The 72,089-nt window shown below is 35.3% G+C and overlaps 4 protein-coding genes across 4 annotated transcripts in view; 3 read left to right on the top strand and 1 right to left on the bottom strand.

Moving 5' to 3' along the window:
* Smp_137530 (TATA element modulatory factor) overlaps nt 1-6,994 on the top strand; it is a gene marked incomplete at its 3' end in the record, with an annotated part of 40,599 nt that extends 33,605 nt beyond the window's left edge. Inside the window, exons 14-17 of the mRNA XM_018790996.1 lie at nt 1,002-1,221; nt 3,188-3,283; nt 5,573-5,941; nt 6,968-6,994. Of these exons, the coding sequence (XP_018645787.1) occupies nt 1,002-1,221; nt 3,188-3,283; nt 5,573-5,941; nt 6,968-6,994 (712 nt within the window). The remainder of the gene's footprint in view (nt 1-1,001; nt 1,222-3,187; nt 3,284-5,572; nt 5,942-6,967) is intronic.
* Nucleotides 6,995-24,970: 17,976 nt separating this feature from the next.
* Smp_196010 (SPFH domain / Band 7 family protein, putative) lies at nt 24,971-42,894 on the top strand (the record flags this gene model as incomplete). Its single annotated transcript, XM_018790995.1, has 7 exons — nt 24,971-25,084; nt 26,779-26,845; nt 32,853-32,935; nt 37,506-37,718; nt 39,292-39,347; nt 40,468-41,033; nt 42,695-42,894. 7 exons carry the CDS (start codon nt 24,971-24,973, stop codon nt 42,892-42,894), a joined length of 1,299 nt encoding a protein of 432 aa, XP_018645786.1.
* A 13,757-nt stretch (nt 42,895-56,651) lies between these two features.
* Nucleotides 56,652-60,284, bottom strand: Smp_204380 (unnamed protein product; the record flags this gene model as incomplete). The annotated part of the gene is made up of 2 exons (XM_018790994.1): nt 56,652-57,176; nt 60,063-60,284. 2 exons carry the CDS (start codon nt 60,282-60,284, stop codon nt 56,652-56,654), a joined length of 747 nt encoding a protein of 248 aa, XP_018645785.1.
* Nucleotides 60,285-71,156: 10,872 nt separating this feature from the next.
* Smp_137520 (threonine dehydratase/deaminase, putative) overlaps nt 71,157-72,089 on the top strand; it is a gene marked incomplete at both ends in the record, with an annotated part of 10,612 nt that continues 9,679 nt past the window's right edge. The window contains 3 exons of the mRNA XM_018790993.1: nt 71,157-71,321; nt 71,372-71,442; nt 71,498-71,543. Of these exons, the coding sequence (XP_018645784.1) occupies nt 71,157-71,321; nt 71,372-71,442; nt 71,498-71,543 (282 nt within the window). The remainder of the gene's footprint in view (nt 71,322-71,371; nt 71,443-71,497; nt 71,544-72,089) is intronic.

Below are 72,089 nucleotides of genomic sequence, written 5' to 3'. Positions count from 1 at the left end.
TGGTCATTGAGGTTATAGCTTTTAAACATCACATTTGTCTATAATCCTAAGCTATATCGATAAATGTTTGGAACTCCTGTCTCAGTGATTTAGGCGCTCTGGTTTCAACCATTGGTTCACTTCCCCAGGATTATCTTAACCAGTGGTTGGAGACTGGGTGACTTGACTCGGAATCCCAATGACTCAGATGCATTCACTTCATCTCAGCTCTTACATTTTGAGTTTGTATATACCTAGTGTTTCTTTTTACCGTCGCTGATCATTTGGCTGTTTCTACTACTCTTGCACTTGTATTGATACGTCCATGTTTCTCTGTGCTTGTTATGCTATGGCAATAACCAGTGTACCAGGTGTTACTTTGCGTACGACGGACTATTTGTCCACTGACTCATTGAAATGATCAGAAGCCATTGTTAGAATATGCTAATAATTGTCCATCTTTCTTCCCTACAAAGAAACTGTCAAGTACTTTTGAACACATTTAGCTTGTATATACCCTTATTGATAACTTGTTAATTCTAAACGGCTGTATTCTGACTTTTTTGTTAAGCGCAGAAATTGTTGTTAGTTTTGACGTACTTTATAAAATTTCACACAATTCCAAGTTTGCTTCTAATCACATAAGTAACGCTAGATTCTTATCACATTATGGTATCTTAAAAAGTAAATCTTCAGCTGTATATCCACCCCTGGATTTATTCACTATTTAAGTTCCATCGATTAGTTGGAGTCTGGAAACCATGTACGAAATTGATGTAGCAAATGTTAAGTACACCACCCGAAACAGTTACACATTTATTTCAGTATTCCCTTATATTGGATGTCATTTAAAATAATACCTCAATGCCTGATATTGTTACCATTTCTGCTACTCTGGGATTTGTCTCACCGTTTTAATGTCTCACTGATTCCTAGTTATAGTTTAGTTACGAAACAAAATATTAGTAATCGTATGATATCATTAATCTTTTTTTCCACTGTATTTTTCGAATATTTCATAGATTAACTGTCAAACTGGAAACATCTAAATCTGAAATTAATGAACTTCATTCTCGTATAAGCGAATTACAACAAGCATTATTATCTGAAGAGCAACGTTATAAAACATTAGAAGCGGTAAATAATAATTTATGCTTACAACTAGAAGAAATGAAGTTGGCAAAAGACCAACCTTTGACAAATAAGGTCATCGATCAACCATTGAATTCACATTCCCTTGACGTATGTTTGAATTTGTGGACTATTTTCTTTATATATATATATATATATATATATATATATATATATATATATATATATATGATGCAGATCATTCTTTTAGTTTATTTAAACTTTTTACATTTAGAACTTCACTGAACCATTCCTGTTTGTGTATGTACTTCTTTTTTATGAACTCAATGATTATGAGTAGATATCGTCTTCAAAATTCCAATTTGAAAAAGAATTAACGATTTTAGCCCGATTATACATGTGATTGGGTATATTTTTAAATTACCCTATAGGTAAGTGGGTATAAGAAATTATGTTAGATATGCCTAGAAGTTATTTCATCTGTGAAACTCCTGTTTAGTTAGTATGTTATAAAATAAGTCACATGTGTTCAGTAATCGCACTCCTGTCAGCTGTTTGTTGAAAGGAAGGTATTTATTAATCCCAAATGAAATTCCCGGTTAGTTTGAAATAACTATAGTTATTGTTACTAATAATGAAATGTTTATGTAGTTTGCCGTATGAAACATGACATCCAAAGGTAGAAGACACGTGTGATTTAAACGTATTCTGTCATAAATTTTCCAACTTTTTATCTGTCTATGGTTGGATTTTTGTGGTCCTTAACACAACCATCCTAGTAAAAGATAACTTGTAATCACAAAACTAAGGATAGTCAAATCCAGACATAATATTGGTCTAAGTTGTATAGGAACATGCCAAATTTTCGCTTAGAGTCGATTGTATGTTTAACATCATGGTTTCAATTGTTTTTTATGACTGATTTCTTTCTCTTATCTCTACATTTTCACATTTTGTGTTATAATTTAGTCATATATCGTAATATTTTTATTATTAAAGTTGTAGTATTTTCAAACATTTGTCTGTTATTCGTATTAAGTGTTCAATAATTATTCATTGTTTACTGAACTGTTAAAAATAATATGTAAGGAAAAGCATTCAAGTCTAATTTGGAGAAAGAAACAACTTATAAACACTCAAGTCATTTAGAAAGGATGTATGGTACAAACATGTTTTATATTTCTTTAGGAAGTTCTCTTTTTAATCGATAGCACTCATACAATGATCTAACGTCTATAAATCTGAAATAATATAAGAAAATAACGGAATCATTCATAAAAACTATGTCATAATGCTATTTATTGCTGATTGTCAAATGATTGCGAAGAACTGTAGCTAAATTAAGGGCTTTTTTAGTGTTACATTCTTCCAGCTGCATTGTTTAACTGTGAAACTTTCGTTGTTGTTCTGGATAACACCATCAGCGCTTAATTCATGCAAAATTTTACGTTATTCATAATTCATCGCGAGATAGTGTTGAATGTTGATTTTCTTATTTCGCATTTACATGCAAAATTTAACTATGTATAAACCAGTAATTTGAAGTTTGTGTTCTTATCTGCATTTTGAAACACACCGATTTAAAACGCGTCGATTAAGTGATTAAAGCAGTCATTCTCAGACTCTCACCTTGTTACAATTTAGTTTTTTCCGAACAGCCAATTAAGATCGCTAGCTTTTATGGGAACCGTCTGCTTCAAAGCTTAGCACATTAAGCTGTGCATAGTAAAAGGATTAAGTTGTCAATCGCTTTCGCTAACTAGAAATAGCCTTCATCTGGTCTGTTTTTTAAAGTTTAAATTGGTTTGGCTTCATTATATATGTAAATTGTAACAAAAAATAACTGGTAAAGTTTAATAATTACAGTATTATTACTGAAATCTTCTTAGCTTAGCTTTAGACAGACTGGCTTGTAAAGAGTTGCATTGATATTATCGACAATGTGTATTCAACCGAATGGTCAGTTCATGAAAACTCTCAAATATCTGAACAATAAGTGCGCATCATGTACCAATCGACTTTCAGTTTGTTATTTATGATTATAATTCGAATTATAATAAGACAGCCAAAGCATTAACAGTATAGTTGAATTCTTGATTTTCTTTCCTGTTTTCAGCGAAGATCTTCATTAAACAATGAAGTAGCCAGTATTCCGAAAACATTTCAACTTTCTTCTGATATGGTCAATCAAGCTTCTATGGAATATTTTCAAGTAAGGAGTAATTATAATATGGAATCTTAGTGTTTAAGTTTTATGTTTATCATTTAACTCCTTTTTTACTCTCTTTGATCGTTTTGCTAACTTGGACAATATACAATAATTGGAATCAAATATTTACGTTGTTGTCGAAATCCGTTTGATCTAAGCTTTATGAGAGTCGTTATTTGTTGTCTAGGCACGAATCCGCAATCAGTAGAGGACTGATACTCTTTCAAAGTCGTTAACGTATTCAACTACCTCACTTTCAGTGGTCAGGATAGAAATTATTTGAGACTAGTTTTAAAGCAACAGTTTTCATATATCGTTAAAGAAAGGCATCCAAAACATTTTTAACTTTCCACTCAAAAGTTTCGGACTACTACACTTTCTTAGTGTCTTCATTAAATGGAAGTATGTCATGTATGTATTCTTAGCCCAGTCTCTAGTTAGTAGATTAATACACTTAAGGTCAAAAACATTATTTTCTTTACCAGCATATCTATGACAAAATTAAATAATATTGGGGAGCAAGAATAGTCCTGACAAAAGCACTTTATAAAGTTTACACAAATTGATCACTAGCTTCCGACATCAAGAATAAGTTTTACTATTAAGACTTTTTCCGAAAGACTTCAATTAATGTTAGTAGTCATTTTCATAATATGGCTCATATATATAGCTGAACTTCTTACTTACAATACCAGCCTAGTTAGGGGATCGTAACTAGATGAGAATCACGGGAGTGGAAACGATACTGGTAAAAACTAATCATGAATTAATTAATTCGAAGGTAAGGGATAATACGGAACATGAAAAACGTGATATAATATTAAAGATCAATATTTAGATTGAGTTAACAGGTGAATCTGTTGTCACCACTGTAGTTTATATGTGCTCCACGTCACCTTAGATTTCCAAGTATGGGAAGTTGTTTTTATCACTTACATTTTCCTCTCGATTCGTATTCAACTTTGTCGTTAATATACTTTTGATTACAATAATTTATTCATCATAATTTTCTGCTGATTAAAGAACCTCTAGTTTATGTGGAACACTCAGATAACGTAGTTTCGTTAAATGAGGACTCCGACAACTTGCTGAATGTTGATTCTTGTTACGTTAATCTGTTCAGTACGTCGAAAACATCTTATTTTTCTCTTTGGGAAAAAGCCTATAACACTCAAAATCTTGCCATAACCTAGCTAACCTTTTTCTCCATATTCTTTTTTTCATTTATATGAAATATTGTGTTTTTACTGTTGTAATTCAGTTTTTAAAAACTTACCTATTCGTAACATATCTTTAAAACAACAAACACCTTTATATATGTCAATTTTATTTTTTCATGCGGTGGTGTGTTCACGAAATATTACTAATCCCCATATCATAGTTTTAAAACATATTTATCAATCATAGTTTATCTCTCTGTTTGTAGCGGTAGCCCAACGATCTGGACACTTGACGTTTCTACATTTAGTCATGATGTTCGGGCTCATTTTCTCCAACTTTCTATCGGTAACCGAATATGATTAAAATACATCTCATACTGAAAATGTACCTTTTAGCGAAGTATACAAATATCATTGAATTCACTTATGTATATTAGGCCAAGTGAATTGCAATGATGACTTAGTGGTTAAGGCATTCGAATTTCAGCCACTTAATCCCAGGCTCGAATATCACTCCATTCGCCTCAGTTAAGATAACCGAGTAGTTCTAATAGTTATTACACTTAAAGTGTAGCTCGAAGCCAAGTATATAAGTCTGTGCCTGGCTATTTGTAAATGGCTGAGTTGTCATTGACCAAAAGTGATGTAATGGCTAAATCACTCAATCTTGATTCGTTGGGTCACAGATTTTAACAATACTTCATCTAATTTGATCTCAGTCAGGTTATATCATGATTCTCTATACCAAATGTATACAAATTTGTACTTTATTACTGAAGTGTTTGTATACTGTACAGTCTCATAAATTATATTATCCACCTCAGCTAGTCATCTCTCTATCAAATTATACTTTACGATTTGCATCGTGTATTCATGAATAATAAGTTGTGCTACGTCATCGATATTATTTTATTTGTTAGGTTTTATTGAAATCATGAATCGAGCTAAATTAGGCCACCATTGAAAACTTAGAACCACTGTATGGCAATTTCGTCCTAGCATATAACTCCTCGGAAATAGGCATCCACAACCCCATACAGTGGATCTCTTATGATCATGAAACTTAAGGGAATTTTATTAAACATCTATTTTTTGCTCTCATTTAGTTCAAAATAATTTTATTGTTTTATAGTCTCATCTACATTTACGCGAAGGTGAATGTGCTCATTTGAAACGTGAAATTGAACAATTAACATCTACACAAGAAAAATTATTAACTGAAGTTGCTAAACAAACGGCTCGAGCTGAGAAATATGAAAAGCTAGCAGGTGTAAAATATACAAAACATGTAAATAGAACCTTATCACAGTCAGATCCCTTTGCTCCTATTACAAATAATTACCATGATCATGATATTGGTGACGTAATTGATGACAATGATCCTACAATGGAATTACAACAACGTTATGAAACTTTATTGATTTTATGCGGTAAATTAACGGAAGAAAATAATGAACTTAAATTGGATTTAGCTGATGTTAAAGAAATGTATAGAGCTCAGGTAAGTTATTACTGATATCGTTTTATTCATTGTTACTTGATTTTGTTATGTCTGTATGTTTGAACTCTCGATCCGATTTCTTAACCTTTTCCTGATAACCCAGACTAAATCTAGACGGCAACTTGAACGCAAAACACACTGCGAAAAAATTTCGGGACCCTTGTTGACTTTCCCGAAGAGTATTTTGAAACTCTCCAACAGAAGTTGATTTCTTTTGGAGATAGCTTGTGGAAAACCGTGTTTGAATTAGGTGTCCTGCTAGTTTGGGCTGCCCGACCAGGCGTTTCCGGGATTCCGATGGAACTGATGCTCACTATAGTGTACTAATCTAAAGGTGTCACCTTACGTATTGGTCGTCGAAATTCGTCCAACTTCAAGGACTAGATAAATATGGTATTTATCACTTCTCAGTTGTAAACCAACGTAAAGTTATCAGTCTCATAGCGAGTCATTGTCCTTCTAAAATGGTCAGTGGTTACCCCTCAGACTGTGAAATTGGGTGACATGGGTTCTGATTCCTCAGGGAACATCAGCTTCCTCAAGATTCTAGGTACGCTTCTGGTACCGTTTAGCGCATAACCTATGCTCAAGGTTTTCCTTAATCACCTCCAACTAAATAAACTTTTCAACACTGCTTTGGAGCACACTGTTTTATGAGGCCTGGCCTTACAATATGACTGTCGAAACTTCGAAATAGATAAAATGGAGTATGGATGTTTGACCTTATCAACTGGGAAATACGTAATTGAGTGATTTTAATAGGTTTCCAGCTCATACATTTCATATCAGCTTAATATTTGAACAGTTTAGTAACGTGGTTGAAATATCCATGTAATTGACTCTGTACATAGTTTGGTGATATTGTCTAGTAGTAACCCAAACGGAAGATGAATTCTTTACGTATGATGTTACGAGTTATGACGTTTATGTAAATTTGGGATAAAGTGTGTTGTTTACCTTGGTTATTTATATATTTCATTGATGCATTACTTAATATCGTTATTTATTTGCATGCAATTTTTGTAGATTGATATGCTTCTAAAAAGTCAATAGTTCTATTACCGCTTTTCTCTGATTGCCTGTGATATTCAACGAATTAAATGCATAATTTAATGATATTGCGTAAATGAATTTGCACTGTTTCCAAGATGTGTTATGTGTTGTCTTTTTTTTACGAAAAGCAATACACAATATACGTGTTTGTAAATTAACTTATGAATTCAGAACGAACTAAGCATAGTTCTATATTTGATTCTACTAAACTTGTGTATTCGATTTTTCATATATATATATATAATTGCCAAATTTTTTTTATAAATGAACATAAGACCGTATTACACAAGTAGACATTTTTTACTTCCATCAGAATTTATCGGTTCCTTTTTTTATTCGTTTCTGTCAAAGTTCTCATGTGAATAGTGGTAGGTTAAGTTATTTTCACTCACTTTTTCTGTTGATTTTTTAAAACTGTGCTTGATTACTTTTTAATTATAATACTTTTTCAAGGAAAAGTTTACATTGATTTAAACGCTTAAAACACTGTATTCCAAAGCCTACATTATTTTCCACTATTTAATGTTTATTTATGCGCCTTAATAATGCGGTAATTGCTCGTTTTGTACAAGTATCTAATATCAGAAATAAACAATTTGGAATATAATTGGTATATATAAATACTAGGTGGCTGCTTAGAAAAAGTAAATTACTAAGTGTTAGTCTGATAAGGATAGGTGTTTAGTGATTTGGTAGCATTAGTTACGATAACATGGATGGACAATCTGTAAATTCATATTCAGGTTATGCTAGACTTGTGTCAACTTTGAGCGGTGACTGTCTGAGTAGGGTACATATTAATGTGAGCTTTAAAACCTGACGCGAACTTAGATAAATTCTCGGTCATTTACTCTGTAGTTACGCCAAGAGGAACACTAGATTCAGTGTCTAAACATGAGACACATTAATGTAATATTTTGCGCAAATGCGAGAACAAAGAATGTGAAACCATGATAAGTTTTACGTCAGTGTTATTGTTCTGAAATGACGGTGATACACGTTAGGACAATTAGTATCAACAAGTTGACGCGATGGAGACAGGTTGTGTAACTTCCCCCTGATATAATAAAAGAAAGGGTCTTAGTATAATGCTACTAGAAACATTACCTGTTCCAAATATCAATAAGGACGTGTAGAAAATTTTTTTTAGTTATCTGCTTGTAGTTGTATTTATGCAGAACTTAACTTATTCTGTAAAAAGTCAGTTCTGAGGATTCTGACGTGTTAAGATCTTCGTAGGTTCTTTGACACTATAGAAATAACGTCATAATTCAGTGTAACAAAGTAGAACGGCATTTTGAATTTAAAAAAATGCTGTTAGAGACGTATGTCAGACTTCAGGAAATCGTTTGCCATGAGGAATGAATTTCTGACAATTTGCAAAAGAATAGCTTTAACCCCATTATCTATAGCACTAAGTAATGTTGAGGCTCAAGTTTTTGACACCTGATGTAATGAGGCGGGATGTGACACCACACATTTATAATCATTTCGTCTCATTAGTCTCCATTCTTTTGACAGTTCCGGGAGGTTAACTTAAGATGCTATGTTAATGTTTATAAATGGATGTGCTAGTGATAAGTGTTAGGATTCGAAAATGGCACTTTTTTAAAATTATACTAATTGCACTGAAGGATTGAAATAAAGGTCAGTTTTACATTAGTTGTGTGGTAAAAATTCGATATCAACTGTTAAGGATGAATGTTTTCACCCAAGAATATATAACTCTTGGTGTTGAAGTATTAGTGATACAGCAATGCCATAAGTTCCACAAGGAACCGACAATACTATCATCTAACTCCGGAACCATATTTCCAAAACACAAAGAATATGGATTTCAGTCCATGTTGAGATTTTTCTTTGAGAATATGGAGTCACGTAGATATACAATTTTTCAATAGGGAGCGTTAAGATAAATTTTATAGTCATGAAACAATAATAATCAACATCAATGAACGGCAAATGTTGAAATGTGAACAGTTGGACTTGAAAGTATTTATTCAAGTACTAAGAGCGAGACGGTTGTTTCAATATCTCGAAAGATCGTATATAACTGCCTTGAGGATTTTTACTTTCAAACGAAAGACGTACCCAAAACTTCTTGATTTCGGAATTATATTCCAACAATAGCATTGTTATATGTACTCCCGAATGTAAATCAAAATCTAAAGCTTTCAAAACATGTTCAAATCTGCCGGTAACACATCTGAGGGGACTTCCAAGTCTGTTAAAGGAGGAGGGTTAAGCATAGGGTTGACAAACCCAACTCGTAGAATACAACTTTACTAAAAAACGCTAACCAGATCAAAAAAATTTAAAATCTGCCCTGGGAGTTGAAGGGAGAATTTTGACGCCTCATGTTGAAAGTCAAGATGCCGATGCTTCTAACAACTAGAGCATCAATTTTGATAGGTACGTGGAACGTCCGGACAATGTGGGAGACCGGAAGTACCAATCAAACAGTAATAGAAATGAGGAGATACAACTTTGCAGGACTCGGAGGCCTAAACGCCAAAGTCATAGTGGACAACACCGAATATGAAGATATCATGGGATGACATGGACTGGGACAATCATCATCTAGAAAGTGTACTTGTTTATAAACAGTTGTCTACTCAATATACGTTGAACGGTTACCATCAGCAACAGCCTACTGTGAGAGAGAACAAACCAGCTTCCAGCTGAAGAGGAAATTAGAAATAGACGCTGAAATTGGATAGGACACACATTAAGGAAATCGTCAAACAGCATCACAAGGCAAGTTAGCGAACTTGGAATTGTGAAGGAAAATGAAAAAGAGGAAGGCTAAAGAACACATTGCGTGGGGAATGGAAAACAGGCATGAAATGGATGAATAGCAACTGGAAACAACTAGAAAGGATTGTCCAGGTGTGATGATTGAATGAACCAATTATTCCCTTGTATTGATGACTGTTCGATTTCGAATTCCAAATACTATACATTCATTCGTGTTCATCTAATACTTTTTGATTAAATTGCGTTATCGCTGGGATCACCAGTTCATACTGTAATTTAAATACTTCAAATCATCACATTGTCATTGCGATGTAGCCTGTAATGGACCGGTTTGAAATATATTCAGATTTTGATACTTTTGAACATTACATGAGAGGGTTCGAGATCTTGACTTTGACCAAGGAAGATGTTGAGGGTTTTAATATCGTGTCCCTTTTCGTTACATCTTTCGGAAAAGAAGCATACAACTTAGTCAAGACTTTGGCATTTCCAGACAAACCGATTTCACTTCCTTATGCAACTTTCAAACAACTACTGCTGGACCGTGTGAAGTATACAAATTTTGAATGCGGTAAGGGAGAAAAGTTCGATGAAATGACTCGCCAGAACGTCAGGAATCACACTACTTTACTGCGTCGTCACAGTCCAATATGTAATCAAGGTTACTCAGTTAAAAATTCATTGAGTTGTGAAATAGTTCACGAAGATGAACACAAAATCGTTAAATGTTTGTTGTGTGGCAAGTTCCACCTATGTAATTCATGTGTACTTCCTAATTCTGAATGTGGTAAAGCTGGACACATTCAGTCAGTTTGTAATACGATGGTTCATTTCGCTGAAACTAATGCTAAAATTTGTGATTCTACCAAGTTAGATGTTTCTAATGATCACTTATCTTCATCCAAAACTTTGAGAAGTGGTAAAAACGTCACATAATAGTCCAGAGTTGAATGCAACTTGGAATCGTTGTGAGACAAAAGTTTCCAATCAACCTACTTGTTATCAGATTTCTCGCGTTACTGCACAAGATGTAGTTTGCCGTAATAATTCACAGATTCTCGATGAAATTTCTTACAACTCTGAGAAAAATATGTTGAATCAGTGAAATCATGATCAAGAACCAGATTCAGTTTTGGTAGATGCTGATTTTCCTAATGATCCATTATTCTCTAATGAAACTCTTAATAAATTTGAGGGAAGTATTTCAGAAAAATCAAATCCAGATGTCGTATCAAATGCTATTCATCGTCACAATGGATTTATCTCTAGTGATATTCCTAATGAATGTGACAAATATGTTCTGAATGAGTCGAATTCTAGTCACATTTCTGATGTTATTGTATCAGATGTTGGGTATTCTCACGAACAATATATATTCAGTGGAAACCCTAGTCAGTGGAATGATGAATCAGAGGGAATAGCAAGTTTTCCTGAAGCAATCAGAGAACCAGTTTACCCAAATATGAAGTTTGCTCAGGCAGATAATGCAAATCAAGTCCAAGATTATCCTAATAAGTATGAGGCAAATGCATGTTTTCCATTTGATTGTTTTGCAGGTAAATCAAGCGTAGATAAATCACATATGTTAATTACACATATCAATGCATATTTATCTGTGTGTTGTAATATGAATAACAAAACGAATATGTATCATAATTTTTATTCAAGTCAAATTCACATGATGGAGTACCTCAACTTACGTGTCAGTGTTTATCCGCAAATACTCACATGTAATAATCAAATTGTGAGATATAGAAAGGTAATACAAATTAGTAACGTCAAATTGGTTATAACATTGCGACGTAAGGACCTAACATTATTTCGTGGGGAAGGATAGTGTTGGAAGGTCTATGATGCAAATTCTAAATATCAGTGGTTTCACTACACAACCGATATGATGATTTTATGCAATTCCGAGAATCAGGTGAATCTGTTCCAACTTCGGTTGTTATTTCTAATACTAATGAGTATATTCTAGATCGTACAGAGAGTACATCTGTTTCATAATCGGGCAAACACGTGATAACCTAAAGAGAATAGGTGCGATTGAACGCAGAAATTTGGATCCTCGTTTTAGCTGTGGCGTGTGTGGTGTATGAATGAACCAATGATTCCCTTGTATTGGTGACTGCTTGATTTTAAATCCCAAATACAATACATTCGTTCTTGTTCATCTAATACTTCTTGATCAAATTGCGTTGTTTCTGGGATTACTAGTTCATACTTCAATTCAAATACTCTTAAACATCACACCAGAACAAGGTTGGACGGAGAGCGCTGGTGGGCGACCTGTGTTCTTCGACACAGAGTGACAGGCTCAGTAATTTGGTTGGAGTTTTACTTCTATGGCAGTTTCCCTAAGAGACATACGTTCAACACGAATTATATGTAAATCCAACAAAATCTTTTTCACTTCAAGTTTCTATACGTTAGTAGTTTTCATTTATTGATACCTGTCATCTTCTTTGGTGAATATGTGGATATGTATGCTTTCCTCCCATCTTTTATATTTAGAATATTTCAAATTTTTTATTCAGTGTGTTTGTCATGTTATGATATACTAACATGTGCATCCATTCTAAATCTAGTGCTGCGGGTTTTGCATCCTCCCTTTCACAACATTTTAAGGCATATATCCTACGTAATCCGTTATACGGCCAAAAACACTTTCTTTGATAATAAGTTCAATAACGAAACTGCTTACTTCATACATATCACCTCTTTATTTCTAGGCCAAATCTCAGGAAATGTTGAAGAGATATCTTTCAAGCTTGCTAACCATACGATGTTCTATGAGTTGTCATAATTTACTCTTCGTAAAGCCAACTATTAATCGATCGATGGCTTACAAACGTACAGCTCACTAAGAACACACTACCGAAACTCAGGAAATATATAATTAATGTGTTTTATAATCAGCGACAACGTAAACATTTATTTCATCGTTTGTAGTTTAGGTGGCACCTAACGCACGTAGAAAAAACTATACCGTCTGGTAATGGAAGTATCAATATTTAGAGACTCGCTGATATAGCAGACCAAATAAAAGCCCGTGAAGTTCCCAATTAGTATTCACACTTCGTACTACATCCTAAGATCACATTATGAAGCTTAAACAAAATCAGTTGTCCGACACATTTTAGTACGGAGCTGTCAGTTCAGTTAACCTCTAGAAATAAGTTTATTGATCGTAAGGCTCCAAAATTGTGGTTGCACCGATCGTTATATTACACCAGAAGGAATTAGAGTACTGAGTTAAACTGTTTTATACACTTCCCTATTCAGTAGGGGGGGGGATAAAAAGTGCGATGATTGCTTAAAATAAATATCTCAACTTCTGTAACCCTTGAGTAGAATATTTTTACGCTTACATCGGGATCTTTAATGCATTTTAACCACTTGGATATAGCTGTTGCAAGATTTCGAAGCAGGCATCTTCGTTACAGTAACAACACCTCTCATAAAACAATAGGCTGGTACTTGAGAAAATATAGCAGTGCGACTGAACGCTGCTGATCGTCGTGTAAATATGAGGTGACTGACAAATTGTGTGACTGACGTTTAGAGACGAGTGCAGAAGCAGACAGAGACACCGTACTCATTTGACAGACAAAAAATACGATTGTACATTTTTACCAATACAATATTAGTTAGGAATGTCCGATGAAAGTTACATCACCACAGAAAGTCTGGAAGCACTGATGTGTTAGTTCATCTTAGAATTTCATCCTTCAACAATGCTCATTCACGACTCAATCATCTTTGAAAGAACCTATTGACTTCGATCTTACACACATATGCACAAACTACGGATTATTGAACCGAGATGCAAGTGTGAACATATCTGACTTAACGCAATTCATGTCGTTGCTCAACCTTACTCCATTCCCTGTGATGGATGGTCGCTTCATACTCAGTATTGCTAAACTCCGTTATCCGTTCTGACTGTATCTCCTAGACTGAAGTGAATGCAGGTAAACAGGTAAACGAACAAATCCATATCTAAAGGTCTAAAGTATAGGTATTCTCTCGCGGGGCCGAGGGCTATGGATTCAACTACCGCCAGCGGGGTTGCGGACACGAAATTCCAAGGAGCCCAATACTTGAACGAAATAGCTACCCATTGCACCTAGGTTCGAAACAGCTGACTGGCTTAAGTTTGTTCGTGATCTTAATAAAATCTGTAATCAACAGTGAGGTGTAGGCTAGTGTGGTTGCATCTACTAGACCTAATGAGTGGACAACTTCGATCCTAGAGTGGCGCCGAAAGCCAAAAATAAGAATCATACAACTGTCGAGAGATAAAACAGTGAATAAGTGTTATTTCGGGCATAACTACACGTTTTCGAAAAATTTAACCTTTCATGAACAATGTGCATCTTAATCAGCACTGATAAATCATAACTCTGAAAACAATGAGTGGACTTGAAAATCATAATCTTGGTTGCATATACAACAATTTTGAGAAAAAAACTGATATTGGCCTGGCTTTTGTCATTTTACGTCTTGCATCACCGCCTGGTACCGTTAAATATAAATAGTTGCTTAAATGCTCCGTAAATATTATAACTAACTTAAAATATAGACAGCTCACCACTTATTGTTTCGCATCACGTAGGAACCTCCGATGCGCCTTGATCATAAACGTTTTTCCGTCTTTATCGAAGAATTCCACAAAAAGATTAATCACTAACCATAGGTCTTTCAAAAAATCTAAATAATAGCTTCATTATACATATTCGCCAAGAGTTCTTTGGTATGCAACGTTATGGTTCCTAAGGACACTTATGAGTAGCAGGATCCTTGAGAGGTACTTCCAAACTATATCAACGTGATTTTGTCAGTAGGTTATTTGACGTGATTGTTTTCTGTGAATGTGGTCACATTCAAGTTTGCCACAATGAGGAAACAATCCTAAGGCTACCGTAACTGCCGTTCTCAGGTTGTACGCATTTTTAGACATTACTAGTGTCAAATAAACCGTGAGCCGAAATTGCGGTCAATTTCCGGTCAGACTTTGTGTGCTACATCTCTATTGCTTGACATGGCCATTGAACATGAACATTCGATAATAAGCAAACGCTCTGAATAATCATCTTATGCTGCATAGTTTGTCACTGAATGTTGTAAAGCTACTAATAGTGTCCAAATTCTCGGTTCTTTGGGTGTTGCATTTATTATACCTCTAAATGTGACCCGAAGTAAAGGATCGTTCAAAGAACAATTCGTATTTCATCAAAGAACTGAAAGAACTTTGACAGAACACTGGCTCTTATTGAGAAACTTGAAAAATTACCATTTTTTTGTGTTGAGGATACGAATTAAGCGTATATAGCATATTGCAATCACTTACTAACTACAAGGACCTTTTCTGCTACATCATTTGCCATATTATAAATTTGTGAATTATTACCGATAGAAATTACCCTTCTTTTCGGCAAAATTATTTAGTAGCAGCTATATATATGTGTCTTTGGAAATTATTTGGACTTAAGACAAATCTGTATTGTTCTTTATAGCTCATTGATAGAGCGATACTTAATAATATTCGCTCTCCATTGATTGATTTGCATAACACTGGTTGGCTTTTCTAGTTGTGTGAAATACAAACGTTATTACCCGACTTTTCATCATTTATTACATATTTCCAGATGAACTATGAATTTTCAAGTCACCTAGTATTACGAAGTAGTGCAGAAAAGTTAATTCAGAAGTTTAATTAACATTAACGAACATCGTACCTTTTATAATTTTAGTTTTCGAATATTTCAAAAGATCAATTACATCTGAACTTCAATAAAATATCTAAGGTAGTAATTAACAATTAATTGTGGTTCTCATCATATGGTTCTCCATAAGCTTCATTCGATACTCTTTATATAGTTGCAGTAAGTTTTACCCCAAAATGATTGAATGGTTTCGAAAGTTAGTTTTGTCTTATCATAGCAAATATGATAAATTTGAAGGTCGAGGACATTACGGCGGACATTTCGGTCCTCAAGGTCTCTTTTCAAGATAGTTGTATGTAGTTTACATGGTAGGTTTCCACTTGAAGTATGTCAAAATTTTACTCCTTGGTATCTAGTTACTGTGATCTTTATCGTCGTTCATGTTCTTATAAAGGATGTTCATAGCCTTAGATATTTTTTCCATGTTCGGATTTATTTAGTATGCTTCTGTGAGTGTTTATTCTTCTCTTGAATTAATCAATTAAAGTTACGGACACCACTGATCCTTGTCACAGGTTCCAAGAATAGACGATTCTGCAAAAACGTGTTGCCACCGGTAGTTCATTCGTTCCTGGCTTTTCTTCTCGCCCTCGATGTCCTCTGCGATGTCCCGACCTAGTGGGTAGAAAAAAAGAAAATATATTAGGTCCAAAATCATTTCTTAGTTTTCTGTACATCGAAATCAGACCCGCTACTTATCTTCGATAGGATAGATTAACGAGGTTTAGCTCTTCAAGCCTCTCTTTGTATGATAAACCTCTAAGTTCTGGAATTACAGGAGTTGCTGCCCTCTGTTCTTTTTCCAAGATATCCGAATCACCTCCTCAATAGGGACCTGCAACCTAAACCCAGTTTTCAAGTTTAGTTCCCACTAAGCTTTTGTATACTGTGGTGAATATGCTAGTATCTATCTTGTTGAATGTTCGTCTTAAAGCCCATAGGGTTCTAAAACCAATAACTATAAACTTACGGTAATGAGCCATAGTTTTAAGATCATGACTCACTGTCACCGCAAGATTCTTGTAAGGTCGGGTCACGGGTACAGGCGCTTCTATTCTGTACCTACTTACTTTTGTATCCCCAAAGTGCATGTAGACACACTTAGCCGCGGTGTTCGAGATATCCGTCTAGCAAACAAATGACAGGTTTACTGCACAGCAGTTCGTCCCGTCCTACTTTGTAGCAGTGAAACATGGCCAGTAAGAGTACAGGATATTCGTAGGCTACTAGTTTACGATCATAGGGGTCTTTGAAGCATTGCTCGTATATGCTGGGACCATCGAGCAAGTAATGCAGTTGTTAGGGAAACGGGCACTATGTAAGGATGGCAAATCGATTGATGAAGTAGTGAAACTTCATCAGTTGAGATGGCTGGGATACGTGTTACGTATGCACAACCACCGGCTGCCCCGACATGCAATGTTTTATGATGTAAAGGTAGGTTGGAAGAAAGCTAGGGGCGGCCTGACCAAAACATGGCACAAATCCATTAAGTCACTGACAAGTGGACTGAGCCATGTTGGTAGGTGTAGACTACCTGGTTGGGATCCGCGAGATGAAAGCAATCGATGGTTAGAGACCTTGAATGACATGGCTCAAAATCGCTTGCAACGCCGTAGGCGCATCCAATCTTTGTGTTTTGACAAATTCTAATCTGAATTTTTCATGTCCCTATCTTTATTTTCTCTTTTCAAATTTATTTCGCTGGATTATACTTTTTGAATAACATCTTCAAACCCTAATCTTTCACATAATGCTTATACTCTTACTATTTTTACCACTATGAGATTTGAATCGACAACTGCATCTCTGTGCTAATGTGGTATGGCAACTCGAACTGATGTACGTACGTACGAAGTTCTACGTTGTGACTGATTGACTTGCCGCGTTGATAGACATCAGCTACTCTTTAGACCAGTTAATCACAATATTTATGTCTGTCTGAAGTGCGCACGCATCTGCGTCTCCCGTTATTTCTCGCCAGATTTTTACATCTACAGTGTATAATAACATTGGGGACTCTGCTATACTTGGGAGATCACCTACATACAGTATAAAAAGTATAAACCTAGGACAGAACCTTGGGGCACTCCACTAAGTACTGGTCTTCAGGTAGAGCACTTCGGATCTATTCTTACTCTATGTTTACGACCTAGGAAATCCTTAAGCCATTTTTTGAGAGGTCCGTCAATACAAATGTTTTTAGCTTCAATAGCAGTCTATTTGTTGGCACCTTGTAAACTTCTGTGCTGGAGTTTATGCAGACAACATCCACTGATTTTCCGTTGTCTAGAGCCTTTATCCATTGCTCCCTTGCGATAAGGAGGTTTGTCGTGCAAGATAAACCCTTTCTGAAACCATGTTCGCTGTTTAACAAGTTGTTGGTTTCCACAAATGTCAGTATGATTTTTTTGACTATCCTTTCCAGTATTTTAACTACTACACTGATGAGGCTGACAGGTCTGTAGCTCTTTGGAAGTTGTCTCGGTTACTTTTTATGTATGTGAGTGACGACTTCATCCTTCCACTCCATAGGTAACACACCTTGGTCAAGTGACATATTGAATATCACAGTCAGTGGGGCTGCGATATATTGTGCAATATGTCTCAGGATTTTGGAGTGTAGTTCACTCGGTCCTGTTGACTTTTTCATGTCTGAGGTGCTAAGAGCCTTAAGTACATCGTCTCGATCAAAGTTCACGGTGAGCAGACGGTTTGTTGACTTTGTATTTGGGTCTAGTTTTTCGTCTAAAGGAGGCTCCTAAGTGAAAGCTGCCCCAAAATAGTTTTCCATGGCCTTTGCTTTTTCCTGATCTTCGTCTATCATTTCAGATCCACTCCCTTAATTAGGTTGGGAATCCAATGCTTCATCCTCGTTCTGTAATTTATGTACGAGAATAGTCTCTTAGGCTGCTCAATTGCTGATTGTGCCAACTGCATTTCATATTTTCTGCGAGCTTCCTAGATTTTAACTATACACTTATTTCTTGCCGACCTGTAGCGTTCTATAGTACTTGCCGTGCCAAGGCTGATGGCAAAGGTCCAACATTTCTTCTTTTGTCTTAGTAAACGTCTAATATCCTGGCCTATTCAGGGATTTTCGTGCTTCTCCTTCTTCTTTGGGACTGTTCAGGGTATATCTGGTTGAGTTACCTGATTGTATAACTGCCTGAAATGAGTCCATACCTTTTCTACTGATGCATCTGAATGAATTTTCCATTTTCAGCCGATTCTGCAGAGTTTATCGCCTCCATGTCTGCCTTCCATATGTTAGAACAGACCGGCGCAACTATTTGACAGTCCATCTCATCCATCAATTTGAACAAGATGACTGCATGATCGCTTCTCCCTAGGGGTAATAGGATAGCCATTTTGCCGACGTCATCACCGTGTGTGAAGACTAAGTCCAAGAGAGACGAGGATGGGATCTCTAATGTGCTGTAATAAAGCTAGTGCCATTGTGGTTTCTAACAACTTGTAATCAAATGACGTTGTCGATGACCCCACTTCTAAGTTTGCTCAGTCTATATACGGTGCATTAAAGTCGCCTACTACAATACTTTTACCCCTATTAGACCACGACTTAAGTTTGCTTAGGAGGAAGTCATCTACTACACATTCCAGACTGCAGTTTACTACAACTAATTCAATATCTTGCCGTCTACATTTCAGCCTGCAACACACAAGTTCACTGTCTCAACAGCTCGTATAATTAAGGTACTTTTCGTGTACAGGATAACCCCACCTCCCCTACGGTTTAGTCTATTAGCCCTACTGGATAAAAAAACAGTCAACTGAGTTTCATTATCTAATACTCCTGATGTTAACCATGTTTCTGAAACACCAATCTTATCCGGTATTTCTATATCCACCATTGTCTTTAGCTCCGCCTTATTATTTAGTAGGCTGCGAGCATTTGTGTAGCACGCCTTTAATTCTATGGAGAACTTTCCCTTGCCACCCAGGGTTGTTTGGAAATCGTTTTGCCCCGAACTTTTACAATTTGAAAACCCTGAAGTACGAGGTTTCTTTCACCGTTTTAGTGGCGCTCATTTATTTCAACTTCTGCAGCTTGTCTCCTAATATGGTCGACCAGGCTGAAATCTTCAGGGACGTATATTCCAGATTCAATCAGTTTGGGCGAGTTTTCAGTATCAGGTTCTTTTTCTTCAACCGAAGCAAATGTAACCTTTAAGAGGCGGCTTTTCTGAGTACTTTCAGAACCCACCTTTTGTCCTATTCTATAAAGCTTACAGATGCTAACTCCTGAAACTATTTTTCGGAGTAGCTTGCTTATTCAGGACTTAATGTGACTGAGGTTGTGCTCAAATCTAGCCTTTGGTTCCTTTTCAGAAGATTCTCTTAACTTAGGAAAAATGATTGACCTATCAACGAGGTCCGTCTTAACACGCTGTGGAATTTCAGTTCCTGAAATCGTCTCTTCCCCGCAATTCGATTCCATGATAACGCTCTCTATTTCTTCGAAAGCGAAATTCCGCTCATCTACTGCTTCCTGTTTATCTGGGGGCAATTTTCTAGCTATATTCAGTAAGTCAATTGCCACTAGAATCAGCAGAGACTTTGTAGAAAAACATGCTTTGCACAGCCAACGTGATAATGGCTTGCAGCACCTTTTATATGCAGCTGGTGTGAGTCTGGTGCACACATTGTGACACGACTTATTGCATTTGTTACATTGTATTCCATCATCAACAAGGAAATAGCATGCAGGTCTGCCACAACGATGTTTTACTTGCGTCATAAGTTTGTTTGTGGTCTCACAGCGAAAACTGATCTCTAGATAAAGTGTCTCCTTAAGGGCTTGATAGGTGATGGACACTGAACACAAACAAAAACAGAGGTTTGTATATAACTGCACCTAACAACATTAAAGAAAATCTGACTTCAGTAGTTACAAAAGACCTTAACACCTGTGGATGCAAACAATATTAAAAAATATACTCGATGAGGAAAAATAAATACCATTGCCCTTAGTCTTTTGTATCTTTACTCGAAAAGTACAGATGATAAACTTCTCTAGAAAAGAGCGGTACTCTTGGAGATTATTTTAACCGAAATAATTTCACTCAAAGCAAAAACAGTAGTCTTGATGCGTAATTTGACTATCATTACTATAAAATATACTCAGAGGAAAAATATCACTGTCCTTTTTAAAGAGCGCACAGTCTGTTTAATTTTTTGATTTGCAGTAGTTTTTCTCAATATGTTACTGACACCGATTTTGTTTACACTAAGTGGCCGAGCATTTTTCGATGTCGCGTTTTGCTATTCTTTGGTAAATATGTTTGAAATCATAGTTACTGCAGAGCACACTTTCGCTTGCCAACCAGCCCTATGTATCTCACTATCAATGCAGAGGATTCAATGTTCTGAATGCTTATATCTAAAAGTAAAATATTGAATGCATTAATCAGTTATTTTACGTCGTTACGACGTATGCTAGCTAACTCACTACCTTTTCTATCCAATCCAAGGGTTATCCTGTTAAGCTCAATAAAAAAATTGTTGGGATTACATGTATACAGTGTACCCTGGCAACAAATATCGCTTTAGAATCCTACCAAGTTGTCATTTTCAACCTATCCAAAGCACACTGATGGACTTCGAAACTGTTCATTAGTGGCATTGTGTTTAAATAGGCTTCTGAAAGCAGTTATGATAAAAAAAACAGCCGTAGCAGCTCAAACACTTAAATGATTAAAAACTCTTATAAGTCATTTCACTCAAAGACTCTAATCAACGCTTATGGCAATTACCCAAACCTCAAGTATTCTGCACGTATCTACTTGACTCGGTCTAACTCCGTATCTTTATGAACTGATGTCATGTTTTGTGTTGAACGCCCTTAACCTTGATCTGACGTACTCCTAAACCAGTCAACATCACACATCGTGGTGGAAGGTGGTTGAATATACGTCACACATGTCCTTACCATCTCAGTCGATATAGATTCACTACCTCATCAAGAGGTTACTCATCCCTATTTAGTACTCTGCATCTAACCCCAGAATTGTTGATACAATATTACCAACATATATGAGCGATGATTCGAAGGGATTTGGGACCGAATACTAGTAACCTGTAAATATGCACTTTTAAAGGTTATGTTTCAAAGTCACAAGGAAAAATGGAGCTAACTGTTGAGTAGTATACTTGTTTTTTAGTTGACTGGTATATATCTCGCTTGCTGCATAAGTGACGTAAATTGTCAAGAGTCAACTGAACTTTCTGTGTTTTTGCCAAGTTTTCGTTAGACTGTAAGATTTTGTAACGACATAACTCGCTGTGGTGTATCTTTGGTCAGTAACACTTGTTACTTTATTTGATGTAGGATTCAGATGTTAGAATATCCTTAATGGAATTAGCACCTTGGTTTCAGAATGGCGGTAATGGTGCTTTTCACCGTAGGATTGTTTGCGATTGTTATAAAAAGAACATGAATTTTATAAGGCTTTGGAATTTTTATTTTGATGAAGTTTGACGTCCTCTGTTAAATGAACTATAATGAATTATACTTCTAGCTTCCAACATCGTGGAAGTTAAGATTCGCCTAGCTTTCCTATAAAAATCTATAGGTTAGTGTTGTGTATTTATCAATCGGCCTAGTTTCAAATATCACATTTCCATTTATCATTGCATCGTATACTTTGTAGGTGGTCTTCACTCAGTACATAGCCAAAGGATTTCATTAAGGAGACAATTACTGGTATACCCTGTACACATTAGTAAATAGATGAGTTTTTGGACACTAAATTACATTTATATAGATTACAATAATACAGAAGTTTTGTGTTGTATATGATGAATATGTTAGTCTCACATCTTGCAACACTGCATTGTCGAACTTGATGATCTCTTAAATAAAAACTTAGATGTATGAGCTACATTGGACAGTTTCGGCGTTTGAATGAATGTAGTTGAAACAGTATTGGTGATCTAAACAATTGTGTGTGAACTAACTATTAAACTCTGGAATATTATTTTATTCAAGAAGCTTAAGAAGTCTTACTGTTTCTAACTTTTTTAGAGGGAGTTAAATACCAAGTTGTCATACGATTCTCATTTGATCAACAATGACGACAAGTTTTGTGACCGTCATTCAAAGACCCACTTCAAATGGCCTTTAATTCGTCATAAATCTGAAGATATTAGTTCTTCAGGTTCTTTCGTTCAACCTAGGTACAAATTCAGTTATGAAACGGACTGTAATGTTAAACAAATCGAATTTACAAAGCCGTCAGATTTAATCCGTCTCAATGGTCTAGACGGTCAGACACAAACATTCAATTTTAGTACAGCTTTTAATTTTTCCCAAACCAAGTCTGTCGATCAAGATGCTAGTAATAACTACAAAACAATTTTCACCTACTCGGATCCTGTTACAAATAGTAAGTTGTTTAAATAAAGTGCAGCGTATAGACTATCGTAACCAGTGGTTAGAGACTCTGGGTGACATGGCTCAGAATCTATCACGATGGCGCAGATGTATATACACTTTGTTTTTCCTTAGACCGTGAGATTAAAATTGCTTTATACCGTTCTTTCTACGAACTAATTCTTTCTCCCTGTATTATATTCCTCTACACAAACTTTTTTAATATATATTACTACCATTAAAGTAACTACTATTAATGTGTTGTTCATCTTGTTATGCTGATGAGGTAAGTGTCGCAACTTGGACCGATGCATATATGTGTCTGGTCCTATGTTGTAGCTGACTATTTAACTGACCAAAAATGCACACATCGCCCTTTTAAAACTATCCATGGTTACTAACCTGAATTATATTTGATTAACACTTTCTATTCAGAATCACTTTTTCATTTTGAATAATTAATATTATCTTCTCATAGTGCAATTTACGATTAAATTTGTGATAATCTCGATTGGACGTTCTTGATAAAAAGAGTTATACAAAGTAATCAGATCTGTGATTATCAAACCTATTAATCCAACTACTTTGAATATTGAGACTCAGCACCAGGATATATAAACAAATTATATGATATGTGTTGAGTCGGCTTCCGGAGAACTCTAACAGAGCCTCCAGAGGCTCATAAAGAGCCCCAGCCAATCAGAATACGATGGAACATTCTAGAGTTCCAACGTGGCGTGATACTATTGGTCGGTATCATAATATGTCGTTAATGGATTGGCTAACATCTATAAATACCTATGATTTTCTGTAACAAGATTGAACCTTGTAGTAAAGTGTTTCTCGAGTCTTCTCTCTGGTCTTCAAGTCGGTGTATAGTTCTAGCTCGGGGGTACGGAACTAGGTTAGGATCTGAATATAGCGTTCAATCGGCCAGACGTAACAATATGAAATGCATGTTATTTTTTAAATCTCTGCTTGCACTTGTTTATTGACTGTGGTCAGTGCAATACTTTAATCAAACATCAACTTAAGGTGCCAAGACTTGTTTGTTTCGTCATGCCTAGTTCATGATTGAAATGATGAACCATGGTTTAGTTTTTTTAGAAATCGGTTTTTGTGTTTAGGTGTTTAAGTTCTGAAATCATATAGTTTGTTTAATCATGGTTGAAATTAAATAAATCTATTTGTATAGTGGGATATGAAGCTAGATACATTTAGTTCTTTCTCGATGTGTCTATCAACTATTACTAGTTCTCGTAGCTTTTCATGACTTACAAACTATGACGATAAATTGACGTTTACCGACATAAATAGAATAGTTGATATATATAAGATCCTTCATTCGTCTACTGCCTGTCTGCATAATTTGTTCGACAATTCTTATATTTTTCGCCATAACTTATTGTATAGTGTCGTTAAATTTGTTGACCCCAGTTAGACAACCAGTGAAGACCAGGAGGTACTAGGCGGTTGTTCTCGTCCATTACGAAGCTCCCCAACAGTGATTACTCAAGATCACATCTGGAATTGGACCAAGGACCTTCATGTATCGCAGTGAACGCTTGAAGTTTAGATCACTGGATTGGGATTCAGTGGTTCATATTTATAACTCTAGTCAATTGTGGTGATGTGCAACGATCATCCATTGCCGTTAGTAATATTTATTAAATTCCAAAGAAAGCTGACCTCTGACAGTCACGGGTTTTCACTAGAATTTCAGTTGTCTTTCAAGGTCAGCCACTAGTAAGTTAAATATGTCAACCATTGAATAATGGCTGAAGGTTGATCGGCCTTCATGAGATCTAAATGTTATGAGTCCAAACTTCGTCCGAATCGTGAATGGGCTCTTCTGAGGGATCCAATATTTGTAAGAAACACCTGTCCATTGCTCCCTGGTTTTCTATGGTTGTCTAAGATCAGTTTGTGTTGTAAACCACGAAATTTGTTATAACTGGCATATACCAATGTAGAGAATTCGCTTAAATTACTAAATATGACTTGTAAGATATTTCTGATCATCACTTCGTATTCATTTTATCATTTTTTTAAAAAATTCTAGTTATAGATTGTCAATTAGACATTTTTGATTTTATGGATACTGGATATTCCAAAAATGTGAACAATCGATTACATTATTCATTCCTTGTCCTATCAGCTTTATTATTAATTGTATTCTTTCCATTCTTGTGTTGGTTTTATGTGAAGGTGAGTTAATTACAGATCTTTTTATATGGTGTATTATAATGCAAACTATTTTCAGTTTACATGAGAACTTTCGTTCTTAGTATTTTCGGTTTAGCTGTTTTCTTGTATCATCTTTCATTTTTAAACTAATCGGTCTTCTAAAACTATAAACTTGCTTAACAGTCCTCGTACTTTAATAAATTTTAGTATAATAAGTATGTATTTGGTCATTTTGATCCCAAGACCAAAATAGATTTTGTAAATATGCTGTAATTTTGGGTGGATATTCAAATTACACCATTTTTTGTGATATCTATGTTTAAATGAATCAAATCTTTACTAACAGATTAATCGAATGACCTACTATATTCTATATAAAATTAAGAATTTGATTTAGATCATAATAACAAGGTAGGGAAAGAATGTTAGTTTCCCTATACTTAAGTCTGTGATGTGAATATAGCCTAATTTATTATATAAATATAAACAAGTGAATATATAAAGTGAAGTTGTAAGTTATTAGTAATGAATTGTAATTTCCCATTGTTGATATACTCGTTGAATAATAAAAGGTTGGTGGTTATCTGGACTCATTATCTTAGTGGACAACACATTTAGAAGTTGAAGCGATGAAAGGCACTGAGTTTCAGTTTCAACATTAAACTCAGCATTGGAATGCCGGTGCATTTGACTGATGGTTACCAAATGCGATGAATCGAAGGTCCTTGATCCCACCGTTATACACGAACCGAATATACTAAGAACTTTTAGGTTTTTGTTGATGTCCTTGGTTGGTTTTTTAATTTTCTCGTAGAACTAGTCATATTCAATGTTTTCATATAATCTATGCAACATTTACCGTGTTCGTATTCCAAGTATGTGTAAATACGCACGTACATATATATTGAAAAGTTCAAGTTATAAGAATATTATTTTATACTAAAATATAATATTATGACAATAAATATAGCATAATTGGATCTATTGGATCAAAATGTAGGTGTGACAGTTGGTACTATAAGTAGTTTTAGCCCTTATTTTTCAACTATTGATTTTTATGTTTAGATTCTGGCATGTTTACTTTGATTTACTGAGTAGTACTTCTATTTTTGCACAAAATATGTGATTTGGAGCTTAGTACATAAACGTGTATTAAAACACTTGATATATTTGGTCAAATTAACCTGTGATTGACTAGTTAGTACAGACAGACATACTCTCTAGAGTAGTATATAAAATAAAATAGTTTGTATTGTACGTTGCTTATTTACCTGTCCCCATCTTTTATTGTATCATCATACGTGGTTATTATTAATATCCAGGGTATCAACAAGTTATCAATCATCATCACTTTTGTTTCGCAGTTTAATAGCTGGTTTACTACAGGCTTTCTAGTTTCCTTCCTTTCCAAATAGGTCGTTACATTAGTATTCCCCTTAGATAAATGTACAGACGAGAGGAGTACTGTTGAGATGATTGTGAATAGATTTGAATTAATCCAACATATAAAAGTCTTTCATCTATATTGCAAATCATATGTCATTTTTGTTGATTGGGTTTTGATTTCTTAACTAAAGAGTGCATAGAATAAGGAAGAGTCTACCCTTACACTTGTTTATATTTTACTGAGATTTTATGATTCAGTATAAAGTCGTATTATGAAATAAACTGAAATTAATTTGCTCTAAAAAGTACGACGTTTTTTTTGTTATTAGCATCTTACGAAAAGTGAACGAATCATTGTATTTCGACTTGGGAAACGACTGAAATCTAAAGGACCTGGTATGTTAAATATAGTTTTTTTCAATGTTGATTCAAACCTTATTAGTAAAGGTTTGAATTATCCCGTTGTTAGTATTCAAGACTAAATTTTTTAAGTCTCTCTTGGTATGTGTAGTCTGATTGGATTGCGTCGTCACCATTTTTCGGAAGTGTTATGGTTTGCAGTGGAATCCAGGACAAATTCACTATATCGAAACGATACACATATGTCAGAATAAGCTAATCAAAATTTATTCCTGAGTATCAACACCGAGCTAACTCAAACTCTCAATAATATTATTATGAATACCATACGCACCAAACAAGTCAGTGGCCATCTGGGCTCTAGTCCAATAGATGAAACATTGTCATTTGAAGTAAAAAGTACACGATTCTAGTCCCATTGTGAATATCAACACTAGGATTCACTACATCCAGCTGACGAGTCACATCTTTTTTATAAAACTAATGATATAAGTATTTTAAACAATTTGTAATCATCATACTCTTATCAGATAGCATAGTCGGCTAATCGAATCCATTCATACTTCGTTTAAGTACAGTCCAGTTTACTATTTGTTATGAAGATGTATCAACCTAGTTAGCAGGTTGATATGTATGTAAACAGTCTCATTTCTATCAACCACTCGATTATAGTGTAATAGATAAATCCTAATTATCTGTCACGTGTCATAGTTTGATCACTAGAGAGTTGTGGTTGTCTATTTAGTTGTGTCTGAAGGTAGTGATGTAGTAACTGAGATTTTCCAAACTCAACTATCACTGCTACGTCAAATAATAATGAGTATTTACTGATTTTCATTAAAATGAACTGTAAATTCATATCCATTCAATTAAAAAGACAATTAAAATGAGGAGATTTCTTTTCAGTCAGTTTTTCACCGTGGCTCTACATTAATACATTTATCAAATGTACGTCAAATAATTAGCACAAGTAGACAAATCTGATTATGCTAATCTTATCTCATTTGGTGGAAATGTGATTATATATGGGGCACGTTTTATGCATATTGATGTATTTATGGCAAATGTGAATTTGATCATTAAAATTTAATCTGCACTTGTACTTGCGATTTAATCTCAAACAAGTGATATAGTAACGGATTTAAAAGGTTTGCAATAGTTAAAGTGAATGAATAGAATGCAAGGATACAATATGACTGAGTTGTGGATACTGATAGAACAGAATTATCGATGTAAGTCTCCAACTATAAAGTTATTAGGGGGCCAGACAGCCGCCCAGCTGAGGAGGTATTATCGTCTAAAAAATTAACTGATTCGCAATAAGCATCATAATAAGAAATGGATCTCTATGGGAACCCTGGACAAGATTGAAGAAAGGAGGGACAAGAGGACAGGAATTAACAACGGTCGAACACGAGCAGAGAAAGTCAAGGGACAAGCAGAGCACGCAGAAGCAAACAGGCAAGTGAAGGAGAGCATTAAAACCGGCAAGCAGAAATACATGGGAGAAATAGCAACGACAGTGAGAAAATCTGCAGGAGAAGGGAATATGAAACAACTATATGCTACAACAAAGAAACTAGCAGGGAGATGTAGAAAACCGGAGAGACCAGTCAAGGAAAAAGAAGGAAAAACAATCACGGAGATTGAAGAACAGAAGAAACAATGGGCAGAATACTTAGAGGAACTGTTGAATAGACCAGCCCCATTAAATCCACCAGACATGTATACAGCACACACAGACCTTCGTATAGATGTCACTCCACCAACGATCAAAGAAATCAAGATGGCCATCAGACAAATCAAGAGCGGGAAAGCGGCAGGACCTGACAATATACCGGCTGAAGTACTGAAGTCAGACATTGAAGTAACTGCGAACATGCTCCACGTTTTATTCAAGAAGATTTGGGAAGAGGAACAAGTGCCACTGACATACTGGAAAGAAGGATATCTCATCAAGATACCAAAGAAAGGAGATCTGAGCAAATGTGAGAACTACAGGGGCATCAGTTTGTTATCAGTACCAGGAAAAGTTTTCAACAGAGTGCTGCTGAATCGGATGAAAGACGCAGTAGACGCCGAACTTAGGGATCATCAGGCTGGATTCCGTAAGGATCGATCGTGCACAGACCAAATTGCGACACTACGGATCATTGTCGAACAATCAGTTGAGTGGAACTTGTCACTATACATCAACTTCATTGAGTATGAGAAGACGTTTGACAGTGTGGACCGGAGGACATTATGGAAACTTCTCCGACACTATGTATTTCCTGAGAAGATTGTCAACATTATCCTAAACTCATACGACGGACTACAGTGCAAAGTGGTGAGAAAGTACGGAATACGATGTACATCTCGGAATCAATTATAAGATTTGGACTTTGCAGATGACCTGACCCTCCTATCCCATATATACGAAGAAATGCAAATAAAGACAACTAATGTAGCAGCAGCCTCTGCATCAATAGACCTCAACATACAGAAAGGTAAAAGCAAGATCATCAAATACAATACAGAGAACACCTATTCAATCACACCTACTGAATACGTTCTAGAAGATGTGGAATCTTTCACGTACCTGGGAAGTATCGTTGATGAACGGAGAGGATCTGTTGCAGACGCAAAGGCGAGGATTGACAAAGCAAGGACCGCATTTCTACAAGTGAAGAACATATGGAACTCAAAACAACTGTCAACTAACTTCAAAGTGAGAATCTTCAATACGAACGTCAAGACAGTCCTACTATATGGAGCTGAAACTTGAACAGCTATTACAACCATCCTCAGGAAGGTACAAATATTTGTAAACAGTTTTCTACTCAAGAAACTCAATATTCGTTAGCCAGATACTATCGACAACAACTTCTGTGAGAGAGAACAAACCAGCTTCCAGCTGAACAGGAAATTAGGAAAAGATGTTGGAAGTAGATAGGACATACATTGAGGAAATCATCAAACTGCATCATGAGGCAAGCCTTTACTTGTAATCCTGAAGGGATTCGAAAAAAAGGAAGGCCAAAGAACACATTACGCCGGAAATAGAAGCAGATACGAAAAGGATGAATGACAACTGGAAAGAACTGGAAAGGATTGCCCAGGACAGGGTTTGATGGTGAGTGCTGTTGGGCGGCTTATGCTCCTCGATGAGAGGTAACAGGCGTAAGTAAGTAAATAACGATGTGTGGGTGAGGACGATAATGATTGGTTGTTTGCTTAGTCAGACTTCTAGGTAGTATGACAGGTGTTAAGTGAGTTATATATTCTCTTACCCTTATTATTATCGATTTTGTCGGTTTTTTGTGTGGAAATATATTCACGTTCTAGTCAGGCTAATCACGTGTTCTTGTTCTGAGTTGTATTGAGGTCCTATTGAATAGACACTGGGAGAGAATCTAGTGTAGAAATTCGTCTAAGGAAGGTAAGGAAACTCCAAGCATTATAATAAATTATCATGTGAAATCTTGATAATGATGCTTTTTTTAAATAAGTTAATCATGTTTAGATATTTCTCAGAAAATTTTGTCGAAAATTGATAATGTGAATGCTCCTTTTAAGTCGGAAAACTACCACAAATCACTCATAATTTCAATAAATATCGACACTTTCTAGTGTGAGGTTGTAGAGATTGTTGGAATTCATTGAAATCATGAACCGGTCAATGTTAGACCACTATGGGAAACCTAAAAATACTGCGAGGCCGTTTTGTCCTAGTATGGGGCTCGTTAAGTGTTCGTGCGAGAACGAAGGTCCTATGTACGAATTCCGAATGCACTCCCGTGTATATGTACTGCCGAAAAGTCCCACAGTAGGACGAAACGACTGTCTAGTGCTTCAAGATTTTGTATACTGTTCTGACACTCGTCAGTTCATAGTTTCAATGAGATATTGATGAGCAAAACGTTTTCAAATATTATTCGTTTAACTACTGAATCTGATTAAGTAGTCACATCTTATCATGAAATATTGTTTCTACTTCTGAGATTCTGCACAGTGAATTTGGGAATCAAGACATTTAAATACATAGGTACTGGTTAATCCTACTATCCATAATTGTTTTTGTCACATTCATTTTTTAAATCTATATTTAATTGTTGAGAGGAGAGTTAATTTACGGTGAAAAACGGAGTCGTTTTTACAGGTCATGTAAGGGTTAATAAATATTTTCATTATCATACATTATGATGTGTTTCTCAACAAATAATGTAGGGATGGAATGCCAGCTTAGTGATGTGCATAGATATAAAGAGGCCTAAAATATTTGTGGCAAAAACACTCCAATCGTTATTGAAACACACGGACACATTAAAATCCTGTTGATTATTTGCTTCACTTCGAAATTTCTACAAGTTCTACCCATTCCATATAAGATACAAGTATTTTCATTTGTTGCAGTTGCATGATATTTTTCACGTCGTTTTAGTCGTTGGACAACGTTACTGCTGTGGTAACCGTGAATTACTCATCAGTCATAGTGTTTTGCATCTCATGAATTTGTTGCACTATACCTGTATCTATCTTGATTCGTTCTACCCAAAGACATATTTTCAATCTTCTAAAAAATCAGTAAAATGATACTGCATAAACCACATACTTTAATGCATTTACTGAATCCTTTGATTTCTAAGTTGTTAAGAATGCTCAAAAAGTTATAAAACGGTTGTTGATAGATTTAAATAATTTGTGAAGCTTTCATATTGAAAAACGCTTGTGTTCAATTTAACCCAATTACTTAATCCCTATTTCACTATCTTTCTAGTGCATATTGAGACGAGCTTCAAACAGAAGTGGGCTATTCAAATTTCCTCATATTTGACTAGCAGCCTGATTAGTCGACCCTGATTTTGGTTGTCTTTGATGGCACGTCCTGTTATTGTCTACGTGTTTATTTAGATTGTCTTCTTCATCGACCTAATTCTTGTACTTACTGTTGTTTATGGTTTTTCCAACAGGCTGGTAAATTATGTTTATCACCCCATATTGATCACTAACTGACCTAAACGCCAATCTATCAGGATTGTTCTTATCTTTGTTGTTTTGCCTCTGTCAAAGATTTCAGTTTTTTACTGTCAAACATTTTGTGTGTATGTGTTCTTTACATCACTTAATCATTTTATTCCCTCAATTGATTTTCCTTTTATTAAACCGTTTTAAAATATGACGACTTGATATGATTTCTCACTCTATTGTTCAAATCATTTATTCTTTTTACTTACCTTTCTTACTACGTTATAACCAAGTAGTTTATGTGACTCGGCATTAAACCACTTGACCATTTATCTTTTCTCATCTCTGCTTTTGTCAGAGTACTAGTATTTATAATGATGCAACAAATAGACGCAAAATCATATAGACCAACAGTTTAACTCGATTCTCTTGATGTTACTGCATCCCGTGAATTTTTTGATTTTATTGCAAAACCTCCATTGTGGTACTACGTACTGATCTGATCTCTCGTTCGCTACACCATTGTCGTTCTAGACAGTTTTGTCAGCACCTACTTCAAATGAATAGTGGCCTCTTCCGAATTACTCCACAAGTATAAAATGATTTTCTTTTCATAACCTGTTATATGACTGACTTTATCATAGATTTATTTTAATCCCAATATGCTTTTTCATTCTTGTTTACTGTTGCGTTCGACCAACTTTTGACTGATTGATTGGCTGACTTCTTCCTTACGGATTAATAAATTGGGTTTCCGTCGATTTGGTTGGAAGTTGAGCCGAATTTCATGCTTCTAACAATTTTAGCATTGACTGATTTCCGAAAATTAACATTTTTCCATTCAGATTTTGTATCAATAGTTGATTACTTGTATTTTTACAAGTGATAACGTATGTTCCTTTCCTCCTGCTTTATATGAAGGATATATGCACTACGTTTGCTATAGTGTTTTCTCCTGCTAGCTTCTTTCAGTCTATACAGTGCATCTAGTCATATTGCTTTATTCTCATGTACTGGCACATGTTACATAAATTCATAAATTTAATCTGACAAATTATGTTGTCGTTATCATTACTTATAATTCTTTTTCCTCTAGGTTGGGTATTTCTGTTGCCTATATGTGATCGTTACCACTTAATTACTCTCGATGATCAACTGGTGAAAATTAAACCTGTATCTGTGAGTGACTATTCGTTTTATAGCTGTTTTTTGAGAAATATTTATCGTTTTTATTTTACTTGAGCTCTGTGATACTGACTTTCTAACCGCTTGCGAATCGCTCAGTAATTGAGGTACAAAAACAAGGATATTTATAGGTTTATAGTTGACTTTGATATTATACGAGGTTCTAAAAACATTCTAAGATTGGTAAAAAAAAGTCGATAATCATCCAACCAAGATTATGAGATGTAATACGTGGAGATAAAGTCCACTCTCGTTTGCAATTCTGACCCCCCCATCTGGCAACCAACCAAATTGAAGCGGGAATTATCATTTACACTGTCGTCATCCATACTGGAGGGTGTATTTCGTTCTCCATCGTTTTCGCTGGCTTACAGGGAAAATATGAAGTTTTCTACGACGAAAATCCCAATCCATCATACTACGGATGTGTGTTAAGTGTAGTGAACTTAATCATAATGAAAGAAAAGTTACAACACACCAAATGTCATGTCTCCAATTAATTATATAATAGAGATTATTCAAAAATATCCACGATGGAGTGATTAGCTAAACGAAAACGTAACCGTAATTAATGACCACGGTGCTCTTAGATGACTTGACAACGTGGAGTTTATTCCCAAACTTTAGCTTATTCAAACTTGAGTAAGAAATTTTCAAAGTTTTTTCATAGTTTATCAGTTATGCTTACTTTTTCATACAATTTAATCTAAGTACACATTTACCATTTTTATTAATTAAATCTGAAAGGAATTTTATATTATCACTGTTGTTAGCTCTACAAACTCCAATAAAAACAAACTACTTTTCAGATTTCAGGCTTGTTTATTAAACTTAAGTAGTTTAGTTATACTTCATTGTTAAACAAGCACATTCATAAATAAATGAGCAAATGTTGTTCTGATTCATACAATTTTTAATGTTTATTTGTTGATTGTACAAATGACTCAAGCATTTTCCATTTTATATAGTTTGGTTAAATAGATATAATGAATAAAGTCTACATTTTAATCAATGGTATTTATGTATACAATTTTACTGTTTCATTTATACTTCAATAATTTACAACATGAATTAACCTTAGTTGGATAATCATTGAAAATCAGGAAGCACTGAGTATTTGTTTCGTACTAGTGCCTATCCACAACTTCACGCGGTGTCAAACTCAGGAACCCACTTTCCAATAGCTATCTAACTAAAATGAATTCAGGATGTAGACTATAAAATTCAACAGTCGTCACCTATTAACTATACTCTAATATTCTATTGAGTCAGATTTTTCAGTGTAATGTGAATCATTATTTTGAAAAGCCCAACAACCAGTCAATATGTAGATATAAAGAAATGAGTTGATAAAATATCACAGCATATTTATTCAAACCTTCAAATGACACAGAGGATTAGTATTTCAATAGGTATTACTGGAAAACTAAATAGTTTAGTATATTGACCAACGACAATAGTGAAATGACTTGGATTGTTACACTTTTAAACGACACAATAATTGACAAGAATAATAATATTCATTTGAATGGATTGTGATGATTTGTTTGATGTTTTAATCACTAATTAATGACTGTTGAGAAACTACTAAAAACCAGTAAGTACCGGTTAGTCATTTTGTATTCGTTTGAGACTCCTCGATAGTGCACACTGACTACCTTGCAAAGACTGATAGAAAATTATGGATTTCAAGTCTGGCTGTAAGACTGTTTTCTTTAAATCGCTGGGTTATAGCGTGGTAGTTTCCAGATAGCAAATCTTCATTCCTTAAAAAATTGAGAGTGACAATAATTAACATATGAATCTATTAACATGTTTACCATCTGGTAACGATTTGGAAAAAACAAACAAATTCCAAAGGGATAAATTTGCTAATGAATGGGTATAATACATACCAAACTAAACATTTATGTGAACTGTAGGTATCATTACTAAGGTTTGACTTGATAATTTCAAATAAATTGAGCATTGGGTAAATAAACATAATATATTTGTAATATCCCAATGAGTAGAAAAATTAGATTTTCTGGCGTTTCGTGACTCAGTATAACCCAATTCTTCAGAGAATAAATAACCAAATCAAAATTAATCCAAATTTGAACAGTACAATGGAACAAAGCAAGAATATTAGGTGCGATCAATCAAAAAGAGGTCTGAACAAGTCAATGTCGTGTAATTTCGGTCAAGGTGATTTATAAGCGACATGTATGTAAATTTGTATGTGTATATCTGGAGGGTCAGGGATGAAAAAATGTGACCTTTATGGTGAGAAAGGATAGAGTTTAATTTGTATGTACGCTAATAGTGTGAAATATGAATAATATCGTACATGGTAGCTTGGATAGATAGTCCAAGTTGGATGGATAGTGAAGCCTTCTTTTCTATTGAGAGCAGTAGGATTAAGCATCATATGGAAAGCTTCAGCTACTCTCCTTTCTTTGTTGTTGGAAAAGCCTTTTTGTAAGATTTTGATGTTTTTGATATCGATTTGCTGGTTATTGAAAATGGTGTGAACTGCTATTGCCGATTTAATTTGAAATCTATCCAGTTCTATGGAATTATTAGTGGTTTCTTTGTGTACCTGATGTGTTCTTTGGCTCAAGTCGAGATTTCACGTGATGACTCTCCAATATAGAAGACATCACAATCGACAAATCCTAATTTGTAGACACGCTTCTGCCAAAGGACTAACCTCATAAATGTCTTAACTTTGTAATTTTATTTTGGGAATTTGAATTTCTTTTTTCCATGCCAAAAGCGCCCCATTTCTACCTTTATGTCGTATTTCCCACTTGGCAGAACCTTAAATATCATTGGTTCGTTGTCGCTTTTAATATGTTAATTTGTAACATTTCCGAAGGATATTTTTATGTTATATATATATACGCCTAAGTTGTGCTCGTTGTTGTTCGTGCTTCTGGCTGCTTGGAATACACTTTCCCTCTTCTGAACCTGGGCTTCTCTCTCTCGTTAGCGCGGCTGGGATGCATCGGAATAGTCAACTTATTTGGTCATTGTGTCGCTGAGTCTTCGTTCTGTTCGCAGATTTAGGTGATCACGCAATCTCTTTAACATAGCACTTATGCCCTGCGAATATATCACGTGGCTTATCGCCAATTACAACACTGACTTATTGACCAGACTAATGACTGATAAGTTAGTACGAACAGTCTAGAATCATTCTGAGTTCTTATTGGACCTCCGAGATAGCAGTATCTTCTCCCCTAACCCAGCCGGTTTAGTCCAGAACACCAATATCAACCTCCGTTATATGAATCCTATATTTCAAACATATTTGGTTTGCATACAGACAAACCGGACCACATACCATAGAATAGAAAATAACAATTATACAGGATCAGGCCAAAAGTGGCTGTGATTGTGAGATACTGTTACTAACAGACTGCGAATAACTTAAGAATACTAAGTCGTATAATAGTAATCAATAGGTTAAATAAAAGTTTATAATTAGAGGAATATAAATATATATAATCTAGTTACTCAATAGTTATACAATGAGAATATGTGTAGAATATTAGTCCATGAACAGTTCCCAGTGTGATGTGGTCTACTTATATCCATATAAGTAGTATATGGTGTTGGTCAGACATAGAATGTATTTTTGGCAGAAGATCGATGAGGAAAGAACTGAAATGAAGCGCAATCGGTAGGAAAATGCATTAACAATGGAATTAGAGAAGAAACAGTGAAGATTGAGACAATTGCTTGTTAATTTGCAAATCAACTGTTCATTGTATGGTTATTAGAATTTACTGAGATAGTCTGTAATTTTTGCTTAAATATATTCGATTGTCCCCAACTAGTGTTCTGTTCACTACACCAGAAGTTACTCATAATTTAATCTTCGCTAGGATGTAACAGTTACAAAGAAGGATTATTTCCAAGATTTGTTTTAGAATGAAAACAATAATGATCTTCGTAAACCTTACTGAAACTATTGTATTTTTTATGTGTAGTGATATTTTACCATTGTTTGAGAGAACTTATTTTTAGAGTTAAAAAGAATCTAATTTTTGATAGTTGTTTGGTAAAGTTATAGAAAGTCTAGCTATAATCATTGACATACTTGAAAGCTTATAATAAAATGAATATGAATATACATGTAATATAGTTGCTTTATAGTTTTACAATAAGAATATATCTATAATAGCAATTCATAAATAGATCCTAGCAGTTACTATTCACTTATTCTTCGTCCTGATATCACAATATCCCCTATGAGTTTCAAAAAAAAAATAAAATTTTAACCTTATTCATAAAGGATCAGCTTGATAGAGTTGTTCAGTAGTTCAATCAGATTAATTCAAACAGCTCTTTTGAATTTCTTCAAACTCTCGCATGAGATCTGTCAGAATCTCGTAGCGTTAAATCAATAGCTCCAGTTTTTTTACGGTTTACACTACTAAAAAATCGAAATTAATATATATATATATATACTTCATTGAACATGAGAAACTAGGCTCATCAAAACTATTGTTTCCATCTTTGAACTTAACCTTTGTTATTCTTTATTTCTTTAAGAAAAACTTTGTTTATCTTTCAGGGTGGTACAAAAGATGAAGCTGTTGTGGAAGTGACATGTTCTATAGTATTTTATTTATTAGAATCAGATTATGCATTTAGTATAACTAATAAAAGCCCTCTAGATATTGTTACTACACAAACTCAATTATGTTTATTATCAGCATTAACTCATCTAGAATGGTACTACTTAGAACAAGGTAATGCAAAAATCGACTTGGCTAATGAAACAAAAGTAAGATTTTAAGAACTTTTATTTTATTAAATGTAATTTATTCACATTAAACTATTGTTCGTTTTGAAAATAATTTAATACTCATAGCTTAAAACCCTGCTTCAATTTAGGCGCCCGGGCAGTATTCTAGCATTTACACGAACCGAATGATAAAGTGTGGCGCATATATATTTGGTGTCTCCTTTTACCAATGTTTATGTTTTTAAATAAATACGTTGCTTAAAATAAAAAGAAAAGAATTAATCTACGATAAATATTTCTTGTTCAATAAATATTATTTGTATATTGAAGTTTGAGTTGAGAAGAATTTATTTGTTTCATGTTGATTGGAAACATTGTTGAAATAGGTATGATTCCCGGAGTCCTAGTAAGAAACCATTACCAATAGAGAGGAAGCATATCAGCTGTGAGATAAATATCACTAATGGATTTGAAAGATAGTTACTCATTATCATCAATTAATTGAAGTTAAGGAAATAAGCCACTTGACATAGTGATCTTATGACTAGTTTTCACTGTAAGGTCTTGGGTAAAATTCCTGATTGGTTCGTGGAAAGATACCATTGAAAAGTCCCATACTAGGATGAAACGACTGTTCATTGCTTCGTAGTTATCAATAGTTATCCTGTAGTGACTTAGCTTCGTTAATCAATCATCTTGATAACCGTTAATATATAAATCTTAACGGTGCTTGAAACCAGAAGGCAATAATATGCGGCGACTACAGTACATTAGAAGATAGCTCAGATAACAAAGCTACAAGCACATCAATCGAACTTCAAGCAGAAAGGTGAATATGTGTGTGAAAGCGAATACACAGACGAATTTATAGTCAAGTCGCATAAGGACACACCAAGGCAAGGCAAAGTCTAACAATAGGATTACAGTATATATATGGAAAAAAATGATTCATTGAGTGATGTCTATGCTATCAACATTTAAGCCAGTAAGAGATATGTGCGTAGGCTATCATGTGATCAAGCTACACGTTTATACACACAAGATAGTGATCATAATAGTACAAGGAAATAAACGAGTTGTTACTGTTCGAACAAAATTGTCTGTTAGGTAAGTTAATAAAAAGGGCTTAACGAAAGTTAACCATAATTGAAATTAGTTGTAGAAGATTTGCTATGGTTCAATTATGGTTTTTTCTCAATGCAACCGATATGATCCAATAATATCCACAATCCCCTTACACTAATCATTATGTTACTTCCTTATTTTTCGTATCATCTTTTTAAATCAATAAATAACTAATTCCATTCATTTATCACGTACATGTTTCATGTATTCAGTCTTAAGTTATGCTGTTTATGCGTAAACTAATCATAATACCTGTCTATCAAAACCAAATTACATGGAGCTGGACTCGAAATGTATTAAACACTTCAATTGATAAACCCCTGTCCACGAATTTTAGTTCATTATGTTTCTTTTTACAGTACAGTTACAATAACTTAAAAGATAATTAAAATGTTGATATATTAAATTTCTAAATTCCTATTAAACATATTTAATGACTAGTAATTGTTGATTATCCAATTTATTTATTTATGATCACTGTTACTAGGGCACATTAAATTCTCGTTGTGGCCCATATGGTATTCATGTGAAAGAAGTTACTATGTGAGTTTTTTGTGTGCACATGTGTCTAATTTTACCATTTGCTCTACATTATTCTTATTAGAACCATGAGACGGAATATTCATAATAGTCTTTTATGTATTATATATATATATAAAGAGAGAGACTTCAACTACCATTGTGTATGTTTCATTCGTTTCTTGGTCAATCGTGTGCACGTATCATCTGGATGATTTCTGACTAGTCTAATTTATCACATTTGTCTCCTGAAAACAGGTTTGACTTTTCAGATTCAGCTAAATGTGTTGACTTGAGGGCACATCATGTTTATTGTAAAAGTTTGAAAAATGTTTCACAAATGTACTTATTTTCATCCAGATAGCCATACATTATTATGTTAGGTATTTTCTTAACTTTGGATTTTTTAGAAAATATTTTAAAATGTTCTGAACGAACCATGTCAAATAGACACAACAGTTGTAAATTAATTGTCGAAATATTTGAACTGGATTTCTACCCCCCCCCCCGAAAAAAAGTTAAATTTTTCTTTGCTTCACACAACTTCAACGATACTAATAATAAAAACTCAGCAAATCACCTCTTTTAAGTGATTGTACAATATATTACGCATGATCGTGATATATTACTAGTGGTCCTTTTGGAAGGTCTTTCCTGTAGTTCTAGTTATAAATCAAACCAGCGGAGTTTAATTCTGTTGGATGCTAGGCAGTTATCCACCAATGGCATTGGAAGTTAGTTGCTTGACTCTTCGAATTGATTAAAATTGGAGATATAAAAATCGTTAAATCTTAAGTCAGTAATCTAAGGAGTAAGTACTGACTGTGACACCTAAGTCCGGAATTCAATTCTTGGCAATATCATCAGTGCCTACTTGTGAGGATCCATGTGCTTCTTAGTTTTCAATGGTCTTTTTTAAAACTATGATTGGTTCATGATGTAAACCACGAGACTCAGCAGTATCTACCAACCACTCATCAGTCCTATTTACTTGTTTGTATTCTAATGTTCTTTTGATTGGTTTTTTTCTCAAACAATATTACAGATCACTAAATTATTTTTTAGTAAACAATTCTTATTACTTATTTAAAGTAACGGTCTTCTGTTTTATACTTTGGTTTCTACTATTATTCATTGTTTTCAGTGATGGTTTAGTTCTACTCCGTCCGCCACCATCTCATAATTCCAAGTCAAATATTGAACTGGTTACTAAACATTTGCATCAATTATCATGTGTATTGCTGAATAGTCGAGGAGATAAACCGCTAATAAAACCACCTACTAGTCAATCCACAGTAGAACAACAAATAATCAATTTGTCTAGTGGTTCCGAACAAACTAAATCAACCTCATTGTCATGTGATACCACCAACATAATACCAGACCCAAAAATAACAACTACCACAATAACTAATGAATCTAGTTCGGTTGAAACTACACCACTAATAAATAAAGTACAAAAACAGTATAGTTTTAAGTCGTTAAATGCTCTGTCACAATTACGTATTTCACATAATTACCCTGCTTTGTCGAAAGCAATAACACGTGCTCAAGGTCTGCTTAATAGTGATATTGCTTGTCAAGCTCTTGAATGTTCATCATTGCAATTAGTTATATCAATGGAGAATAGATTTGTCAAAGATCATTTACCATCATTGAATTCAGTGGAAAATCAAAATTTTATTCTACTTTATTTGGATGCTAGTACTGGTATGTTTCTGTTTATTCCTTTTTTTATGCAAGTGATTTCGGTCATGATTTGCAATTATGTATCTTGAGTTGATATTGTTTACCTAAACATAAAATGTGTGACTTGGGTAAAAGTGTAGTTAGTAAGAATTTTGTGTTTAAACTTAAAGCAAGTAGTGGAACTATACAGTACCAGTTGTACGTTAACAGGATAGAACCCTAGCTTTTCGTGCTCTGGTAAGACTCAAAACGGGATATGCTAACTCATCTATTTTCAACGAATCAGAGCTATTTAGAGAATCGGGAAAATACTAGAAAAGTCTTACTTAAATTCTGTGTGAACTTTAGTGTTTCCACTAGAGTATCTTTTCTGTTCAAGTTATTCGTTTGTACCATGTTCCCTCCCAATTTTCTTTCCACTTTGCTATAATCGAATGAGGTGTATTAAAAAGGAATATAAACCTAATGATGTATTTAAACTAACCAGTCAAAAAAGTGCTTTTCTCTTTTGAATCAGAAAATAACAGCTTAAATCATCTTTTTAACTAAACGTTGATACATATTTATTTTCTAAAATGAAATTACTTTCAACTTATCGGTATTGATGTAATTCATTTGTCAACTACTGATTCGTGTGTTCTTGGGATTTTGAGCGGTGGCTGGTTAGCGATACAACCGCTCTATCCAAACCGATGTAATCGGAGCTGAACTCAAATCCGTGAAAGTTGAACTCCCTAACCGTTAAGCTACCAATTCAATTCCTGGTAAGCTAAGTTATTAAATTTCTTCCAGTCGGAGACTTTCTCTATGGAATTCTTTACACTTTTAAGGTGATAAATGAAGGTTGCTGCCTTCAAGGATAGTCTTTTTTCATTAATTAATAGTCACTTATCCACCCAACTTAATAATGAATAATTCATTTGTATTGATTGTTTGGATCTTTCTACTGATGTTTAGAACTTCAATTAGTCATTCTCTTTTCAGCATATGTGCATCCTTTGCTACCTGGATTACACTAATAACCACCATCCATATTGACGAATAATTTGGAAAAATGTTTTATTTTACACTGGTAAAAAAATACAGCAAATGGTTCCTGTGGTCTACTCAGTGACATTCGCTACTTTACTATGAGGCTGTGTGTAAATGTAGTCAATCTCCCATCGCCTTAGACCTATACTAGACTACGTTATAGCCCTTTGCGACTTCACGTTGTTCTCAAAACCCAGTATAATAACGCGGATACAAAAATCAAGCAATGAAACAGCTTAAATATAAGATGTCTGACATGTTTTGTACGATGAAAACGCAGGTAGTAAAATTGCTACAAGCAGGCAATAATTGAAAGATAATAAAATTGTAATGCTTGTGAATTAATGGCAATATCGAGGCAATCCACACAATATGTGAATATGCCAATAAAAGACTGGTCAATTGCACTCGTAAATTGCATAATGTGAAGATTTAGACAACCAATACAAATAAGTAGAATTATTGTCGGCCGAAATTTTGTAAAAAAAAAAAGTCTTTTTATGATCTGAATTCGCATATTCACTGAACAGATTGCGGATAATCTTACAAATATCATCTTAAGTTATTTCGTAATAAATATTTCTTTGTTATATTCTCGTTTTGTTAATTTCCTTTCTCTTTTTCTTGAAATAATCTGTTGTTTCAAACAGGGACTGTTGGTTCAGGTTGTCTACCAGTTGATAAACAACCAGCAAATGTTACACTTTTCATACATATTGACGATTTAACCGATGTGGTAGAAGGTCGTTTAGATGTATTAAACGCAATAAAATCTGATAAAGCTTTCATGACCGGTTCATTATCAGTGTTATCGAAAATGCGTCATTTACTTTATCTCCCTCCAATTTGAAAATATGATATACATTAATTACTATTAGGTCAAATGATTGTGCATTTCTTTTTCGATCAATACTTACCCTGAACAAATATTTTTTTCTCTTACTCGTTTTAACTTAGTCAACTTTGTTCTTTTTCTTTTTTAAAAAAAAAATCCAAATCATATGTTTGTTATTTATTGTCTCAGTTCGAACCCAACACTATTTTGCTTCATACTGAATCATATTCATTTGTTCTTTATTGTCCTTATTTCTTGTCAAAACGATATATACTTTAGCTATTATAATGAAAAAGTAAAACATTATGTTTTCTTCTTATGTTTCACACCTAAATGAAATACATTATATCGTTGGGCGTTTTATTTCGTTCCAGTAGTCAATGCGCATTTCAATCATGAACATTCTCATCATTTATTAATTGCTTATTCTAGTCGGCAATCTTTATGTGAATAATATACATATACATGATTTGACATATAAACTGATCTCTTATTATTATATTTATCTTTGTTAGGAATTTCATTGCAATAACAATTGAATCATAAATAAACTTATATGATTAATTAACAAGTTTATATATTTTTAATGCTCTAATTAAAGTAATATTAGTCAGGCCAGTCGTAATCAGCTTTAGTGCCTGGAACAAACGTGACTTGATTTTGTATTACACAAACTGTATAGTTAATTAATTTTTTAAAATTAGTAGTCTAACAAAATGAGGGGTAGGATGTACCTTTTAGTACACAAAGGTTACGCTTGGATTAGTGAATATTTCAGGCCTGTGTTGTACAGAAGCTTTTAATTTGTATTACTTCTGACTGTATGATTGATTTTGGTAAATCTGAATGACCAGCATTAAATAAGTGTTCTAGGATAGAGCTTTATAGTCCTTTAGACAGCCGGTCAGAATAATGTTCAGAGATGTGCTTTGAAAGTTTTTTTGTGTGGCCTATATGACCTGCTCCACTCGAACGATTAAACTGATACATCCATACTAATTTGACCTAAAGCGGAAGCCTGTTCTTTACACAAATACGAAACTTGCTCCATTTTGTGCTCATGAGGGTTAGATGAACAAGTAGCAATGACACTATCAATATCAAACTTGACAAACTACGGCAGGTACTGACCAACAATTGAAAACCATCTAGATTAGATTTAATGAGAAAAATGTGAAGCCAAAACAACGTAAAAATTGTCTATAGCAATATTGAAGATCCTCTATTTGAACATTTAGTTTAAAGGACATATGCAAGCAGAAATTCTATAAAAATAATAAACTTTCAAGATCCCTCAGAAAAACGTTCTATTTGGCTGGATTTCGTATTGCTTTCTCCATTCTGCATTTGATTAGTAGCCGTTTAAGCCAGAATTTCTCACTTTTGGTTTGGTTAAGAAGGAATACAATTTAAAAGCTGTACAGCAGATGCCTGAAATATCCACTAATCTAAGCGTAACTTTTGTGTACGAAAAAGGTACGTCCAACCCCTCATTCTATCATAGTCTTAACTTCTCGTTTTATACTCTATAATCTCTCATCTTTTTTCCTTTCTAATCACTTTCAGTTATTTTCCACAACTTCTAATAAGCCACTATTATGTCTTGTAACTATTCTGGTTTATAAATCAGAAGGGGTTTTGTGGATATTTCAGTATTTTCATGGTTGAAATCATGAGTCAATTGAAGCTAGACCACCATCGAAAACCTGGAAGCACTGGACGACCGTTTCGTCCTATTATGGGACTCCTCAGCAGTGCGCATCCACGATCCCGCACTCGCGAGATTCGAACCCGGAACCTACCAGTCTCGTGCCAGAGCACTTAACCGATAGACCACTGAGCCGGCATCCAGCGGTGTTAATGTTTAACTTCAACCAACTCACGATGTTCGAGCGACCGTTCACCAATTGCCTTCAGTGAGTTGATATCTCTACAACAGACTTGGTAGAACTCCACTGGTCACTGCTTCCCACTAAAACTCAAGGAAACATCCCTTACAGTCAGTCACTAGTGAGCATATGATTACAGATCAGAAGGGGTTTTGTGGATATTTCAGTATTTTCATGGTTGAAATCATGAATCAATTGAAAACCTTGAAGCACTAGACGGCCGTTTCTGGTTTAATTATCCGACTTCCCAACAATCACTAGGTCGAGATTATCACCACAATCAGTTCAAGTAGGTTATTATTTCTGTTCACCTTTACAAAGCGAAATCCATAAATATATGCCAAATTACTAAACTACTCAACTCTAGTAGAAAAAATATTAAGTGTTTACTACTTGTCGCGCAATAGAAAAATTATTTGCGTAATTTTCATTTACATAACAATCTTGTAAATATATGTCTGATGTTACGGTTGGTTAATAGTATACTTCTCTCTCAGGTATACTACGGTAATACGATTATAAGACTAGTCACGTTATATCATCCAGGATATATGACCCATGATAAGGAACCAGGGCATAGACTAGATAATACTTTATTCAATACAATTACAAGCAGTCACTCACTCTCAGTGAGTCCGGAGTAAAAATCGATGAGAGGAAAGGAAATCTCATATATACGGTCAGTAGGCTGTCTATTTGTCTCCGCTCAATGAACAATCATATTTTACTCTCACTTCGTCACTAACCAATAGTATTTGAGGTACTTAACGCGGAACTACTCGGATTACTGCGTCATTTAGAGTGGAGAAATCGGTACGATACATATATATTCAAAACCCGATCAAAACAAATAGATTCAACTGTGCTTCGAATAAATTGTATACGTTAATACCTGAGTTATTGGTGGCAGCGCGAAAGAAACTTTCCATACACCCTTGTTTCCTACTTATAGCACTGATCAAGAATTATATTTAGCTGTCACTAATCCAAACAATTGCCTCTCAATGTTTACAGCATAATCTTATCCATAGATTATTCGGAAATTGATTAACCGTCATTGAGATTGTATATTATTCAGTAACTGGATATTAAACAAATATCCTACTGTATACTCTTCGCTGTTGACTAAAATTCTCCTTCAAAATATATAATGCATTAAAATCCCTAGACAACAAATTGATCAACAGAATTCAGTTACCGATAAGATCTAGACAACACTATGCCAGTGATTATCGGTCATTTTAGTTCATACAAATTGAAGTGCTATCATTGTTTTGTTGTATTTATTTTACATCTGTGTTTTGTTGAATTTTGTTTAATCATATGATCTTCCAAGTAAACAGTACCACGCTATGATTTATTTAAAATAAATTACATTTTCACGGGTTATTTATAATATGGTAAGATACCATCACGATGGATTTAGAAAACCAACAAAATACAAATACTATTATTGAGGTGAACCTTGTTCAAATAGCTTCATTTTATATAAAAGAAACTGATGGCTTTAAACTAAGTATGGTAGAACTTGTATAAAGTAATTATTTATATTTATAGGCTGTAAGACTAAATTTTTACCATCAGAAAAATACTATTTATTCATGTTCAAGTCACTGCATATCTTCTAATGTCTTCAATTCAATACTAAAACTAACTTGTATGTCAGACCATAAATGAATTGAACTAGTTGTCTGGGATAAAATAAAGAGTTGCTGATAGATAATCACTGGATTCACTTGACATTTATATGTATTATTCACATTTCAACTATTTAGTGTAAAGTTTGATTTGAATGATCCTATTAATTCATGATCTTACTTAAATTACACTTGATTTTACTGCATATGTACACAACACGCCTTCATATGTTGTGTACACAGAATTGTTCACCTCAGTGAATAGCTATTCAGCCTTATTGTATCAGTTTACTTCTTTTGTTAAGAAGGAGATTGGAGAGAAAATCCTTGTCATTATCTTATTATTAAGGATATCTTGAAATAATTAGTAATTAAAACTAAACGTGTAATAACTTAGGTACGTACAGTAATTTCTGTTATGGTCTTATATGATTTTTGCATATAACTCTTATCTATAATATCAGTCGGTTAGTTCTATGTTACTGTTCTATGGGTTCTATGGGTTACTGCCGGTCCCAAGCCCGGGTAAAGGAGGAGGGTTGGGCATGGGGTTAGCGACCCCATCCCGTAGAAAATCAACTCGCTAAAAAAACGCTAACCAGAAAAAATCATTCAAACCATTCAAACTCTGCTCTGGGAGTAGAAGGAATAATTATGACGTCTCATGATAAAAGCCGAGTTCCTTCGGAAGTCATGAGGCCGATGCACCTTCTTACAACCAGAGCGACAATTTTTATAGGTACATGGAATGTCCGGATAATGTGGGAGACCGGAAGAGTCTTCCAAATTGCTGCAGAAATGAGAAAATACAACCTGGAGGTTCTTGGGATAAGTGAAACACATTGGACGCAGGTTGGACAACAACGACTGTCTTCAGGAGAATTTCTGTTATACTCCGTTCATGAAGAAGAAAATGCCCCACATACACAAGGAGTTGCATTGATGCTGTCCAGAAAAGCACAAAATGCACTTATTGGTTGGGAATCTCATGGACCAAGGATCATCAAAGCCTCCTTCAAAACAAAGAGGAGGGCATTACAATGAACGTCATCCAATGCTATGCGCCTACCAACGACTACGATGAAGACGCTAAAGACCAATTCTACGATAGGCTGCAGTCGATCATCGAGAAGTGCCCAACCAAGGACCTGACCATTCTGATGGGAGATTTCAATGCCAAGGTTGGAAAGGACAACACTGGATACGAAGACGTCATGGGACAACATGGACTGGGAGAAAGGAACGAAAATGGTGAGAGATTTGCAAACCTATGTGCCTTCAATAAACTGGTCATAGATGGCACCATATTCCCGCACAAAAACATACACAAAGCCACTTGGATTTCACCGGATCACACTACACAGAATCAAATCGACCATATCTGCATCAACAAAATGTTCAGGAGGACGATGGAGGATATGAGAACCAACAGAGGAGCTGATATAGCATCAGATCATCACTTGCTGATCGCAAAGGCGAAATTAAAACTTAAGAAGCATTGAACAACGGGGCGGACAACATCACAAAAGTCTAATACGGCCTTTCTTCGAGATGCTGAAAAACTCAACAAATTAAAGATAGTCCTCAGCAAATGTCCCAGGCGTTTCATAATCTACTCAATGGAGAGGGAACCACCATGGAGAGCAACTGGAAAGGTATCAAGGAGGCAATCGTTTCAAAATGTCAGGAGGTTCTGGGCCAAAAGAAGCACCATCACAAGGAATGGATCACTGTTGGTACACTGGATAAAATTGAAGAAAGGAGGAACAAGAAGGTAGCGATCAATATCAGCCGAACAAGAGCGGAAAAAGCCAAGGCACAAGCCGAATACACAGAGGCAAACAAGCAAGTGAAGAGGAGCATCAGAACCGACAAACGTAAATATGTGGAAGATTTAGCGATGACAGCGGAAAAGGCTGCAAGAGAGGGAAACATGAGACAACTGTATGATACAACCAAGAAACTTGCTGGAAATTACCGTAAGCCAGAAAGACCAGTGAAAAGCAAGGAAGGCAAGGCAATCACCGACATTGAAGAACAACGAAACAGGTGGGTAGAACACTTCAAAGAACTCTTGAATCGACCAGCTCCACTGAACCCACCCAATATCGAAGCAGCACCCACAGACCTCCCAATCGATATTGGCCCACCAACAATTGAGGAGATCAGCATGGCTATTAGACAAATCAAGAGCGACAAAGCAGCGGGACCAGACAACATCCCGGCAGAGGCACTGAAAGCAAATGTGGCAGCAACTGCCAAGATACTCCACATCCTCTTCAGTAAGATTTGGGACGAAGAACAAGTACCAACAGACTGGAAAAAAGGACATCTGATCAAGATACCAAAGAAAGGCGATCTTAGCAAGTGCGACAACTACAGGGGCATCACTCTCCTCTCAATACCAGGAAAAGTCTTCAACAGAGTATTGTTAAACAGGATGAAGGATTCCGTGGACGCCCAACTTCGAGATCAACAAGCTGGATTTCGTAAGGATAGATCGTGCACAGATCAAATCGCAACTCTACGTATCATTGTGGAACAATCAATCGAATGGAATTCATCACTCTACATCAACTTCATCGACTACGAGAAGGCATTTGATAGCGTGGACAGGACGACACTATGGAGGCTTCTTCGACACTACGGCGTGCCTGAGAAGATAGTCAATATCATACGGAACTCCTATGATGGACTAAACTGTCAAATCGTCCACGGAGGACAACTCACCGACTCGTTTGAAGTAAAGACCGGTGTTAGGCAAGGTTGCTTACTCTCACCCATTCTCTTTCTCCTGGTGATCGACTGGATCATGAAGACGTCAACATCTGGAGGAATGCACGGGATACAGTGGACAGGCAGGATGCAGCTTGACGATTTAGACTTCGCGGATGATCTGGCTCTTCTATCACAAACGCAACAACAAATGCAGGAGAAAACGACCAGTGTAGCAGCAGCCTCAGCAGCAGTAGGTCTCAATATAAACAAAGGGAAAAGCAAGACTCTCCGATACAATACATTATGCACCAATCAAATTACACTTGACGGAGAAGCTTTGGAGGATGTGGAAACCTTTACATATCTGGGCAGCATCATTGATGAACACGGTGGATCAGATGCAGATGTGAGGGCGCGGATCGGCAAAGCAAGAGCAGCATACTTACGACTGAAAAACATCTGGAGCCCGAAACAATTGTCAACCAACACCAAGGTTAGAATTTTCAATACAAATGTCAAGACAGTTCTTCTGTATGGGGCGGAGACGTGGAGAACTACGAAAGCCATTATCCAAAAGATACAAGTGTTTATTAACAGTTGTCTACGCAAGATACTTCGGATCCGATGGCCAGACACTATCAGCAACAAGTTACTGTGGGAGACAACAAACCAGATTCCAGCGGAGGAAGAAATCAGGAGGAAGCGCTGGAAGTGGATTGGGCACACTTTGAGGAAATCACCCAATTGTGTCACAAGACAAGCCCTCACATGGAATCCTGAAGGTCAAAGGAGAAGAGGAAGACCAAAGAACACATTACGCCGAGAAATAGAGACAGACATGAGAAGAATGAACAAGAACTGGATAGAACTAGAAAAGAAGGCCCAGGACAGAATGGGTTGGAGAATGCTGGTCAGCGGCCTATGCTCCATTGGGAGTAACAGGCGAAAGTAAGTAAGTTCTATGTTTAAACCTCACCTCACCAGTCTAAGTTAAGACGCACAATCAACTTGGAATTGAGAAGAAATATTTTTCGGCTCATCTTGTTCAACTTTAAATCAACACATCAAGTGTAATAACAAAAAGAAAATATAACAGTAACGAAGAATATTGTCAAATGAAATCAAAAAATGAATAATATGCTTTTGACTACCTAAAAGAAGATAAGTGAATGTATGTATGCGAATTCGACCGATATTTGAACGTATGTATCCGAAGTTTCTGTTTAGTGACTCGACGTGTCTGTGAAACACTTCTAATCAGAAAGTATACACTCCTTACACAACTTAATCCAGGAGTCAGTGATTTCATTGACTAAATACAGATCTGGATCAGTCTACTCGTTTTAAACATCTTGTTTCGAGGTTTTTGATGGTTAGTAAATCTCCCTAACTGATTTATCACGTTCATCTGGTACTACGGACTGAATATTACTCATTCAATGGTTTTCTTGTGTCTATGCACTGTACATATGATTAAATCTTTGTGACTTATCCATATTTCCTATTATTTTTAAGGATTACAACTGCGATCTGAACTTAGAAAGCCATACAATTACACTCTGTATATAATTTATGTATGTTCAAAACATGGTGGGTAACTTTTGTCACTTCACTTGTTCACAGTCGCAAGTTTTCATTATGTGATAATACGTTGTCCTTTAAATATAAAGTGTATACACCTGAAGAAAACTCAATGAGATATAGCAAATTCATATTAATCGTTATATATTTGTTTTCTTTTCAGTTCGGTCAAAATACTTTTCTTGTGGTTATCAATGAAAGAATCCGTCATGGAAGCTATTCAAAAACCTATTTTATAACTCTATTATATATCCTTGCGATTTTTCATAACAGTAATGTATGTTCAAGTTAAAATAATGTTGTGAACGGTTCGCTTGAGTCGATAATCAATATTCTGATTTATTAGTTTATATGACGTTCAACTAGTACGATCGAATTTGTATGAAAATCAAAACTCTAGTTGTCTGGAAAAACCATTACTATTTAACATTTAACTATATTCCAATAATAAGTCAATATTTTGGCATCATTCACTTCTAATAAATCAGCACCAGAATAATGTTAGCCATATAACAATGAGGTAGTCATTATAATTCAGTGATGGGGTGGCGACTGATTCTAAACATAGTGAGAACATCAGAATACTATAATGCACATTATTTTATCTGTCATGGCTCAACTCAAAAGATTTTTGCTTCTGTTAACTGGTTTTTAACGTATTTAATGCTCTTAGGAATTTTTTCTTTATTGATCTTCTAATAGGAAACAGTAAAAGATGAGAATGAGTGACCGAAAGTTTTTCATATCAAAAGATTGGCTGTTAGAGTTAGATAATTGTTGTCAACCTATTTATTGTCAGTAAACTGACAGCCGAAATTGTTGTGTTTGTTGATTCATTGAATTATGATATATGAGATTTTGTTCTACCTGCTTCTTCTTAACGGTTCCAAGAAATCTGTTAGTTGAATATCCAGTACACTACGAAGTACAGAGTGTAACTTTAATATAATTAGCAAAGTTTGTATGTCTTACAGTTTTTAAAATAAGTATGACGCCACAAAATTCATTATCCATAGCTATAATCTCCCTAACCTTGTCAGTAATAAATGTTAGATTCAGATTCGGTCATTGATACTATTTCAATCACAAAAGTGGGTCAGTTATACTCTGACAAACACTATTTATTTTGTTGAAGTAGTTAGTGAGTTAAGTAAACATCATTCAGGAATCTTTACATTAATGCACTAACTTTTTTACTGTTGGTTTTCATCAGACTACTTGAAATGATATCAGAAAATAAAATGTTTTCATTATGGGGTTGTGTGGGTTGTTGAGTCTCGTTGAAATCATGAATCGGTCAATGTTAGACCACCATGAAAAAACTGGAAGCACTACACAGCTGTCTCGTCCTAGCATGGGGATCCTCAGCGGTGCGCCTCAACGATCTCGCACCCACAACTGTGTCGGTTATGAGGCAGTTACCCACTAAAGACGATGGTGGATGATCGCACAACATTGCAGATTGGTTGAAGTTAAACATGTGAGTAAAGAATATTAGATTAAACAGTAGAGAGACTGCAAAGCTAAAACAAAAGTTAAACTCTAAATCATCAATTCTAAAAACCTCTAAACTGTATGAAATAAAGTACTGATGTTCTTCCCTTAGCCAAGTGTATTAATACATCTTTTTTAAGATACAAGTCAAGATGATTTATTATCTAAATTGAAATTCATTCTTACGCTGTCATGTTATCAATTACGAAATTACTGATAGTGGAATGTCTCAATTTCACTACAGGTTGTACATTTTTTCATTAATATCATGATCTCAACTATTAAAATATCAGATGTTTTAAATATATGCAAACCAAGTGATCTCTAATTCATCAATAATTAGGAGATGAATGGTTAGACTCTGTCCCCACCTGTGTTCTTGTTCACTACAATAGCATCAACACAAAGTTGACTATTGGGCTCCGTCGAACTCGTTCCGTGCTCCTAGAATTTGTCTTTTACATACAGCTGGAGTTATAGAAATATCAGTTGATAAGCATGATTTTTTTGTTCAGCCTATTAGTTTACTATGGTCATCCATTTGACCAAACTCACACTACTGGTACTTTTCTTAAAGCTGTATTATTACGTAATCTAACCCAACAAATTGATAATCAAGTTTTGTTTGTACTCGTCTCATTAATTACTCATTGTTATTTTACAAGCAACACTATAAATTCATATTCAGTTGCTTAATTTCAAAGTTGCTCAATTACTTTCCTTCTTCTTACGTAACTAGTTTAGATAAGCAACCGATTACATAATTCTGATTTAGGTTAAAATTTGCATCCGTTGAATCAATATCTTTAGACACTGTTAAACTGACTCACTGCCACTTCCTTAGTGTTGACTTTACATTTAATTATAAAACCTACATATTACTACAGAACCAAGACGGGGAACTATTTGGGAGGAGATATTTCTCCACTCAACCTGTACTTTTTGCAAAGCATATAATCTAAAGAAATGAAAACAAAACAGCTATTGGGATTAGTTCCCAATCATACTATCTGAGGATTTTATTTGTGTTAAGAACATTTATACATAAAACTAGATTGGAAATGGGGGGGGGGTTAAGAGGAGACTAGGAACTGCCTTTATATTTTTGTCAGGTTATTTCCGGAAACCGTGTCTAGTAATTCATTGGTAAAAGCAACAGAGTCTATGACGATGCTCTTTTACGAAAATAAGAGAGGAATATTGGGAATAATAAATAACTTTAATTTTTCGAAGTAATATTTATTGTCAGGTTCGATAGCGTACTTATAAAAGTAAATACTCTTCGAATTCCCTTATTTTATTGTAGGAAATTTAAAAGTATGATTATTAAAAGTATATCCAGTCGAGTTTCTGATATGACTAGTTAATGAACTACAACTTTTCCATGATTTTTTATGAAAATAATTCATTGTCTCAATAATATTATTTGGCAAAGCACTAGATAAGGTGTGGAATAAGAAACAATACATCACTGAAGACTTTCGTTTAAAAAATACAGCATGCTAAGTGAAGTAACATACCAGAGTTATCATCAATAAGTTGTGGCTTTGTATTGACGAAGGTCAATTAGAAATTCGAACGTGTAACATTAAGGGAGCCCAGGTTATTCATGAAATTATGATCCCTATTGTTCCGTATTAATGTTAAGGTTACTTGAAAAGCTATGTGAGAATGGATTCGATTAGATTTTGTCGTCTAAGCTAAGAGAATATCTATCAGTGAAGACTTACAAAGCAATTTCGATTATATCAAAAGAGGTGATGATACTGTTATACAAGTCTGAAAACATTCCATTATACCATAAAGCTAATGGATTGGGGAGAGTCAGACTTTTAGCAATGCAATAAAATTCTGATTAATATATTAACTACCTGAACCATCCAGTAATACAATTCATAAAACAGTCCAATAAACAACTACAGCCTATCTCCTAAATTGTAGTTCTCGGTATTAAATTGTGCTAAAATTTAAATCGGACTCATTCTCCTCTTGTTTTACAATCTCCAGAGCCCTTTATCCTTATCAAATTTTAGACGCTATCATCTTCCTAATGACTAGATTATCTTTTAGTTTGTTAATTAGCTAATCCGTTTAAGGGAAAAATTAGATACATTTGAATACACTAGCTTTATTGCTGTTCTATGGGATTAAGAATCCACTCAGTCGAGAACTAGTTTTCTGTTTCGCAAATTAATTGTAGATGGAGTAATAGGACGGCAGACTCATCTACCGTTTATTGTTTCGGTCAGTCATACACAATGTATAACCTGGCACATGTTTACATTGGTTCAAGTTGCAACACCATATTAGTTCAGAGATAAAATTATTCATACAAATCCAATAGTTGAAAGATAAAACGTGAACAATGTGATTATAGAAAGCATGTGATCAGACAGATAAAAGTAATTGGTAAGTTTTGAGACTAAGGATCTACGGGGAAACAGAAAGTAGGTGTATCTGTTTAATCACAATTGATGCTGAGGTACATCACCCAAAGTCTCCAAACACTGGTTACGACAGCGGCGTTGATGTTAACCAATTACTATAAGGCTACTCATATGGCTCAGCCTAAAAGTCGACGACTTCATTGAACACTGTCACGTCTTAATTATTTTGGTCACCTTTATAAACAATTGTCTATGCAAGATACTCAATATCCTTTGGCTGGATACCATCAGCAACAACCTACTGTAGTACAGAGCGAATGAGCTTTCAGCTAATAGGGAAATTAGGCCAAGACGCTGGGGGTGAACAGGGCATACATCACCGAAATCATCAAACTGCATCACGAAGCAAACGCTAACTTGGAATCCTGAAGGGAAACGGAGAAGAGGAACACCAAGAAACACATTACGTGGGGGATCGGAAGTAGATGTCAAGAGAATGAATAACAACTGCGAAGAATTGCCAAGAACAGAGCTCGATAGAGAATCCTGGTGAGAGGACTATGCTCCTCCACGAGGGGTGACAAGTGTAAGTAGCTCATACATCATGTAACATCCCCTCTCGTGGTAATAGATGGACGGGCATAGGTAATCCATGTCCCAACTACCTCAGTCGATAAAGATTCACTACCTCACCGAAAGATTCCCCAATCTTATCTAACATCTTGCGTCTAACCTCAGAATCCCTAACCCGATGTTCTCGACACATACGAACAATGCTTCTTAGGGATTTATAACAGAATAATCGTAACCTACGAATATCTCCTATTTTTAAAGGTTACATTCCACAGTCATAAAGTAGAACACAGTTAATTGCTATACCGTACACTTGTCCTGTGGTTGGTAGACGGACATCTCCCCTGTCACAAGTCCATCGAGCTTTCTGAATGTCCTGTAATCTCATCAGACACCAAAACACCACAACGGTTGGGACATCCAGGATACTTTTATTGGTTGAGGAACTCAAATAACGCATTCCTTATGATTGGTGGTGAGACCAATCCTGGAGCAACATTTTGCATTTAGATGGAGAAACGCATCAAAAACATGCCTACACTGTTGCTCAAGACGATCAGAAGACTCTACCTTCTGTCAGAGCCTTCATCAAATAGAACTGTTATCTATCTCACTAATACACGAACATATAATACCTGTTTCACTAGTAATGATGAAACGTTGTCCACTATTACCTAAAGCTGCCAGACTTTTTATCTCTTTCGCATTCGCTGCCTATTATTGGTTAGTCTACGGTTGAAGTTACGTTCGCCCATCATCATGTTCGGAATTTGACTATATGAGTTCCCAAGCGTTTATCAACTTAGAAGATGCCCCCGAAACCGACTAACATTCCCTAACCTGTTGGTTTAAGTAACCGGTAGGTATTACTGCTATTTTTAAACCTATTAATTGTTTGTGATTAACAAAGCTCCAGTAAATATCCGTGTCAAATTGTCAAGATATTTTATTGCGAAAATTAGTTATACGAAAGATCACAAATACTTGAATAAGTTTTGTTAAGAATAAACAAGGAACTCGAGTTTATGACCTCCTGTCGACCAAACCACTACATCGAGCGATCAATCCATACCATTTTAACGAACTCCACAGAAACGTAATTAGTCATGCTTATATTCTGCATAGAAAAAAACAGCTTGATATCGATAAGATAAAACCGTTCTTTCTAATCTTGGTAACACGCTCCAACCCAGAGTATAAAAACACTGAACATTAACTAAGTAGTAAAAGTTTCATTTTTGCGCTGAAACATGGGGTTGAAAGAAACGGTTTTATACTTGTTTTTATTCTAAATGAGCCAAAGCCACAAAACTTTAGCATTAACATAGAACAATGAACAGAAAACAATGGAAACAATACTTGATCACAGTAAAATGGAAAATCTTGGGTTCACTCAGACATGCATGAATATGAGCTAATAAATTATTCCATTCATGATATTAGTATTCGGGGTGCTGTATTTAACTGAAGAGAAATGACAGTAAGAGCTGATATTAGTATTCAGACATGCCTCTGCTGTGTGATGCGAAGCCTCCACCGACTGGTCTAACCAGACGCATTTGAAGATGATTTTTGAAGTGACAAGGAGGGTTACATGAAAAACGTACGGGTGGACTTGTACTAGGGAAGCCAAGGCCTGAAGACATTTGCGAAACCGTAGGTATTTGACGTGGATAAACGTTGGAAGGGTGTTCTTCTAGGCTAAATTTGTACTTATTGGAACCTGAAGATAGAGGGTTATGCTTTGAACAAGTTGCGATTCCTATGACATCACAACTTTGATCTGTTGGATGGATGACTTTATGAATCTCAGGACCCATACAATTAGAAGAGAACGTCGAATTAATGTAAGCAAATCCAGCAGGTTGACCGTTAGAATCCAACATGCGGACTGTCTTTATCTGAAATCCATTACTTTCATTATTGAGACACTTTTCCCTGAATTCCATTATGCGGCGTAATTGGTGTTCCAAGTGTTTTGTTGCCAAGTTGGTCCGTGATAACTGGGTTCTTAGAGCCTAAAATAAGATTTGTTAAATACAAAGGAAGTAACGAAAATCATTACAAAGGAAACTGATCCACGAGAAAATGCACGCTGATAATGGTTTGAATCGTGCATAGAAATGTGAGCCTCATTGATAAAGCTTTTGAACTGAGTTATATTACCTTAACAAAAATCATAAAAGTGTAGATATATCCATACTTCATCTTTCACTACATTCTGAATATTTCAATATTTTAGTCTTATTATTAGTATTTTTTCGTCTAAAACTTACCACTTATCTTTGACTAATTTTATTTTTTATGATAATTATCTACCGATGTGTTTAGTATTAGTGTCGTTTAAAAGGAACGCGTAGAAATTGATGAGATAATCAATATACTTGTGTTCGACCCTCAGCTATTAAGTCTTGGGTTCGAACCCTGTTTCACTTCAGTATCACTAGCCCTCACACACAAGTAACTGGCAAACGAATTAATTTTTTTTACTTTATGCACTAACGTTTCGTAGAACGAGAAAAGATTTTAGCCTACTTCTCTTAACTCAGTCAGTCAGCTACAACGCAGGACAAGGCACATTTATGCATCGGTCCAAGTTGCCATACTTCGTTAGCACAAGATGAACATCGGATTCATAGAAATAGTTAATTTAGTGGTGGTAGTACATAAAAGATAGGTTGTATATAATGTTATAGTATAGGAAGAAAGAAAGTTATGAAGCAATTTTTCTCTTAAGGTTTAAGGGAAGATAAAGAGTGTATACACCTACGCCATTGTGATCGATTCTGAGCCATGTCACCTAGAGTCTCCAACCATTGGTTACGATAGTCACGAGGACCCCAACCAGGTAGTCTGCATCTGCCAACATGGCTCAGACTAGAAGTAAGTGACTTCAAGCACTGATGCCACGTTTTGGTTTGGCCGCCCCTAACTCTTTTCCAACCATTCCCTACACTAGTCAGCATAGCGCGTCGTGGTATTCGGTGTTCAGGCATACGTAACACGTGGCCTAACCATCTCAGTCGATGGAGATTCATGACCTCATCAACTGATTTACCATCATTTCCTAATACCCTGTGTCTAACCTCACTATTACTTACCCGGTGATCCCGGCAGATGCGAGCAACATTTCTAAGGCATCTGTGGTCAAATACTAGTAACCTACGAGTATCTTCTACTCTTAATGGCCATGTTTCACAGCCGCAAAGTAGAACAGAGCGAACTGCTGCGCAGTATACTCGTCCCTTAATTGATAGACGGATATCTCGTCTTCGCCATAGGTGACGTAAGTTGGCAAAAGCCAAACGAGCTTTTTGAATCCGTGCTGAGATTTCGTCAGACACCAACCCATTAGGGCTGATCAGACTTCCAAGATAAGTGAAGTTGTCGACGCGTTCGACTACTTCACTCCCTATCCTTAGTTCAGGTGTTGACGCAGGCCAGTCCTGGAGTAACAATTTACATTTGGATGGGGAGAAACGCATCCCAAACATCCCGGCATTATTACTCAGTTCTAACAGAAGACTGCATTTTGTCAACGTCTTCACCAAACAGGACTATGTCATCTGCGTATTCTAAGTCGCTTAGTGGTCCCCCTGGTAGGAGATCAATTCCTGAAAATTCAGTCGAAGACAGTGTTGTTTCCAGCAATAGGTCCGATAATTATTGAGGCTTGTATTTTAGATGCTATGTTAGTCAGACTAATCCCTCTATGGTTATCGCAGGATGATTTTGGCCCCTTCTTATATATTGGGACAATCAGTGATTGTGACCAGTCGGATGGAATCACATCCAACTCCCAGATTTTAGCCAGAATATTAGTCAACCTAGTCGCTAAAATTGGGCCACCATATTTAAAGACCTCTGGAGCCAATCCATCTGGACCAGCTGCTCTTCCTCGTTTCAGATTACTTATAGCCTTTTGAACTTTAGGTAGGGTCGGGGGACCTACTTCAATGTTCCATTTAGACTGTCTGGGAATAGTGGGTAGTTGTGCAGTAGCTGAAGGCCAGCTAAACTGCTCCTTAAAGTGTTCTGCCCATCGTTCTAAACGTCTGGGCTGAGAGCAGATAAGGGTTCCATCTTTTTCCGAGATCGTTTCACTTACACTTGACTTATTAATTCCGGTTTCTTTTATTAGTCTGAAGAGTTGCCTGGTGTTGCCTACAGCCGCTGCCTTTTCCATCTCTTTTGCTTTCGTTCTCTTAACTACACCATATAAAATATATAAAGAATAAAGTAAAAGTAAACCAGAGTCATCTTTACATGGAATAAGACTTTCCTTATTGTTTTACACTTAGAAGTATTACTGTTTATTTAATTTCAAGAAATTTTTGAAAAACACTTAAATGGGGTACATGGCCTTATTATTTAGTACAGAAATTATTGTCTTATGTTACTCATTGTTGTCAAAGTGCATATTTATCAACAGACAACCAAAACATTCAAATATACGTAGTTGTGCGTGATTCTCGGATAAATAAAGACTTGAATTCACAGCAATAACAGGTTGTTTCTTAATGAATAAGTCAGTAAATATAAACTCACCAAAGAAAGTGCATTAGATAAATAAAATGCCAGCTTCGTACCCAATGAGTTTAAATGATATATAAAAAACCGGAAGCTTCCAACTCAAGAGCCATAAATCACTAAAAATATATGAATATATAACCGTCAAAATCATGTCTCTTTATTACTAGACTTGGATTTAGACTGATACATACACGACACAAATACCACTAATTTGGATGCTGTAGACTGTGCACACATATCTGTTAGATACTTGCACCTAAATGTCATTCGCGTTATGCTACTTATAAAAATCTTTGGAATGTCAAGACATGAAGACTACTTTGGAAGTTGGTATATGACTTGTGTGAAAACATATATTAAAAATAGCCTACCTGAATTTCAACGACCTCTTCCTCCACCTGGGTGGCTAAGTTTTCCACTTCGGACTGCTTTTTGCTGGCACATTTACGTGCGTATTTTCTATTTTGCAGACGACGCCTCCGACTACGAAGTTCTTTGTGTTCCTCAATTGTTAAACGTTTTTTTTCTAGCAGCAATCGAAGATCAGCTGTTGTCATGTCCACTAACTCATCATCCGTTAAACTCAAACTCATCGTAGCTCTTGAACGATGAAAATAATCAATAGTTATGATACAATTATTCAAGTGTAAGCTGTGTAGATTGATGTAATTATATTTTTAAGGCAGCAAAGACAAGTAAAATCCGAGGCGAGACTATAATTTATGGACGACCTTTGAACGAATCTTAAGTGACCTTGAGAAACATTAGCCAATCAGGGAACAGTTAGTATAGAGTAAAAATATATTATAAAAAATCAAAGAATTAGATTGGATACACTTCTTTTACATGGTCCAAAAATTTTTCAGGGTTAGGAAGAGGTTCAAAGGTCCTAAAATCGTAATACGTAAGGTAGAGAAACTCATCTATATGGCTCTATAATACTCGGTCTCTGGAGCCTTGATAAGGTCGTAAAAACTCTCTCAGCCTCAACCACACAGCTTCAATATTGTTTGTATGTACTCCGGTTGTGTAGGTTTGTTATTTTTACTACGCATATATCCCTACAATACTCATACCACTGAACAGCCGAAGCTTCAGAAACATTTGCGACTGTTGCAGATAATGTTACTGGTGCTTTTATTATACAGTTTGCAGCAATTATTATAATTTGCCTTAGTCTTTATCTGGATCGAGAGAAAAAAGTTCTTATTCTAGCAGACTTCTTCCTCTAATATATATTATATCGAAAGATAACATCATCAAAGTAGTCTGCACAAGGTCTACAAGTCAATAGATTACCGCAATTACAAATAAAGGAACTTTTTAGTAGTCCCATTTATTGTAAACGCTTAATTGTCACATCTGTAAAATCCTCTGTGAATTGATTGCCTAATCTCATACTTTGTTATTCTCTCACTAGTGGAAGCACAAATCAATTTAAATGTGGGGTTTAATAGTTATAAGCGATGATCACCGGTAAAATCACGTCGAATATCTAAGAGGAAAATCTAAAAAATTATAGTCTGTTTCCAAAAACTTTAAAAACAATAGTTTATAACGGAACAACACCTGGCAACCCAAAAACGAAGTGATCATATTACGACAGAATAATGTATACACTTCAGTTACACTGAAGGAGGAAACTACAAAACTCACTAGATAACACATTAAACTAGACGGGAAAATTAGTTGCTCAATAAACAGTAAATCGTGATCGTATCTTGACCACACAACCTAGGACACCGGTTTGGCAAATCAAAGGCCTAGAATTTCAAAGAACTTGAAACGGTGGGTTAGTTGTTGACCATACAACCATAAACGAACACATTAGGCTCTGACAAATGTCATGACTGGCCCAAAACAGACTGAGTTCAAAATTCCAGCTTTCAAATGAACAATAATCTCCTAATTAAACCAGTAAATGAATCAGCCTCACAATCCACATTTCGACAATACGGTTTTCAATATTCTAACACAGTACATACATTAATTCCATTTGTATTTATCACCAATAACGATTTAATTTCTTCCGAGATAACTGTGCTGATAACAATAATATCCGATAAAGATATCGACTAGTACTGGTTCGGATCTACGAAGGATATTATTTTGCGCGAATAATGCCTGAAAACATTCTCTTGGTAATAAGGCCTGTAAATTCAGGACCAACGAATTTTCTGTAGCTAACCCCTCCACACTATTTTCAACTTTGTCACATATACTTACAGTGTGAACAAATTGACCTCAATAAACGAAAATGATGAACGGAGTGACCTTGACTTCTCGAAATCCCCGCTTACTTCCAAATGGTTCAAATGATTGTGGACGGAATAGAAGAAGCTTTCGCTTAACGGGCTTCCGTGTCTAGTAGCAGTGGATCACCAATACCTCCAGGCAAGATTCTTAGTATAGTAACGATAACCGAGGAAAAAATCAACTTGGTAAATTAAAATAATATGTTATCCTTAGTCCTTAAGAATAAGTCAAGTTTCCTCTTAAAGGACTCCTGGGAAGTCGCTTGGACTAGCTCAATCGGCAGCGAACTCCAGCATTTGACAACTCTTACGGAGTAGAAGTTGTGTTTACAGTCTGTTCTGCTCTGTTGGGTCTCCAGTTTCTGGGTGTTACCCCTTAGGTTAATGTTGTGACTAAGCTTAAGTAGATGTTTAAGGGGATGACCAGAAATGGTTAGGATACTGTCAGTTATAAGAAGGTCACCTCTAAGACACCTAAGACTTCAAGTCATAGGGTACCAACACTCCTAAATCCGGTGAATTTCTTTAATGCGGGCGTTCGACATCCAAAACTTTTAACACGAACTTGCAAAAACAGATTGCTTATTTTGAGTTCACCTCTTGTTGTTTCAGTACGGTTCCAGGTATTTGAAAATATCCACTAGGCGGTAGGCTAGTGTGGGATTTGTATAAACTAATGATTCTTTTGTACTTGACGACTCGCCTAATTCGGATTCCAAATATAATATGTTCATTGGTGCTCATCTAGTTCTACTTGCTGTAAATTGCACTACTTCGGAAATTCCAAGTCAGTACAATGACGTGAGTACTTCTAACTATCATGTCTAGTCACTCAACTGCACTTATTTTAGTCGGTGCGGTAGTTATTTGTAGATCTGTATATTTATAGTCGTTTGGGTGGCTGTTTATCTCAGAACAATAAGGTTTCCGAATACCAGAAACCTATACTTTAGGTAGGATATCGGTTATCCGTAATTCAAAAATGACAAGTTCGAAGTCCGAATACCAAAAGAAAACGATAGTTTCAACAATAAATAAATTGCTCACTTTATTGGAATGTATGAGAAGCCATAATTTAGAAAATAAAGGGGAGACGGAGGTGATAATCGGGGTTATGGGAAGCAGTTAGTGATATACGGTAGTGATAATCGTAGTAATTTATGAGATATGCATCAGAAATAGCTGGTCCAAGACGGAGATGATAATCTATGGGTAAGTATGCTTTCATTAGTTCTCCTCTTAAAGCTATCAACTGAAAGAGCTATTACCACTTCGGCTGGAAAAGCATTACAAATGGAAGCAACTTCAAAAAAGAAAAGTAGGAATGAACATTGATTTTTGTCCTTTGTTGTGTAACTTTACGGTGGTCGCATCGAGATGTGCGATTTTCTGTAGGATGCCTGTATTTGAGTGACATGGCGTAAACCTTATCGTATACAACTATCAGATCATTTCTTACTCTCTATTAGGTCGCAGGAAAAATATTTGGTGTTGGAGTCTGTAATAACACGATTTGTGTTCACATACTATCACCTACTTAATTGACTATCTTTGTACTTCGTCCAGAAGATTTATATCACGTGGCCGCAACAATATTATGAACTTCACGGTCAAGTTTTAGGGCATCGTCCACTCCCCATCCCTTTTTGTGTTAAGTCCTTTCAAAGCTCAACTGAATTCTTTCCGCTTTCTATGGACCTACATATTTTACGCATCGTCTGCATGGATTACCGCTGCTAAGCTGATTTATTCGAACAGTCCGCTAACAAGATAAAGAACAGGAGTGAACTTAAAATCGTGCTTAGTGAAACTGCTGAGGTTGAGACCACCAATTCGCGTGCACTCTATTTACCTTAGTACAAAACTTCCTGTTCTCACGTGTAATATCTAAAATGAGTTATTCCATAGTCGTGTCCAGGTATCATGTCTCGTTAATGTATTACTTTTAGTTCTCTCTCAAATTTTCATTGAATCAACTTTGTTTTATCCGTTTTTGCTGCTGCTACTCAAGTTAACGTATTTCCTCAGGTAAGCTCGTTTGTTTTATGTTATAAAATGTTGTTCCGTTTTACTTTGAGTATTATGTTGTGGACGTTGAAAGTAAAAGTTAGTTCTTTAGCTAAAATAAGTATTGCTGCCGCCTAGGACTGTAACTATCCGCATGTTCGTCCCTATCGGAACAGTTAAAACTGTCATTTATTATGTTATCAGGGACAATGAAAGAAAGCGATCTTCGGTTTTCTATTTTCTATGGTATTATGGACAACCCTATACAATCAAGGAGTCAAACTAATACTAAGTGCCCAGTAGTAGTGAATATCAATAATGTTTTCGAAGGGACACGGACATCTGACTACCATGGACGAAGTCAGAGATGCTACTGATCTGTTGTATAAGGTTTGGTATTGAAAATATACTACATAGCAGTAATAGATGGGTTGGACTCATTACGCCGTTCGTGGAAGCAGGCTTAACATTGAAAAGCAAGGAATCCACTACCAGTATGTTATGTATGTTTGCTGTTTCGGCCATAAAAAGGAAGTCAGAGGGCCATGATCAGGGAGTAAAAGGGTAATTAACTGTTATTGTGCTCAACCGGTACATAACATTTTCATCTAAGATGGCCCACAACCACTTCTGCGATGAAAAGTTCCTGCAAATTTCCATCTTCCTATTCGAATTATTTTTGGACAACTGTCTTGCAGTTTGAGTGCTTCGTAGCCCTAGGTATCTCGGTTTCAATGACATTCATAGTACCAGTAAGTCCACATGTTCTTCCAAAATAGATATTCAGTCTTTCTAAATAAGCCTGCTAAACTAACACCCGTATTCTCTGTAATCGATGAAGACAAGTCGGGTCATGTGCAACTGTTGTATACTGACATTTTACTTCAATCTTTAACTCTTATGTTTTAATTTTGAAAAATGAAGTAGTTGTATTCAGTAAACACACACCTACTTGCTTTGATGGAGATAGGGGTGTTGTGGAATGTTCAGCAGGACTGTGGCAATATTCTCACTGAAAAGGTAAGCAAGTGAGTGGATTAATGTACGGTACCATACATGGTATCGTTGGGTTGCTAGTGTTCCGTTAGTGTGGGTAGAGGCAATGCTTGCATATCGTAGGACACTTGAGTAAGCAAATATGAGATCAGGCGCAGGGACGGTTAGGATATGTAAAATGCGTATCAATCCATCAACTGCCGTGACACGTCATGGTGGCTAGAGTAGATTATAAGAAGGCCAGAGTCTGTAGGTTTTCCGAGAAATTAAAGATGTGCACTAGTCACTTGGATTTACTACATATGAACTAGGTGCTGAGATTCGCGTGCTCACAAATTTCTCCCATCGGCTAAGCTGATAAAAATAGCAACAAACTTACAAATTCATTCAGGAAGTTTCATTAACAATGGAATGTTAAACAAACATTTACAGCACATTTCCATTCAAAATAATGTCTGCACTATATTTGCCATATTTGAAAAAGGGAGAAGAAAATAAAAGAATACTTATGATAGAATAATAGTAATAACAAATCAGATTCCGTGTAAGTGAGAAGAATATTGTATTGTTTTTTTTAAGAAGAGAAAGAAGAAACTGGACAAACGGAAATAAAGGAGATGTGAATTGCGTAAGTAGTTTAATACGTGAGTTTATGAACACAGAACAAGAATAAACGACTATAAATTTATCGCAAAATGAGTAATAAGAATAAAACAAAGTAAATTAATAGGTAAATAACTTATTATTGCGCAAGATTTGACGTTCGAATACGTGTTTGTGAGGTCATGGTTTGGAGCGACGCTACAAAAGTCTCAATTAAGTGCAAAGGATAATCAATATGTATGAGTCGTACATGCATAGTGAAGATAAAACGAGTCTTAGTTGATTTAAGCGTGACACAAGTTATTGTCTTAATTAAAAACCTCGTAATCTTGAGAATAGTATTTATTTAGAAGGAAAAAAAGAGAAAAGCAATGAAAAACTAGTAAAAAGGTCCAACCATGATAATAATAGTTTAGTGAATATTGACCTCTGAAGTAAACTAATTATTTAAAAAAATGAAATATTAATAATAGACCTTTAGTGCACTCAGATTTATGTAATACTATACAGAGTGAAATCGGGTATAAGTATAAACATTCGTGCAATGATAATTCAGAATTATGCTATGATAGTCACAATTTGTTGCAAAGGATCATCGAATAAAAATTTCAATGTGTTATATATATATGGTGAATATAAATGAATATGAGAAGCTAATTTGTTTAAGTGTAACATAAAGTTATTTCTTTTTCGGTTTTCAGTCATGGACTTTGGATGTTTAGAAATAAAACATGTTTAGAAGGACAAGAAGAGATCAAAAGAATATCTAGTTTGTCGAGGGACCAATAGTGATATTACTATCAGTAATGATTATAAATACGAGCATAAACAGACGTCATATATTAAAATGAATAAAAATAAAATAGATGTGAAAAGTTTCAAGGGTTTCACTTTGCTTTTCAGTCAACTAAATAGATGACGGACCTTGTTTGTATAAATCATTGTTCACTGGGCCATAGTTCTAACGACGAAACAGTTTTTAAGATCTGTGAAGTCTCAGGCCCGTGGCATTCTAAATGAAGAAATTAGTAATGGTTTTAGTCAAAAATGAGGAACAGGAAAATAAACAAATTACATGTTTCCATGCAAAGAACTTACGCCACTGAGATTAACGCCGAGTTCATGAGTATTAGCTTAAGATCAGGTTGGGAACTACAACTTATTAAAAGCCAGCTATGGGAGTAACTGTAGTTCTTTTGTCTAAGGCTAAGTTATTACAATGGGTCCATATCACTACAACATTACGTGTAACTCAATAACGAAGTTGTTATATCCTAGCGAAGACATACGTACGGGTAACTCCCAGAACTTATTATTGAACTATAATTCTTATTGTATAGCTATTCAGTAACTAGATTATCTATCTCTATATTCATCTTATTATAAGCTTCATTTTGACCTATTGATTATTATTATACGATTTACTGTTCCTAAACTATACTCAGTTTATTGATTATTGTCTCCCACATTTACAGCCACATTTGGCTTGATTTTGTACAAATATTATTTTCTATTTTATGGTGTGATGTGGTCTGCCTGTCTGGTATATAAACAAAGTATGCTTGAAATAAACGATTCGCATAGATCCGCATAGCAGAAGCTGCTATTGGCGTTCCGGACTCAAGTGAACGGGCTAGGCGGACTAAGGACCAATAAGGACGCGAGATTACTCATACTGATTGGACGTCCTTGATCGTCACCGTGTTAAGGTCGTAGAAGTCATATTCTGTTGGTGGATAATTCACGCGAGTTACGTCCTTGTTTAATTTGTAAGGTCATAACAAATTAGCGACGACCTTGAGCAAGTCATAACAATGGGCGACGACCCTGATCAAGACATAACGGAAATGAATTAGCATTATCTTAGGGATAATGGGAATATAATAAATATGATACATCAATATAACATCTTCGTGATTCCTCCTGTTCTGCACGAATTTCAAGCTCTCAACTTCAGCTTCCTGGAGCTTCATACGCTGCAATGTTGCAATGTATACATAATTTCACACTGATCGTTTTCTCGTTGTGACGCTTAGGCACGCTGACGGAAATGAGTGAGCAGCTCTACTTACTAAACTGATCTGCTTCATTACATGCTTCAAGCACTATACTTAGGTATAGTATAATTACATCGACTAAACTTAATTATACGACCATCAAGAATAATAAACCAAGCAGGTGTCATAATTGTTGTTTCAGTTGCAAAGACATGTTACTCAAAGTAGTTATATGTAAATAATTCAGTCTATGAACTCAAAACACGAATCACAGGCCAATTAGACTTACCTATCAAAAGATAAACAATATTGTTTTGAGACTGTAGACAACGGTCGTTTACTCATAAAAAAAAGTTTGCAGCACAACAAATCTTTCTCCAGTAGTATTATTGATTGACAGACTACTTAGAAAAAATCAATGTGAATAAACTTACTTCGACTTAGGATAACATACCAGCATGCAATGCACGTCCGGCGTAACGCAGTCGGATGTGGCAAAGAAAAATTACAACCAGAGGAAAATTTACAGCATATTCTAGTTCTTTAATAAAAAGTGGATCATAATATGACAAATTAAAGACTACATTAACTTAAACATGACCGTTATTTCAGTTGGCGGTACTTTAGGTTAACGTGATAACGTTGAGCATAGCACCACCAAATTATTATTATTATTAAGTTTTGTCTTGAGATGCCACAGGTATCTTAAGTTTGACAACGCTTCAACCAGTAACGCCCTCTATAATTGAATCGTATCCATGCAGTGAAATCAGAAGTCAGAAGCGAGGAGGTTCGAAGATATACTTGATAGGTTATCAACATATCGAGAAGCGACTGATCTAGGGTGGCTAGTGATCTCAGGAGGAGTTGATCACGGCGTCCCCACCCGTGATCTGGTGCGGATGCGTGACTGGGCGCCATCAGTTAGGTGAGTCAATTAAAACTAATGTAATCAGCACCATGTGTCGAAGATTTTCAGAGCTATTGATTTAGGGGATTTATTTACCGCTTCACAATCATTAGTTCATGCGAACACCACATATATGCAATGTTTGCAAAAAGGGAGTACATATAAGTGTATTATGGTAACGAAAATTGTTAAATTTACGCATCACTATTACAGGCAGAGGGAAGAGTTAATGGTAGAAATGTGAAGCGAATCTTTCTTGGTCGTACTGTTTTTGGCAATGAATTATTTATTTATCTAAGCTTGTCTGCATTCTCATTTCCTTTTTGTTATCTTTAACATTACAATCAACGAATCTCCTACCTGGCAATTTGACAGCTGTTGATTTCAGAAACTCTACTGCCTTAAGATAAATTCATTCGGAATTCAAGTTACACAAGCCCTCAAATAACTCACGAACAGACTGAAAATAATACCAGACTACCTCTCACTTTGTATTATCAATGACCTTAAACTGTTCCGAAGCATCACAAAGGTACTGGTCATTGGATAACCTTAAAAACAAATACGAAATGTTGGCGTCTGAAGCGCGGAAATACGACTGATTTCGCAGTTCACACTCTTCAGAGCTAGCTATATTTTTTATGTAAGCATTATTAAGCGATGATGTTTTCATTTCTGAAGCGTTCAGAATCCTTTATAATGAAGGTTTTCTATGCCATATATTTTCTGTAATACAAAGGCATGTAGACGAAAGAGGTGCTGAAAATTCAATAGATTAATTTGTTGCTGAAATAACTCACAATATTTTTTAAGGTGAAATTTTGAACATTTTTACAACTGAGTTTGTATTTATTCTGGTTTCATTTCAACCTATTTTCTATGGCTCTTGAAGCATTCCGTTTCTAAGATACTTCCAATGCATTTCCTCAAATTGCTCATAGTAGTATTTTGGTCACTGAGAGCTAGCAGTTTTAATTCTTGGTACAAATTTATTTGTGATTGTTAGTCTTGCTAGTTTGTTCCTGTGATGCATTGCTGAGTACTCAAATTGTATGAATAAGACACTGAGTTGTTTTATAATCATAACATCATGTTTCTGAGTAGGTTAACTTGTTGGGTATTCAGTGCGGAGAACATAATACAGACAAAAAATGGCCTCATGATATCAAAATATTTGTTTCAGTGCTACAGATTCTTAATCCGAATAAAAATTAGAGAATAGAATATTTTAGGGTCGTCGTTAGGATTTCAGATTACGGTTGTCAGTCTTCAGTAATAAGGATAGAAGGTCTAGTGACCTATTTTAATCCTTGCAGATTACGGTTGTCATATAGTTTTAGTCATAGTTCTCATGAACTGATGATATTTCACCTGATGTAGTCTCACGAATTTTTTTTCGAAAAGATGTACACCAATCAACCGTATTGTACATTTTATTGTTCCCTAATGTACACACTGCTTTGAAACACAAATTGTTCTAGTGTGCAGAACAGAGTCAGGTGGAAAGTAAAGGAAATTATTATAACACGAATGAAAATCTTAGAAGGTAATTTTTTCCTAACCATTTCTACATCACAAAATATCTACCACTGATTCATTCGTCCGATTTTTCTAAAAATTTATGTCTTCGACATTGTGTTTATAGCACATTATTCCTAACGTAGACACCAAGTTTCTAATTTGTTATACTTTATTAGTCAATTCACACTCCGATGATTGTAGCGGGGTAAGAAATTGTGTTGGACCAGATTGAGGGATACATTGTAAAAAAGATGAAGTTAAAGGAAACTAGATTTTTAATCTTGGTGATCATAGAGTGTTTACAGATTACTCAATGTCCCAGGTCTATTCGGGACATATTTGTCTACATACCTTCATTTAGTTGGTAAAATGGCAACTAACAACGTAGTCAATAAACATAAAACATCAAACTATTGATTATTTATTCTTGTTGTCTTATTGTTTCTGCATCTCTTCTAGCGTTAAAGAACAAGGTGTAATAAACACTTTGGTAACCAAAATTATTAATGTGGCTATTAGCTAGATGGCATTCGAAATTGAGACGTATAAAGATAATATATGCACATATATCACTAAATGTTTTTAAAAATCTTATAGTTCTGTCGGTTAGTTAATAGATCTAAGCCAATGAATTGGAATGACGTTTATCAATATACTGATGAACGTTACATAGCCATCAACTGATAGATAACTTTTAACGTATTATTTCCGGAATCTGATACTGATAAAAGACGTGCTCCGCGATAACCCCCCTCTCAACTGACTACTTGGGCGAGAATACAAAAGTGAGGGAGGAACTATATTGGGCTACAGAATAAAATGCAAAAATACTCATTCACATATATACAACTCTATTACTTAGAAAATTAATCCGTTTCTTAGCCAATGAAATGCACTTGCCCCATAGGTCACTTTTCGTTGTCGTCGACTGGCCTCATTAGTCTACCTCTGATTAGCTTACCTTATCAGTAAATATTTTCGAGGTAAGCAAATTAGTAGCAATCAGCCTTTAGTGAAACAAGTTGCGATATAAGTTTCACTTTTCACGTAATTCGCTTGTCTGAATAGCGCTGAGATGTAAATGTATAGCTTTTCTGGTTAATTTAATTGATATATTGATGACGCATTAAAATATATTCTTTTTATTAGAAGATTAATTTGATATATACCGGACACATGGTTGATGAACAATTAGTGACAAATATACCGTTACCAAATGCAGAAGATCCAGATTTGTTAGATCCGAATAGTGATCCAGACCATCCTAAAGTGATTGTGTTTGAAGAAGTAAAGGCTGCTAGTGAACTTATAAAAGATGGAGTAATTTATACACCGTGTAAAGTAAGAATTTAAACATAAAGTGCATAAATACACACACATGTGTTTTAAAGAAGTCTCAGCTCTCATTGGAGTACAATATGGATATTTACTTTAAAAAGGAATTTCTTCAAGTAACTGGGAGGTTGATATATTCGAATTACGTTTTAATGTCTTTATGACTTTCTTTTTACTAACAGCTTTAAAGATAGAGGAGCTCGTAATGCATTACTTCAGTTGACGTCAGTAAGTAACAAATATATTTTTCGTATGATTTGGTCGTACACTTAAAAATGTTATAAAGGGGGTTGATTGCTTGATTCATTTTTCTTTTTAAGTGTTTAGTGATTTACGCTTAAAAATCAGTCTACAGAAGTCATATAAGAGTTTGAATGGTCAAGTTTAACCACCCAACATTGTTTAGCTTTTATCATGTAGTAATTTGAGGTAAATTATTCTTTGGTAATTTGAATTGCCATATTATGAAAAAGTAACATAACAATAATTTTACAGGCAAATGTATTGATACTATTAAGTAATGTGGCAATAAAAGGCTGTTATGGTCATTGAGGTAAAAAAGAATGCTTGAGCTAGTTTATTGTCAGGTAGTGTAGCTAAAGTGATGAGGATTCAAAGAGATAACCTTCATATTCACGACTACTTAACTTCCAACGCTTTTCAAACTGATATCAACTAATAAAAGAAAATTTAATGAAATATAACTTTTTTTATTCAAATTAAAGTTGGAAATGCAGATAAAAAATAGTATGACAACTTGAACCGACGCAGATA

The sequence above is a fragment of the Schistosoma mansoni genome, assembly GCF_000237925.1.
Source record: "Schistosoma mansoni, WGS project CABG00000000 data, chromosome W unplaced supercontig 0115, strain Puerto Rico, whole genome shotgun sequence".
Lineage (NCBI taxonomy): Eukaryota > Metazoa > Platyhelminthes > Trematoda > Strigeidida > Schistosomatidae > Schistosoma > Schistosoma mansoni.
The sequence above is the reverse complement of the archived record's forward strand: the minus strand, read 5'-3'. Positions and strand labels throughout refer to the sequence as shown.